General features: G+C 40.4%; 4 protein-coding genes across 7 annotated transcripts; 3 read left to right on the plus strand and 1 right to left on the minus strand.

The window, feature by feature from the left end:
- The first annotated feature begins 12350 nt into the window (after positions 1–12350).
- Positions 12351–25830, plus strand: gjc2 (gap junction protein gamma 2). Of its 2 annotated transcripts, XM_022211193.2 has the most exons (3): positions 12355–12712; positions 20505–20634; positions 23448–25830. In XM_022211193.2, exon 3 carries the CDS (start codon positions 23477–23479, stop codon positions 24731–24733), a length of 1257 nt encoding a protein of 418 aa, XP_022066885.1. In that variant the 5' UTR covers positions 12355–12712; positions 20505–20634; positions 23448–23476; the 3' UTR covers positions 24734–25830. The 2 variants fall into 2 exon arrangements, with proteins under 2 accessions (XP_051809513.1, XP_022066885.1); XM_051953553.1 differs by lacking the exon at positions 20505–20634 and having other exon boundaries at positions 12351–12712.
- A 2785-nt stretch (positions 25831–28615) lies between these two features.
- Positions 28616–34569, plus strand: iba57 (iron-sulfur cluster assembly factor IBA57). The gene is made up of 3 exons (XM_022211200.2): positions 28616–29096; positions 33425–33765; positions 33893–34569. The coding sequence occupies exons 1-3, from the start codon at positions 28756–28758 to the stop codon at positions 34282–34284; spliced, it is 1074 nt and encodes a 357-aa protein (XP_022066892.1). The 5' UTR covers positions 28616–28755; the 3' UTR covers positions 34285–34569.
- A 1-nt stretch (position 34570) lies between these two features.
- Positions 34571–37288, minus strand: jmjd4 (jumonji domain containing 4). The gene is made up of 6 exons (XM_022211194.2): positions 37036–37288; positions 36766–36931; positions 36118–36243; positions 35477–35744; positions 35176–35322; positions 34571–35086 (listed from the first exon to the last, which is right to left on the minus strand). The coding sequence occupies exons 1-6, from the start codon at positions 37286–37288 to the stop codon at positions 34751–34753; spliced, it is 1296 nt and encodes a 431-aa protein (XP_022066886.1). The 3' UTR covers positions 34571–34750.
- On the plus strand, positions 37146–45351 carry snap47 (synaptosome associated protein 47). 3 transcript variants are annotated; one of them, XM_022211198.2, is made up of 5 exons: positions 37146–37270; positions 38120–38641; positions 38774–39285; positions 39577–39701; positions 43420–45351. In XM_022211198.2, exons 2-5 carry the CDS (start codon positions 38145–38147, stop codon positions 43564–43566), a joined length of 1281 nt encoding a protein of 426 aa, XP_022066890.2. In that variant the 5' UTR covers positions 37146–37270; positions 38120–38144; the 3' UTR covers positions 43567–45351. The 3 variants fall into 3 exon arrangements, with proteins under 3 accessions (XP_022066890.2, XP_022066888.2, XP_022066887.2); XM_022211196.2 differs by having other exon boundaries at positions 37255–37379; XM_022211195.2 differs by lacking the exon at positions 37146–37270 and adding an exon at positions 37753–37992.
- The last annotated feature ends 26738 nt before the right edge of the window (positions 45352–72089 follow it).

Below are 72089 nucleotides of genomic sequence, written 5' to 3' on the forward strand. Positions count from 1 at the left end.
CAAACATTAAGTGTCAGAGGTTAATGTTTAACATTATATTTTTCCAAATCAGCATATGGGAAAATGATCACTGTGTTTCATTCATTTAATGATTAAGGATCCAGTTGAAGAATTGTGCAAGTCTGATGATTTATTGACACACTCATACACTCATTGGCACTGTTTGTACAGATGATAAACTGATGATCCAGATTAAAACAGTTCAGAGTTTATTTAAGCAAGATGGTGTGGTTAAAGTGTGTGGAAGCTAGATGAAAAATCCAGAAACAAGAATTTAGCAACAGTTTTTAATTTCCTCACATGTCTGTGAAAATGAATGGTTTTGCATCCTCCACTCCTCCACTTGTAAGGCATGCAAAGTGCAGAGCAAGCTGGTCAACTGTAGCTGTTGTTGAGGTGCTTATTACAGTTCTTGCAAAAGTGTTAAACACAGTCGAGGTGAGGGATACAGATCTAACATAATCCATTGCCCTCGGCTTGCTCTACTGTTTCCACACCTGGAGTACTGTGCCACTAACTCTTTTTCAAGCAACTATTGAAATGAAATGGCCAACTGTCTCACACAGTGTTTGACTGTACACCTACAGATGTTGTCTGGCCCAGGAGGTTTCTTTACCTGGGTCTTTTTGAAGCCCAGCTCAGGTCCCACAGTTAAGAGCCACCTGTCAAGGCACAATGGTTTTTCCATCTCCAGCTGGGCCATATAATTGGGTGAAGTGTAGCATTACACCTGTCTGAAGAAATTCATCCATCCATCCATCCTCTATACACCGCTTTATCCTCACTAGGGTTGTGGGAGGTGCTGGAGCCTATCCCAGCTGACTCGGACGAAGGCAGGGGACACCCAGGACAGGTTGCCAGTCTGTCGCAGGGCTACATATACAGACAAACAATCACACTCACATTCACACCTACAGGCAATTTAGAGTCGTCAATTAACCTCAGCATGTTTTTGGACTGTGGGAGGAAGCCGGAGTGCCCGGAGAAAACCCACGCATGCACAGGGAGAACATGCAAACGCCATGCAGAAAGATCCTGGGAAAGCCGGGATGCGAACCAGGGATCTTCTTGCTGACACTGTGCAGCCCCAATCATAAATGATAAATTTAAATAAATACCAAGCCTAATAAGTTGTCCAAATGAGTAAAAGTCATGCTTATTCAGGATTTTATAAACACCAAAAATTCTGTCCATGTATGGTGATAATCTAACTAATGCTCCAGTTAAACCCAGGAGTGAGTCTGGAGACTGCCATTATCAAACAAATAATCTCACTGCAGTTTACAAATCATGACTGTGTGAGACAGTTAGAAAAGGAAATTGCAACCTGCATCCCATATGTGTGCAGTTCAGACTTGTGTCATTGTGAAAGTGACCTTGTAAGTGGAAAATGTTGCAAAATCTGACCTAGTAAGATTGTCATCTTGATTTCTGGTGATAAGTGACCAGAATTACTCATTCAGGTCTGAAGTCAACAAGTTCAGATGCTTTCAGATTCCAGGAAATGAAGCCACCATCTGAGATGCATATGTGGCTAAGCAAGGTAGCATAATGGAACACAACAGCATATTACTTCATGGAATTGAAAAAGGGAGGGACCTAAATTAGGTGGCTATAGATCTGCCTAAATGCAAATGCTTGGTAGAGATGCTTTGTTACAACCTAAATATAATTACAGCCTGACCATGAAAAATAGCTATAATTTTTTAAAAACAAAATCTTAGACTTCTGGTTGAGAAAAAAAATACCGCTTTAAAAGTGCTTTCGCAACCCACTTCATTTATTTTGAAAACAGCTCAAAAATGTGACATTTTGGAATAAGAAGACTTTCACAATACACTCAGGATATGTTTACAAAAATAACTGGTTTGATGTGGGTCCAAATGTTCACTCCCTACTGTTGCTGTGAGCCTCACAAAACACACAATAACAAAGTCATGCACACATCTGGATGCCGCATGTTGCTCTTCTGTGTCAGTCCTGTTGTCTGCAGCCTCAGATGAACTCAGCAGCAACACAGCACAGTTTAAGAAAATGTCTGCAGAAAGACAAAACAAGCAAATGGAATTTACCAAACACCACCTGCACCCGAGTTCACAAAAACAGACCGAAGATCTGACTGAAATGTAGCACTGAAGCAGAAGGTAGACTTTAAAATCAACATAGAATATTACAATGATTTGCCAGTTTAAGTAATGGCAAATGCTGCATGTTGAAATAATACTAAAATGTTGCCATGATTATCGAAGAAAAATGTATACAAATATTATTTAACAACAGTGGGTAGCCTGATTCCACCTGTATTAGAGTACACATGCTACTTACTACTACACACAACCACTACACAAAATACAATAAGTTGAAGTGCAACAGAACTTCTATCCAGTACTCACCAATAACGGTGTCAGACCATTCCACGGTGACTTTGGATGTACACTTTGACCTCAAACCTAGAGAATTTAGACCGTGGACGTTAGACTGTCTTTTACTATCGGATGCAAACTTTTGCAATAAGTCAACCACATTCTTCTGTGAGACAAACAAAACTGAGGACACTTCTGTATCTCTGCTTTGAGAAACATTTATAGCAGTCATACAAGATAATAATTAATAATAATAATAAATAATTTTCTACACATCTCCCATCAACAAACTGCACAAAGCACGCCATAGGGACCTAGAAGAGTCTATTGCCAACCTGGATAACCAATACTCAACTAATCCATCACCTGACCTGTAAAAGGAGAGGATTGGACTCCAAACGAAGCTCAATCTTCTGCTCTCAAGGGATGCAGAGCGCGTCCTACTCATGGGACCATGTATGAATACGGTGACATATCTGGCTGACTTCTGGCTCACCAGAATCAATAACACTTTCAAGTCATTTTATTCCCAGCTGTACACTTCTGAATTCTCTGAAGATGAAGCTCAATTATTGTGTTTCTTTAATAACTTGGACATGCCTAAGATCTTCACTGCAGACCAACAAACGCTTGATACCCCCTTAAACCTTAATGAAATCAATTTAACTCAATGCACAGCGGTAAGTCACGAGGTCCTGATAGGTACCCGATTGAATTCTAAAACAAATTCTTAGATCAACTGGCCCCACTGTTGCCCAAAACGTTTAACTGTTCTTACTCTCAGGGTTCACTTCCACCTACTCTCACTCAGACTTGTATCTCTCTTGTCTCCAAGAAGGACATCTCGCTTCTTTCTGTTGATGTGAAAATTCTTGCTAAGATCTTCACCCGCCGATTAGAATGTCGTGTCTGCAATTATATCTGACAATCAGACTGGATTTATTAAGGGGAGGCATTCTTTTACTAATGTATGGAGACTTCTTAGTGTTATCCTCACTCCATCCTTCTTTGATTAACCATGAGTGGTTATACCACTCGACGCCAAAAAAGCCTTCGACAGGGTTGAGTGGGCCTTTGTTTTTTTCTTGTTTGCACCAATTTTGCTTTGGAAATGGCTTAATTTCATGGATTCAGTTACTGTACTCTCCTCCGTACGCCTCTGTGTACAAACACCTAGCGCTGCAGTCCTTTCCCTCATTGTCGTGGTATGTGCCAAGGATGCCCCTGTCGCCCCACCTGCTTGCAGTCGCTATTGAACCCCTGTCCATAGCTCTAAAGGCAAACATCGGTTTAAGGGCATCCAAAGATGGGGTGAGGAGCACAAAGTTTTGCTCTATGCCGACGGCTTGCTGTTTTATGTACGTGGCTCAATGTCTAGTATCCAACATATCCTTTCACTTTTAGAGTCTTTTGGTCACCTGTCTGTTTATAAATTGAGCATCAAAAAGAGTGAGCACCTTCGTATTAACCAATTGGTTTTTGACCTATCACTGTCCTCGCTTCTTCTTAGATTTTTCTTACTAAATCAATTAAATCATTACGGGAGCAAAACCCTGCGACTCTGACAGCATCAGTCAAGGCTGATTTGAAGAGATGGGGCAACCTACCACTTTCTTTAGCTGAAAGGGTACAAACTGTTCAAATGAATATTTTACCTCGATACCTGTATATCTTTCAATGTCTCCCCTTCTTCCTACCCAGATCCTTCTTTAGCAATATTACCAGCATTATTTCATTTATTTGGGCTGGAAGAGATATGGAAGAGTTGGTAAATCCCTGCTACAGAGAAATAGGTCATGTGGCAGGCTTGATTTACCCAACCTTTTAGGCTACTACTCTCTGCCCCTAACCCCCTCCCGATTCTCATTCAATCCCATTGTTACTGCCACCAGGAAAACTTGTTCTCAGACTAGACACCGCTATGGATGGCTGTCTCTACCTCAGGTAACCCCATTTTTAACAATCATCCGTTTTACCTGCTAGAACTGACCCTAGATTTACATTCTTAGAACAAAAGGGAATTCAACACCTTGGTAACTTGTTCTTAGACAACCAGTTTGCCAGGTTTGACCAATTCGGTGATGCTTTTAGATTAAACAAATATGACTTTTTTTTTGGATGCTTTCAGCTGCAGGACTTTGCCAGAACTCATTCCCCTCAGTTCCCCAAAATCTCACCACACAGTGGTGCAGATTTACTACTTGAGGCTCACAACTTGCCCAAGGCCCATGTCTCCTACTATTATACTCTCTTGTCGGCAGCAGATGTGTCTGCTGTTGACAGGATCAGGACCAACTGTCACGAAGAACTGCAGATTGTCTTTTTAGATGATGAATGAACCTCTGAGAGAATTCAAATCACCCTCCAGCTGCATTAGACTCAGTCTCATAGAATTTAAAGTAATTCATAGGCTCCATTACAGTAAGGCGAAACTTTCTAGACTTTATCCAGGCAGACTGGAGGAGAGATGCAATAGGTTTGCACAAACATCCCTGTAACCTGACTCATACATTCTGGTCCTGTCCCATACTAACTTTGCCTGGGGACCAGACAGCCTTTATATTGTGTATTACAAATACACATAAAGTCTAGGGCTGAGTACCGAACTTCGGTTCTTTAATGGCACCGACCGAAATGTTTCGATAGTAATGAGTATCGAAATAAGCCTCGTCTTTCGGTTCCATGTTTCGGTACTTATCACGTGATTATGATAAAGCAAACCTGTGACTGGCTGTAACATTACACGTGATTGCGGCAAGCTGGAAAAAAGCATGCTGCCCATTCACAGACAGGTTTCACGTTAGGTACATTGACTTTACTGCAGTTGTGTAGCATGTCGTCGAAGTGGGAAAAGATGCCTCTGAGGTCTAAAATGTGGCTCTACTTTTGTGAAATGGACGCTGTAACAGGAGAACCTGTTTGCGGTGTTTGGTGGCTGTGGGCCGGTGGGGCGCCGTGGGGGTCTGCTATGGCCCGTTCTGCTGCGCGGGCCTTGGGGCTCTGGCTGTGTCGGTGGGGGTCGCTCCGGGCTCCTGGGCTGGCTCTCCGCTCGGTGGCTCCTGCGGGGGGCTGTGTGGACCTCCTTGGGCTGGAGGAGACAGCTCCCTCCTTTGGTGGAGGTTTTCATGCATGCCAGACCCACCACACCGGCACTTACCAAAATTCAATAGAGTTTGTTCCCCCGGTCGCTGAGTCAGTGGAGGTTGCTGGTTAGTGTCTGTGGATCTCACTCTGCTTTATCTATCCTTCTTGTGGTCTCCTGACATCTTCATGATTGATCCAGTTGGGATTTTGTCGTATCTGGTGTTTGTGAAGGATCTTAGATTTGTAACTGGTTTTAAGGTGTGAATTAAAGAGCACAAACAAATAAAATGCACCTTTTCTCGTAGAACACTGTCTATGCCTCACCTTTCTGTCTGTCCTGTGTTTGTTTTATGTTTCACTTGGGTGTGCACAGCCCTCAATGGCATAATGTAGGAAATAGCTTGAAATAAACATGATAGGTTAATTTGCCATGAGGACAGGTGATGGTCACAGTCACAAAGAAGAAAAAAATTGCACATGAAGCTTAAGCAATGACACCATGAGTGGTTGGTGTCATTTTTTAGCGGACTTGCAGACAAAAAAGAAAGAAAGACAAAAAAAAAAGGAAAATCCATTTTCTCTGGAAGGCCCTTTTGCCCCCTTCATTTAAATCTTGGCTACAGGATGTCATGTACCTCCTCAAGCTGGAGAAAATTAAATTGTCACCGAGAGGTTTTGGTCAGCTTGGAAACCATTAATTGACAACCCTGTGACAGGTTTCTCCGAGAGGGATGCACGATATTGCCTTTCTCTTTTGTTTGTGTGGTGAGTGCCCGCCTTGCTGCCCGTTTGCCACACGGCCCCTTTAAGATCCCCTGTGCCAGCAAATGGAAACGATGGAGACAGGCATTAGCTACTGCCGATGCCTGGATCCTGGTCCACGTAGAGCTTTCTGGGTGCTAGTAGCAGTTGTTATTAGGGCTGGACCCAAATATCCCGAATATCCGAATATTCGTTCGCTACAGCGGTATCCCGATATTAATTTTGGTATCCGAATATTCGGCCCGGGAACGAATATTCAGTGTTATCTTCCCTATGCCTTTGGCCAACATCGGCTCAACCTGTCGTGTGATCACATAAACATATACACATATGTCTATGTGATCACCCCCTCCTCCCCCAGACGAAAATAGGAATATTCGGAGCTCGTCTCTTCCCTTCGCCTTAGGCCCACTTCGGTTCATCCCGCTGTGTTCGGCTCATCCATTCATGTTTGTTACCACTACCGGAATGGCCAGGTGGCTGCCGACTCTGACGTCACGCTTCACTTCGTTGTATAAACACAAGACAAGATGCATAAGACCTCTGCTGTTTGGGAATTCTGCAGTTTAACTGAAGACAAAACGAAGGCAGTGTGCAAATTTGCGTCCGGGAGACCAGACGAATGGATCCAAATAGTCAGGCGGGTCTCTTCCAGTCCAGGAGACCAGACGAACATTCGGGCCGTCTCCACCACATCCTCCACTATTCGGGCCAGCCCTACTATTTTTTCATTTCTATTTTATTAAAATTTTGTTTTTGTTTTTAATTATTATTATCTATTTATTATTATTTATTTTTACCTATTTTCTCTTCACTTAGCCTATCATTTTTTATTGATGTTCTCTGTTTTATTCCTCCTATAGACCCTTTATTTGTTTACAAACATTGTGACGTTTTTTGTGGGCGGGGCTTATGCTGGAGGCAAAAGCGGAGCGAGAAGTCAAGCGCGACTGGGAGTATATAGTTTGCGCTGGGAGTTTGGGCTGCAAACTCGAGCATTTTTAACCCGTTAAACTTCAGTGTACCGCCGGCGGTACACTTACTAATTTGCATAGGAATTTAAAGAATGTCGAAGACTGCAAACGCGATTATACAAACACTATACACCGATGGAAAGCTTAGATTCTCATGAATCCGCCGGTATAAACCACTTCCAGATGTGATTACCACAGCGGGTACTAATCGGTCGTTTTCAAGGAAATGCACCTGGCAATGCGCGTCCAATATTCCCTGCATTTCTCGTCATATTTAACGGGTTATTGTTTTTGATTGTATTTTTTTCTGTGTCTTGTTGTGTCCTTGTTCTTATGGTGTGTGTATTTGGACCCAGTGTCTGGAATAAAGCTGAATTGAATTGAATTGAATTGAATATTTTTATTTACAAATAGAATATTAGCGATTTTTTGCACTGAAAATGGCTGGAATTGACTGCAGCTGATCGTCTCTGTCCAGTCTTTTCGCCTCAGTGCATTTAACCACAACTGTCTTCGTTCCCTCTGAGCACGAGTGTTCGGTGGAATCCTATAAAACTTTAACTCGTTAAAGTACGCCGGCCCGCGGGCGGGCCGTTTTTTTTTTATCGGTATACGCTTTTATTAAATAGAAGGACACTGCAAACACGATTATACAAACACTATACACACATAGAAAGCTGAGATTCTCATGAATCCGCCGGTATAACCACTTTCAGATGTGATTACCACAGCGGGTAATATAAACACATTTATCCAACAAACAACAAGTCATGTAAACGTGCACAGCTCACCTGTCGACGCAGTTTGGACGCTCGTTTCTGGTCATAAAAGAAGATAATCCACAAAAACCGGCCAGAACCCAAGCTTAGCCATCCAGAGGAAACAATCCAGTATAATACTTTGGCCAAACATGTCTCGAAATAGGTAAAAATCCAGAAAACGATCGGCTCCGTGCGCGTGCACGCGGCGCGTGGTGGCGCTGTGCGTTCATATTCACTGCATCTTCTATTATAACTTTATCATACACGGTCCTATTTTCTTTGTTCGCGATTCAAAATGGATACTGGAGGCTTCTCGACCGCTTCAAACCGGACTTCAACCAATCAGGTGACTCGTTTCCGCCTACTTCGGCAATATAGCCAACCATGGCCGAGTCTGACAGATATCGATTACATCACTTGATTGACTTGTTTCTCAGCAAATCACGCCGGAGGAAACGTTAGATTGACAGGCCTGGTAGCCAATGAGCTTGCTGAATGGCTTGAATATAAATCCCGCCTCTGCCAGCGGCTTTATATGATATTCATTCGTGAGCTCCGGGCTCCACCTGCTGTTTCTCTGTATTCCTCTCAATCTGTGTGTGTGATCGACACTGAAGCCTATCTGAAGTGATTTTTTGAGTTCTTTATGAGTTTTTGGAATGAAAATGAAGTGGAAAATGAAGTGAAAATGAATTTATACCATTCTGTAGAGAGTGTGCACAGTGTATAGAGTGTATCCAACATTGACAGGGGCGGAGCATATCAGTACAAATACATGTGTGAAACACTCATTTCTTGTAGTATTGCTCTGAAATTTTGACCTGAACTATGTAAGACCCCAGGCTTTTGCAATATTGTGTTTTCAAGCTCTTACAGTGCTGCCACACTGATTTTCAGGTGTTTTATTAGGGAAAAAATGTAGGCGAGAAAAAAAATTCATCCTAATTCAGTGTGTGCCAACATGAAATACTCTGTGCCAGTAGCACCTAGAGTAATTCTGACTGCACTGGGTGAAAATTCAGGTTGTCAGCTTTCAAATGAGACCCCAACCATGCATGTACTCCAAACAGTTCAAGAACAGCATTCAATTTACTTTCTGTAAATCTCAGTAGAAATTTCGGGCGGAAATTGCCCAAACCTTAAAGGGTTTTGCGTTCGCCAATGTCATTCCTCCTATTCTGGCATGCAAAAACACAGCAGGACGACATTTTAGAAAAGTTGATAGAGCCTAGTCCCTCAGTCTTTCGCCTTTCGGTCACGGCCGCGGGCTTCCTCTTTTGCCTCCAGCTAAAGCTGTGACGTCATTCGTGACGTGGGTCATTAAAGGGTCTATTTATTATTTAGCGATTTAATTTCTTTTTTGAAACTTATCTATCCCACTTATTTATTTAGTACTGCTTATTATCCTTTAGTATTTATTTTCTCAGTATTATGTCTATAATATGTGTACATGCTGTATGAATAAGGATATGTGTGTGTTTATGTTGGTAAGCAGCTCTTTCATCTCCTCAAGTATGAAAGAACTGGACAGGATTGTTGTGGAAATTTGGGTTGCCAGAAAATTCACGGCAACATTTTAGTATTTTTATTTCAATTTGCAGCGTTTGCTATTATTTCAAATGGGAAATCATTTTAGTATTTGATGCTGATTTTAAAACATTTTCATCTATTACCATGCAGACCACCATCAGACTCTCTAATCAACATGAGTGTAAACCTCATGAACAATTACAGAAAACACAACCAAATGCACAAAACAATAAAACAAGTTTTCTGTAATTGGCTGCCTTTTATTTCTTTCTAATCTCTAAATGCTGCAAATGTGCTGCCACACTCATGAAGATGTCCTCACAGTTTTGTCAGTTGACCTGCAGTGCACTAAACCTCAGAGCCACTGATAATGCAGGGTTGTCTTGTTTTCCCGTAGCAGTTTAATGAATCACAGAAGTTTACGTGGAATTTTCAGCTTCTTCACAAGAGACGAGTTTTTAGTTTGGCTTGTTAGTTAATCATTTGTTTGCACACGTTTGAATTCTGTCCACTCAACTGTTCTGAAGCTGTTGGGTAACTGTTTGTTGACTCTATAGGATATCACAAAGACGACCCAAAGTAATGTCTTAATAAGCACTCACGCCGTTTCTGAATACAGATTCCCTAGCAGTCATTAGGACACTGTCACTTAGACTTACTTGACAAGAGTTAAGCAGCTCGGTAATATTTTATTTAATTAATCTGATGTTTAAAATGTGCACATCCCGTATATGAATACAACTTTAAGCCGCAGTTATTCTTTACCGGTGGCACACACAATTACTGATGTGGGCTTCCTTTCAACAGTAGCCTTGACTGGAAACCACGCTCTTGTCAAGATTGTTGACCTTGATAATCGTAATTACATGGTAAACGTTCAAGGTTTTTCCAAAACTGTAAAATACGTCTCTTTATCTAACCACTTATCTAAATATTGCTAAGCAGGTAAGGTGTCAGTATTCATAAATGCTGCTCCTAGAAAGCATGAATCTACTTTGTCACTGCCTCTAATCTGTGTTTTGAGATAGTCCTCAGTACACTGCAGTTTCAGATGGAAATACTTGCTACTTACCCAGGAAATTTGATGTTTTCCATGAAATCACTTTTATTCATGTGCTAACATAAATGTACAAGGGTTTACCAATCATCAGTTAGCCTTTCAACACCATTAGCTAGCACAATGTAGCATTAGAACACAGGAGTGATGGTTGCTGGGAATGTTCCTCTGTACCCCTATGTAGATATTCCATTAAAAATCAGCCGTTTCCAGCTAGAATACTCATTTACCACATTAACAATGTCTAGACTGTATTTCTGATAAATTTAATGTTGTCTTTATTGAAAAAAAAATGCTTTTCTTTCAAAAATAAGGACATTTCTATGTGACCCCAAACCTTTGAGTGGTAGTGTATGTGTTCTCGCATATAAAAAACACATTTATATACAGTAACATAAGTATGCAATGTGGAAAAAGATTTTTTGACATGGATATGCAGTCCTTTTGGTATAACAAAGAATGGATATGCGATTGATTGGTGTATAAACACTAGTATATTTTTGTTTTTTGCCTTCTGTTTGCTTCTTGGAATAAAGCTGTACAAGCAGTCATCAAACCGCTGGAGTCTCTCTACAAACAAACTTTGAAAATCCTGAACAAAAAAAGCAATGCAGTACCGCCATTGCAGGATTTTAGATAAGCATCATCGTCTGAGCTCCTCCACTGAGCCAGTTTGTTCAGTATCGCTCGACACATTCCATAAAATGCACAAGGATATCTTCCATCAGTGACTGTTCAATACTTTTTCGATGCATCAACTCTAAAAGATACTATGACTCAGTGGAACGCCCTGCCGGATGACATCATGAACTGTATTTCTATCAACAGTTTTGAAAACAAACTGAAAAATCTGCTTAAGGACACTCAGAACTGCAACCACTAAAGTCTTTTTAATTTGCATTTGCGTGAGTGTGTGTGTGTGTGTGTGTGCTTTTAAGTGTGTGTGTGTGTGTGTGTGTGTGTGTGTGTGTGTGTGTGTGTGTGTGTGTGTGTGTGTGTGTGTGTGTGTGTGTGTAATGTTTTGTTTCACTGCATCTTATATTTTATAGTCTGGCTTTTATGTGACATTTTACTGTTGTGATGTTTTTATTGTGACCTGCCAAGGGGCTGCAGATGAAAATTAGCTTAAAGCTAACTCTGGCGCAATGCATCAAATGGCAACATTTATGTTTAATATTGTACATGGTCCTTTTGGAAAAATAAACTGACAATAAATAAATAAATAAATAAATAAATAAAGTACTAACTATGACAAATGCCTATTATTAATCTTATTTCAGCAATACAACTATAAATTAAGGATTTTCCTGCAACTGCTCTCTTGTTATTGCTATACATGAGCTTTGTCTGTTTAATTAGCACACACTGGGTTGCATTCCTTGCACACATGCTTTTAGTCGGTTATTGTCATTTAGCACAGGCTGCAACTGACTCCACATGCAAGTTCAAGGAGCAATCAAAACACCAAAAAGAACAGCCATTTTTTTAAATTTATTTATATGTTTATACATTTATTTTTGCAGTTTTCAAGTTTTTGGCAAGCCATGGCACAGCAGGGAACGTTGTCATGCCATATTTCCGTCACTTGGCAAAGAAAGAAAGAAAGAGAGAAACAGCCCTTTGTTTCCAGCTGAGGAAAGCATATTGCTTTTGGCCAAAATCTTTGGCCTTGAAAATAACCTCTGTTGATACAAGTTTTGTTTTTTCATTCACGCACCAGAAGAAAGCTTTGAGTTGTTATTAAAATATGCAGAACACCCAGATTTCCACTGAAAACAGACTAAACCTCTCAAAGTGTTATGCTGGAAGTAATGTGTGTCACATGCACACTCTGCTAAATACCGGAAAAGCAAGGTTCTGGAGGTCCGGAGCTGCAACACTGTTCATTTCTGGGTGAACGAATGGGGTTGGAGTGAGAGTCATGATGGATTAAACAAATAAACAGTTGGTGGTCATGGCAATGGAGGCGGACAGGCCGGGGAACAATGGGGCCTTTGGCTGGATGCTTGTCTCCTGAGTGTCCTGCCTGTACTTGGTGGTGAGGGGTTTTGAAGAAAAAAGACCCATTGTCTCTCGCATCCTGCTTCTGAGCCTGAGCAGTGAAACGATGCTTCTGGATGCCCGCCCAGGATGCTCAACCATAAAGCATAGAAAAACTTACTGCTTTATCTACATGGACAGGTACGTACTGCCCTTCACTGTCCCTTTTTTTCCCACTGTTGTGCTGTGGATTACGCTGGGGGTTCTTTCGCATGATCTTGTTAGCTTTATAGCTTTAAACAAGTTGAGGCAGCAGAAAAGCAGGTATGCTTGGTGCTTTTTATGCCAAAACATATCTGTGTTTTTCATGCAAGCTTAAAAGGAGGTTAAAGAGGGTGAAAGAAGGGATTCCTGTCTTGCCAGTTAGGTTATGGTTGCGTTACACTATGTTGTTGTGTTACATGATGTCTTCTCAAATGAATAGTTTCATCTGTTGTTAAATCTGAAAATAAAATTAAACTGTGGCTCAAATTAATATGTAACATCACTGAAACCAAGTCACTGGTTAATATCACGAGAATTTAGTATTGTTTCTGTTAACCCAAATTAAGCTTAAGCTACAATTTTCCAAAGAAAGAAAATGAGACTTTATCTGTGACGCTGAAGAGGAGTAACTTAGCAGGAAAGCAATCAGGAAAAAAGCTGCATTACCGGATCTGACAATTCTTCCTGTTTTGATGTAATCTGCATGCGAATTGTTGAACTGCAATTTCTGGTTTCTGGAAAATTTCTGTGTTATGTGAAAGTGGAGTGTATCAACTACTATGAAGTTGAATTGTAAACTATAAACTACACTACACTCCTCAGCTGATATCCTGAAGAGCTTGTATCTCTAAATTTGTGGCCTTGACAGTCTGACCCAGTAGGTTTGTCTGGATGATTTCCATCTAATGTTACTTGGTGTCATTGTTCTCAATAGCAGAACTGCTGTCATTTCACATGATCAGTGAAGACTTTACACAGGTCATTAACCTGTTTGCGTCAGTGTCAGGGAAAGTCAAACATAAGTTTATTTAAGTTCATGAGGACTTAATGTTGTTTTTAAATCATTATTATTTATATTTCCAAATGCAACATGTACAATCAGTGTATAACAAACTTTTGGCTACATTTGAACTTCTAACCCCACTAACACCCCAGTACTTAAGGCTGTGTTTATCAGGGTGTTTATCAGTGAGAATGGATGGCAACTGGCACACTGTAAGGTGTCCTTACCTGGCTTTGGTGTAACAGTGATCTCGATAATAAGCCCCATTCCCAATGGCATAATTTAGTGTGTCCAACCAAATTGGTACAAGAATAGCCCAAAGTGCAAAATAAAGCTCCACTGGTATGCCATCTATACCTGGCGTACGGCCCTTGTTTGTATTTTGGACAGCCTTATGCAGCTTATTCTGAAAAACAGGGGGATCTTAAGTTTTGGTGCTCTCTAATGACAATGTTGGAAGTTTTAATCCACTAAAACATTCTGTGAAGTGGCTACCAGAATGGGCCACTGCATACAATCCTTTGAAATAAATTTTAAATGTCTCATTCATTTCCTTGGTGGAAGACACAACTCCATGTTTGGAGCATTTGATCGCTAGTATTGATCTTTTGGCTTCCTGCTGTTTGAGGGTGAGTGAGAGAAGATGACTTGGTTTGCTGCCCTCTGCATAGTACTTACGTTTTGTTGTATGGATCATATATTCAGCCCTGCTTCTCCATCAGTCATTTAATTCTCTTTAGGACTATGTAAGTGAGGACTTATTGTTGATTGAATGCATTATTGCCATCTAGTGGCTCAAACTGAGAAAAATAAAGCAGATAGGCTGTAAATGAATGCAGGCTTTCAAACCTAAAACTTTGATCTGGTTAATAATAGCATGTGTTAACAATTAGCATTTAATCATAAAACACAGACAATATATTTACTGCATACATCATCATGGTTTCACTTAACTATAACCACAAAGTCCTTGAAGGTTAATATTTTGCTCAGCAGATTGCATTTTCCTTATCATTGGCACTGAACGTTACATGTTAACTATTCGGCTATACAGTTCGAGCATTAATGTACAGTTCTGATGTGAGCTTTTGTTGCGTAAGCACACAGCAAAGATACGGAGGGTGTTGCTGTTATCAGCGGGGTTCCTGCAGCGTTGCTATCAGTATCTGGAGTTCACTTAGTTGGAGAAGGGCAATGGTGCTAAGGCATTTGGAATGAAGGAGGAGCTGCAGTAACATATCTCTGATAGTCCAAATGACCCTGACTAGGTCTGCTGCTCCTTGGGGCTTGCCCCTGCTCAGCCTGTGACATAGACAGTTAAGACAAGATAATGTCAAAGATTAAGGCCCTGCAGCTCTGCAAGCAAAGCACTGTTATTTTGTTTAGATGAAAGGCCAGTAGTGAGTTGGATTTTAGTGCCCTAATAAAAAAACTTCATCAGCCAGTGAGTGTAAAGTAATGCTGTGTAATAAAATATGTGGATGCTTTTTATTGACGTACCAAACTGTCCAGTTATCAAGAACATTTATATAGTTTATTATATCATATCATTTGAAACATTTTCCCCACTGCCAGATTAGTGACAAAATACTGAATCGTCTATTTGTTGTTTCGGCCTAAAGGTAAGCAATTTTTAAATTCAGCACTTTAAGTCTATGCTGAAATCTAGCTCAGAAAACATACGCCACTTGTTTGTTGCTTCATCAAACCTCCCAAATTCCCCTGCAAAAACACCAATAATGAATCCTCAGTGCCCTATGATTAACCGTTTTTGTGGTTCATGAGCTGTCAAGCAAGTCTGAATTAAAGCTGGAGTGTGAGACTTTTTTCTATAAATGGTCATGCCATTCAAGTTCTCACCAAACAAGTTCAGACAATGCTGATGAAGCCTGTTAATGCCAGGTTAATCTCTCTGTGTTGTTTAGCTTTTCATCTGGCTTCTTTAGGGACATTTCCGCTCTGGTGGTGCATTTTACACCAAATGTCAAAGATTGGTGTCCAAGCTGAACAGGAGAGCGAGCAAAGGGAAAAAGATGAAATAAGCTACAGCAGCTAAGAGCCTATGACGAAAAAAGCCGAGAAAAATTCCAAGAAAAGTTTCTGATGTTCCTAATTTAAAAGAAATTAATTGTTCTGAGGGAGGATTGCAGTCTCAAAGCGAAAGAGGAACGCTGTCTGCAAATGTCTTAAGAACACGTCCACAAAAATTAGTTTCCCTTCCAGAGGGGGGAGACAAATGTTCTGCATTGCAGGTTGAAGGTGTGCAGCTCACGATCTAACTTAATTAGAACATGTTGATTCAGAGTCATGACATTAATTTCAAGTAATCAGTTTCTTACATGAAGACGGTTGAATGGCCTCAAGTGGCATATGACACACTAGGTATACTTGTCAGATGGTGATACTGCTGGAGAAGTGAAAGCATGACATGATTAGTCTGTGTCACATAGCCTGCAGCCAAAAGTCTCCAGTGTGCATGACAATAGTTAAAAACTGTCCTGCAAAGGAAAACTGGTTAAAAGTCAGCATATATTAGCATGTCATATATAACAGAAATGTATAATGAGTAAGGAAAAACTGATGTAAAATAGTGGATTACTACTAGATTACTACTTCATTACACACCTTATAAACCGACTGTGCAAAAGTTTGGGGTCACTCAGAAACATCCTTATTTTTGAAAGAAAAGTGGCTAATTTTCAATGAAAATCACATTAAATGAATCAGTAATACACTGTGGACATTGTTGATGTAGTAAATGACTATTCTAGGTGAAAACTTTAGTCTTTACGCTTCGGCTTCTGCCTATTCCTCTTTCGGTTACAGAACTTGTAAAAAAAAAACTATTATTGTATACACACACACACACACACACACACACACACACACACACACACACACACACACACACACATATACATATTCTGGAGGTTTTGATTTTTTTGTTTGTTTGTTTGTTTCTTTTCTTTTCTTTTTCATCTTTTTTGTGAGAAGAGTAGGGGAGGAGGAAAGAGAGAGAGAAGAAGTTTTTGTTTGCTATAATTTTTGTAACCGAAATAAACCATTCATTCATTCAAAACAGCTGATTTTTAATGGAATATCTACGTAGGGGTACAGAGGAACATTTCCAGCAACCATCACTCCTGTGTTCTAATGCTACACTGTGTTAGCTAATGGTGTTGAAAGGCTAATTGATGATTAGAAAACCTTGTGCAATTATGTTAGCACATGAATAAAAGTGTGAGTTTTCATGGAAAACATGAAATAGCCTGGGTAACCCCAAACTTTTGAATGGTAGTGTATTTCTGTACTGTGTCTATACTAAAAGCAGTATTTATAGTAAATAATAATAAAAAATGTCTGTGAGGAAACAGACTTATAGTGGAATGTCCTTTTTAGGGCCTTTAAAATGTTGCTGATTGCCTCATTTACTGCAGTGCTCTACATAATTTGAACTGCTGTAGGACACACATCTTTGAGCAAATCCAGATGGGCAAGAGGATGAGATACTTGTTATAATTTCCTGACACTTGCTGTTTCATATTTCTTTTATACAATCAAACATATTAACCGACGAAGGTATGTTTGTTTCTTTGTGTGGCAGTATGGCTATTTTAATAATAGAGCTAAAATGAATAATGACAACCAGTTTGCATTGTTTTTGGAATACACTGTATTGCACAGTCAGTACAAGTTGCTTTGCTCGTATGTGGGAGACGCAGAGCGCCGGCTGAGGGAAGTTGTTGGCATCCACCTCAAGGGTTTTCATCTCAGTCGCTTCAGTGGAGTCCAGCCTTAGTAAAACTGGCACGGGACGCACTCACCCCGGGGGTAGGATAGGCTCGGCTGAGAAACTGGGAGAAAAATGAGCAAATGAGATGGGACTGCCACCACTCTCAGGCTGCCTATGGGATAACCCCTCACAGCCTGGTAAGAGCAGTTTAATGGTGGTGGTTGGAAAGGATGAGAGAGGAGGAGTCCAAGCACCAAGTTGCGTGTTTTTGCTCTGGTGTCTTGTGTCACTCTTTTCTCCAAGGGGTGGGGGGGGCATCCAAGTCACATGGTGGAGCTTGATCTGTTACATAAACACAGACCTCCACAGCCCCCAGTCTGCTCACATCAACTTTGTTCAGTACATACATGTGGATGAAACTCTTGTGTTGACATTGGTGGCGGCCAAGGAGAGTTGTCGAGATGTTCACTCCTCCAAGTTGCGTCACTTCAATCCTCACTACGCTGCAAAAGCTCACAGCTCCCAGTGACCTCTGCAAGGCAAAACTGTCTGGGGGAAAAAAAAAAAACTAATTCATTTAAATTATTTCTGCAATTACAATATACATTATTACATAGCCTACATATTTATAAAATAGGCTATTACATTAGTGCTTACGCTGACTTGCTTTTTTATTGATGTTTTTTTTTATCCTCATGCTGATGTGTTCATTTGGCAGCTGTCATGTCAGATTTTACAAAAAGTTGTTTATATCTCACAGATGCTACCCCATTTGAAAAAAGGAATCTATTTAACGTGTGACAATAAATATAACCTTGACCTAATGAATATTAAACACTCTTGTTTGGCTGTCACATGGTGCCAGTCCTTGTACCAAGAGCAATGTCAAATAATGTCTTACAGGGGAATACTGTAATATTTTCCTAGCTCTGGGGAGTCCAATCAATATTTATCAACATGAGATACAGTTTCCCAAAGCTAGAATAGCCTGACTTGTCCGAGGACACAGGAACACTGTGTATTCATAGCTAAACAGTCACTTGGTTGACTCTGGGCTGGTGCACATTTGTTTATGTTTTCAGTAACTTTGTGCAAATCAGTCCTTTGAATCTAGTCTCTGGCAAATGCATTTGTTTTACTGAGTTTTTTTTTTTTTTTGATTGTTTCATAATCATTCTATCATACCTTCCTCCTAGAATAAAAAACAGTTTTTGATCATAAAATGAAAAGCATATAATGAAGGCTAGTAGGATTTTTGTTTTGTTTTTGAGGACTGTAGGTTTGGTTCTGATCATTTCAGAAACTACATCTGTATATTAGAATCCAACAAAAACCTGAGGGCTCACTGCAATTCACATCCAACAGATTCTGAAACTGTCCAGGAACATACACTCTAGTTGATTTTGATTTTAAATCACATTCATTTTCACTTATGAACCGAGCATCTGTGTCTTTGGGATGATGATGAGGTTTTGGAAGCAGAGTAATACATTGCAACTTAAAAACACGTGCTTATTGGTCCCTTAGGGATAGCACATGTCCAAACTCCAAATGTTCTAGTCATTCCAGCAGTATCCCCCGTCTTTTTTTCCTCATTGCTGCACCAGGGGTGCTCGCTACGCCACATCTCCTCCGTCAGATGGGGAGGCGAGCCTTGAAGGCGAAGCCTCTAGAGTATGGGTCCTGCAGGCCCAGATGGCTAGCTCTCAGAGATTTCTTTAGACTCAGACTACTGAAATAGACTGAGATCTTAATGCAAAGACTTCTTGTGTGCTGGTATTGTCTTAATTATTGCAGCAGTCATGAGAACTTCTACCTAATAATACAGCCGAAAGTGTGATCTGACTGATTGCAGACTTACTGCTGTTGCTGTATGTTATTCTTTGCTTTATAGCAGTATACAAATCATAATTAAAGGGTTATTGAGGGCCTTGTGAAAGTAACATTATAATAATATGGTCACTGTGACGATGACCAGACACATTTTATAAATGCAAGCCAGACACTAACCCGTTTATCTGCTCTCTATTAACAGTAGTTGAGTTTAGATCTCTTCTAAAACTTGACAGCAAGGTTTGGCACATAGAAAAAATGATGGAGAAATTCCTTTCCTATTTTAATCTTGCATGAATCACCTCCCCCTTTGTATTTTATCGCGTCCTTTTCGGACTAAAACAAGAGAATTGTGTGTATGTGCGAAAGAGAGAAAAGATTTTCTACATACAGCCAATCTTAACAAAAATCCATTTACTACGTATCTTAAGTAACAATATGTCCTACTGCACTCCGCATGCTAAGGTTAAAGCTTGAAATATAAACATGAAGTCGGAAAAGATGTGTAGCGGGAGTGCACAGTCCGACCTGTCCACTGCTCTGTTATCTGGCCATCTGCCTGGATGGAAGATCTAAATATTATGACACTTGATATAACTGAACATACCTGCTGGTTACATTGCAGCGGATCCATGTTGAGGCAAGGTGGCTTATGTCTGTGTGACATTGCTGTCCTCAAACTCCCTGTCTTTGCCTCTCCAAATGTCTTTTTCATAAAGTCACACACAGTTGCCTAATTGACAGATAATATAGAGGGTCACTAATATGTTTTCACTGTGCTTAATGTGTAGGATTAGGGTTGGTGCAGTGACAGAAATAGAGGAAAGATACTGTTTTGAATTGTATTTTTATAAAAGTGTGTGACACAACTTTTCTTTAAATTACCTTCCTCTCAGGGAGCTGTTACAGTTTATAAATTGTTGGGGGGCATGATGACATAAACTTGCTAGAAGCTAAGATAAATACATAGAAGGGAACACAGAGGATAGAGATGAAGATAAAGTAAGAGGAAAAAAGAGAGAGAGAGAAAAGGACTCATCATCTGTGTTACAAATGTTGCACATGAGCGTTGGGGGGAGGTTGTCTGTGTTGCGATTAACGCGCTCCCTCAGCTGGGTGTTCATTTCGATCTGCAGTACGATATCCTGAAGTCTGAACCCTTGGATGAGGGTCACTTGCCAGAGGAGGATTTTTTTTCTGCCTCTCTGTTTTTTATACTTCCTTCTTGGGCAGAAGGCTGGTGTAATAGAAACCAGACACAAGCCAGAATGTGAGGCATTCACAGCGGCAAGACCTCACTTTTCACAGAGTGGGAAAACAGGATTAAAAGTCTAGCCTAATAAATTCAGTCACTGTTCTCCTTTTTGTCCTTCTGGAAGTTATCAATAAGACGGAGAAGGCCAGGACATTGGGATGGAAGTGGTATTCCATGGATCAGACTGTGCAGGGGATATCTAGAGAGGGCAAAGGAGACCTTCAGGATGGGAAAAACATTTGCAACTTTTCCAGGTGAGTTATTTTAGACGCCTTTCCCCTAAACAGACCGTGTTATGTTTCTATTTAATTGCTCTGTCATTTCACTCGAGATGCTCATTTTGCAACTCTAAAATTGCTTGTGAGGACCTATTTAAGGAATGACGCCATTGTAAGACAATTTTGTGCTACTGCAGCAGCCTTTCAAACATTCTATTGAATATTTTATCATACCCAAAGCAACTGAATGCAATAAATGAAAGGATGTTGCACTCTTATGCAGCAATAAGACACAAGTTCAACAGGGTAAAATATATTCGGTCTTCATCTGCATTCACGAAGAAATACCTGATCCGTTTAGAAAAATGTGTCTTATTCATACAGTGCATTCGTAATAATAAATGTACACTCTAAATACATAAATTTATAATCAAATATCCATTTCTAATGCAACTTTATTAAAAAGTGTCTCCATTTCTGTGCAATTTAAAAATCTGGAATGTGCAATACATCCATACCTCTTAATACCAATTTAAATCCTAAAAAAAATGCTACTCTTCTGCTTGTTCTTCCATATTTGTAAATGAATAGTAACAGAAAATTTTAGTACTTGGAGTTGCTTTGGATCTTAAAAGACATGTTTTTAATCAAATAGGAATTATTTCAATTGCCGATCTCAGTTTTGCTTTGTCCAAATTTCCTATTTACATGTCAATAATAATAATAGTTGTGTACACTTAATGTACTACGCTTACTTAAGAGTTTATATTCATCTTCAGGAAAAAAAAACTGCTCTTTTGAAATGAGAGTACCACTGCCAAACACACGGAGAACGTAGTACATATTTGGCATAACAGGTTGGAAAACACTTTTCTAAATACATCAACAGCAAGCTTATAGGAGTGGTTATTGCTGTGAGACTAAAGTTGATTCTGTAATACACAACAAATTCATTCAAACATCAAGCATAAATCCTAAGTGAAGCAGCCCTTCTGTCATGCCATCCTGGGGCAGACATGAGCTGCCCACCAAAGGTGCCATCTGCTTCCATGTGGCTGTAACTCTCCCCAGCGTCAGCAGTGCTGGATCTGGAGGGGAGGCCTTGTGGCAGAGCAACAAGCCTCTCCTGTTCACTCAGATGGCAGGGGAGATGGCACATCACACGCCAGGGAATACAGTGTCACAGTCATGAGATCAACATGAGCTCTGCAACTCAGTACAATGAATGAAGGGACAGAAGTGCTTCGCTGTCTCCTCATCGTAGCCTCGCAGAGTCAGTAATGATGCTGGCTGTGAGGAGACTATGACACTGAGAGATCTCATGTCATCTGTTTTCCTGTGTATGACTGTTGCCGTGTATTGGTACAGTGCACACTTCATCCTGAGGTGATTCGCTGACTGGAGCACACTTCGGTACCAGAATGACCTTTTCATATATCCAGAGTTCTGTCGGTTTTATTTTATGTTTTCCTACTCCTACCCTGCTGTACTGTTTATTATTGTTGTTTTTGTGTCATCAAAATGATTGTTGGTGGGTTTGTGTGTGGGTGATGAAGTATCTTCAATTAACCTATTAATGTTTCAAGTTTCAAGACTGTTATTTGTCACAAGCACAACTGTACACAGTATAACACGCAGTGAAATGTACTGAGCACCTGTTCCAGACCAAAATGATAATAAGAATAAGAAAGAAAATAAGAATAAAAACACAGAATAAATAAATGTATACATATATGAATAGATAGATAGATAGATAGATAGATAGATAGATAGATAGATAGATAGATAGATAGATAGATAGATAGATAGATAGATAGATAGATAGATAGATAGATAGATAGATAGATAGATAGATAGATAGATAGATAGATAGATAGAAATAAGTAAAAATAAATTCATAAATCAAAGTGTCAAATAGTGCAACACTGGTATATACTAGTGTCTCTGGATAACATTACCCAACTTGTATCATGAGTCACCAAAAGCTGTTGCCCTGTGTGTCACTGTACAATCACTTCAGACAGATGTCTCATCTAAGTCTAGAAATCCTACTGTACTGACAACAATAGCATACTGTATGTCTGAGACACAGTATTTGCAAAGCGGCTGAGACAAACTAAGACAGCAGGAAAACAATAGTCTTCCTCAGAAAGTCACGGATACATTTTAAGGATTTGACTGATTTCACATTCAATCCAAGAGTTAAAGATTAACAGTGATTGTGGTTTGTAATTCTTTCATTTCAAAGTGATGGCAATTATTTTTAACTGCATCCCTAATTTGACCTTGTCTAATGTCATGCTTTGACTGTTGTGGGTTTGTATTCTTCAGGTTCCTTTTCAAATTGAATTTCCCAACTTGGAAGTTTCATTTGGTATAATTAACCTTTTTTCCATTTTACCCTCTGCTATTCCTACCCCAATTCCAAATGTCTTTGACAGGCGCGCTCCTAACGGTGCTGCAGCCCAAGATGCCATTGGCAGGGCAGCTCAAATGAAATTTCATCGTATATGAAAGTGTGCAATGACAATAAAGGCCTGATTGATTGATTGATTGATTGATTGATTGATTGATTGATTGATTGATTGATTGATTGATTGATTGATTGATTGATTGATTGATTGATTGATTGATTGATTGATTGATTGATCTGGATTTGCTTAGTTAAAGAAACAGCATAAGGATTTGTTATAAAAATGCAATTGTAAGAAAAACAGTAATGCTTACGTGATTCTTGAATTACAGTTTATTGAAATGTTTCTTTATCTCATAACTTTCTGAGGTCCAGAATTAATCTTGTATATGTCCCCACTCAGATCTTAATCAATTGTTTATTCTTTCTCTTACAGATTCTAGTTGAAAAGTTTGTAAGAGCAACATGAGCTGGAGCTTTCTCACTCGCCTCCTGGAAGAGATCCACAATCACTCCACCTTCGTGGGGAAAGTGTGGCTGACTGTGCTCATCATCTTTCGCATTGTGCTCACAGCGGTCGGAGGTGAGTCCATCTACTCAGACGAGCAGACCAAGTTCACCTGCAACACCAAGCAGCCGGGCTGTGACAACGTGTGCTATGATGCATTCGCTCCCCTCTCGCATGTTCGCTTCTGGGTCTTCCAGATCATCATGATCTCCACCCCCTCCATCATGTACATGGGTTATGCCATCCACAAGATAGCCCGAAGTTCGGATGAGGAGCGCAAGAAGCACCAAAGACTCCGCAAAAAGCCACCTCCGCACTCGAGATGGAGAGAGAGCCACCATCTGGAGGATGTCTTAGAGGAGGAGGAAGATGACGATGCTGAGCCCATGATCTATGAGGATACACTGGAGGTGCAGGAGGCCAAGCCTGAACCAGTAAGCAGCACGATCAAAGACCCACCAAAGTACGATGGCCGCAGAAAAATTATGCAAGAAGGCCTGATGAGAATCTATGTTCTTCAGCTCATGTCACGAGCTATTTTTGAAATTGCTTTCCTTGCTGGACAGTACCTTCTCTATGGTTTTCGAGTTAGCCCCTCATATGTGTGCAACAGGATTCCCTGTCCACACAGAGTGGACTGTTTCATCTCCAGGCCCACAGAGAAAACAATCTTCCTCCTAATTATGTATGTGGTAAGCTGTCTCTGTCTCGTGCTAAATGTGTGTGAGATGCTTCACTTGGGAATTGGCACTTTTCGGGATACTCTCCGCATGAAAAGGAACCGGGGCCGGCGGACATCCTATGGTTACCCATTCTCTCGCAACATCCCAGCCTCCCCTCCAGGGTACAACCTTGTGATGAAGACAGACAAACCCAGCAGGATCCCCAACAGCCTCATCACCCATGAGCAGAACATGGCCAATGTGGCCCAGGAGCAGCAGTGCACCAGCCCAGACGAGAACATCCCCTCCGATCTTGCAAGTCTTCACCGACATCTACGAGTCGCACAGGAGCAGCTCGACATGGCCTTTCAAACATATCAAACCAAACACAACCAGCAAACCTCCAGAACCAGTAGTCCTGTATCTGGGGGCACTATGGCAGAACAAAATCGAGTGAATACAGTCCAGGAGAAACAAGGCGCGAGGCCAAAGTCAGCCACAGAGAAGGCTGCAACTATTGTAAAAAATGGAAAGACCTCTGTCTGGATATAGAGATGAATCGAATTTAGTAAATTAACAGTAAAAACTTTGAGTCTCCAGAACTGCACTGTGACCCAGCTGGAGGAATTGTGTGTGTGTGAGATACAACCTTGGACAATAACATTTGAGATTTCAATCACGCTAGCTGAAGAAGTACACAGTAGGACTAGTTGTTGGGAAAATATATATAATATATATAAAAAAACACACATGAAGAAATGATCAAATCATGAATCTTCTTTGTTACTGTAGTGTGTCATATTGTGCTTGCCATAGCTTTTGGATAGGGTTAACGTATGCTTACTAAGTTCAGCATCTCTAATTCCAACTAAAATGTCAAGTCATAAACAGACTGCATTGAGCTATTTATCTGATTTACATCCGACTGTCACTGAACTGTATTCATTTGGAGCAATTTAACTTTGGAAATGTGTGATTGTATTATCAATCCAAATTTGAAAATGCAGTGGAAAAGACTTTAGATATACACAATGACTACTTACTAAAGAATGATGATTGTTATTAGAAAGGTGCATGTTTATTATTTGAAGAAATAGTTGTGGATGTGGTACAGATGAGCGTTCCTTGAACCAAATTAAATGTGAAATATTTTGATAAAGTGAACATAACTGGGATATGTCACTAAAGGCTTCAATGGTAAACATCTGCTCAGTGTAAGAATCCTCAGTCATTGCGTGCAAAGCCTTTATCTACTGTACTATTTTCAAAGCCTTGCAGTGTCAGATTTATAGGGAAAGAGGTAAGTGAATAGGAAATTTAATTATTTTTTTAACTAAATACTGATTTTCTGCAATCTGAAGCAGATGATGCATGCTTTAAAACTTGGAACATACAGTATACACTTAGACTACGGTAGAAGTCCCATCCTTAGCTTTTCAGTGAGCTCTTATCTTAATTTTAGGCATGTTAGATGAGATACAGATGAGCATTTTTCTTTTTCTGTCACCGAAGCAGTATGTTTCCAAAACTGGTTTCAGAGTAATAGTTAATCCTGCCTTCACTGTTTTCTTACTTCAAAGTGCCTCAAAGTCAAGTCAAGACTGTTCTAGTATTTTATTCATGAAAAAATAAACTTATTTGAAACCTCAGATTTCCTGCTTTACAGCAGCTCTCTGCTTTTCTGTCTTATTGTGTGAATAACAATGGTGTGTTCCCGAAAGCAAAAACTCCGTTTTCATTCCCAAGTTTTTAACTGAAGTCTAATTCGTGGGAAGTTTGCAAGAAAGTTTGACTATTGCAGGTATGCTGTGTTAAAAAGTAAGTGTTTTACTGCAGACCCTGCAGCAAACTAAATTATTAATTTATTCAAACTGGTCACAGTATATTTCACGCTTGGGATGGAACATGCTGAGATTCTTTTTTTTAACGTATCATAGTTAATCTTAGTCTGAAGTAAATGTTCTCTAAGAAGACTTCTTAAAAGTGGAACTAAAACTACAAGATATAAATATTAATAGCATTGTTACAGGGGGGACATACAACTTTTTACAGCCTTCAAAATCCATCCATCCATTCTCTATACACCGCTTTATCCTCACTGGGGTTGCGGGGGGTGCTGGAGCCTATCTCAGCTGACTCAGGCGAAGGCAGGGGACACCCTGGACAGGTCACCAGTCTGTCGCAGGGCTACATATACAGACAAACAATCACACTCACATTCACACCTACGGGCAATTTAGAATAATCAATTAACCTCAGCATATTTTTGGACTGTGGGAGGAAGCCGGAGTACCCGGAGAAAACCCACGCATGCACAGGGAGAACATGCAAACTCCATGCAGAAAGATCCCAGGCCCAGGCCGGGATTTGAACCGGGGATCTTCTTGCTGCAAGGCGAAAGTGCTAACCACTACGCACTGTGCAGCCCGCCTTCAAAATCACTTAACTTAATAAGAACAGATAGTATAGAAGGGGGAAAATGCACTTTTATATACTTTTATTATTATTATTATTATTATTACACTCAACAAAAATATAAATGCAACACTTTTGTTTTTGCTCCCATTTTTTATGAGATGAACTCAAAGATCTAAAACTTTTTCCACATACACAATATCACCATTTCTCTCAAATATTATTCACAAATCTGTCTAAATCTGTGATAGTGAGCACTTCTCCTTTGCTGAGATAATCCATCCCACCTCACAGGTGTGCCATATCAAGATGCTGATTAGACACCATGATTAGTGCACAGGTGTGCCTTAGACTGCCCACAATAAAAGGCCACTCTGAAATGTGCAGTTTTATCACACAGCACAATGCCACAGATGTGGCAAGATTTGAGGGAGCGTGCAATTGGCATGCTTACAGCAGGAATGTCAACCAGAGCTGTTGCTCATGTATTGAATGTTCATTTCTCTACCATAAGCCGTGGTAGAGAAATAAAACAAAACTGCACATTTCAGAGTGGCCTTTTATTGTGGGCAGCCTAAGGCACACCTGTGCACTAATCATGGTGTCTAATCAGCATCTTGATATGGCACACCTGTGAGGTGGGATGGATTATCTCAGCAAAGGAGAAATGCTCACTATCACAGATTTAGACAGTTTTGTGAACAATATTTGAGAGAAATGGTGATATTGTGTATGTGGAAAAAGTGTTAGATCTTTGAGTTCATCTCATTAAAAATGGGAGCAAAAACAAAAGTGTTGCATTTATATTTTTGTTGAGTGAATTATTATTAGTATTTTTCTTAAATATTTGGGGAGTGTATGTGTCAAAAAAGACAAGCTTGTGGAAACAAATGCCCATTTTTCTATTCAATATTTTTTTTGTATAAGTAGCCACAGATGTAGAGTGCCCTTTACAATACAAAAAGAAACACGACTAATACTGAAACTACTCCTGACACACAACAGCAAACCAATCCACAAACCTTCATATAACCTATCTCTATACTGACTTGTATTTTATATACATTAAGTCAACACCATTTCTGCAGTTTTTATGCAAAAAGATTCATTTGTATTAAGTGACATTCCACATTAAAAAATACTGATCTGTAATTTTTGAGATTTTTTTCTATTATTTCAAGTTTCTTTTTCAGTGTTTTCAAAATACACTAAAATATTATTTTTAGTTATTGAGGGGAAAAGGACTTGTCAAAATTACATGTCTAATTTAAATCAACATCATGCTGTAACTGTTCTTTAAAATGAGAAACTATTACTGGCAATAAACAGAAAAGCAGTACTGATACAGATAGTACTGAGACTTATTCACCCAAATAAAGATGTCCCAAAACAAGCACACTCCTTCATGCAAATAACAATCCCTAATGTCACTGGTTTACCCCTGCAGAAAAATGCCCCCCACCACATCGCAAAAGCATCAAAGAATCAGGAACATCTTGAGGAACATGACAGATGTTGATTTGACCTCCAAAGTTCCTAGACCCCATTCTGATCAAGCATCAACAGGATGTCGAGGAACAAGTTTGATTCACAGAGGCCTCACTGCACAACCCAGAGCACCCAAAGGATCAACCAAGGATCCACTGCCAACATCCTGGTCCATACCCCCTATGACACCCTGAGAGGTCCAGATCCAATCGTTCGGGGCAGTTTTGACCACATATGGGGGACCACCACAATATTAGGCATGTGGTCATACTGTTTTGCCTGATCTGTGTATTCAAATAACACATTTGTTGTTTTGCTTGTTTTCATATTTTACAGTAGAATGCAGCATTTCAGATAGCTCTTACTTTTATTGCTGAATTTAGTGACTGTAAAATAGTATTATCAGTATTTTTTTAATGTCATTTAATTTCTCCCTTTTTTAAACCTGAAAATAAGCCCCTCACCATCAGGAGACTCGAAAACTACACTTGATCTAAACAGTTCATAGACATACGCACGTGTTCCAGTATTTTCGAGCAATGCATTGTGGGACTTCAAAATGGAGTCCTGTTTGCGGGAGTAAGTTGTGATATCCTCGATTATGTAGCCGTGCACCGTTATTATTTTTGAGGAGACATTTATATTAAGACTGTCCCGTATCGGTGTACGTTATGGGGGTTTTGTGCTTCATCAGAGGAGCCTTCACGGCCGCCGTCGGTTTCAGAAAACACGCCGGTTTGTCCGTGAAGCTTCTCTCCGGTGTTTCAGCTGCAGCGGCGGTTAGTGTCAGGAGGTACAGCCAGGACAGCCGTAAAAATGTCCCGGCACAGTTCGTGTGTTACCACCTTCCAAACAGAACCCTGCTGAAAATCCAGGGATCGGACACAAGTGCGTTCCTCCAGGGGATAATAACCAACGACATGGCGCTGCTGGAGGAGCCTGAACACAGAGTCATGTACTCTCACATGCTCAATGTCCAGGGAAGGACGCTGTACGACATCATGTTGTACAGGTAAGAGTACACTTTACTGCACTGTTTAAACCCTTATGTCAGCTGTTGTACAAAATGCAAAGGAAGTAGCACACAAACCAGCAAATAACAACAAAACTGCGCAACACCTGTTATCTGACCGGAAGTGACACTTCCATGGTCTGAGAAAAATTAGCAAAGAGGCCCTATGTGGTGAAAATACAGATATTTATGTCTTTTGTGGCTGATATAGACTTGTAAAGTATAAGCTGTTGAGATGTGAATACATTTACTTACCTCAACCCTCTCACAACTAGATAGACTCTAGACATGGGATTTTGGGCTTTGTGAAGGGAGCCGGATCTTGAGGAGCCGTTAAAAAGACTGGCTCATTGTTATATTCATTTACTTTAGAAGTCAACCAGGAGTTACTCATTTTTATCAAGGAAACAATCCCAGGTAGCAGTTATAAACTACAATATGAGTCAGAATACTTCAAACTCACACATTCCACCCATATATACTCCACTGAGTTTTATTTATATTTTTATATACATTTTGTTCTTATTTATTATTTTTATATTTTTTTCTGTATTTTTAAAATGTTTTTGTGTGGTGTACATTGTTTTCGTTATGTTTTCTTCATATATCTATAATATATAGTTTATTGACCCAGACTTGAAAGGGATATTTTTGTGGCAAATTTTGCCTTGTGCTCTACTTTGTGTGTCATTCCCAGAAAAATGCTGCTACATTTCCTTTGACTCTGGCTCATTTTGCGTTTTTATTTTTTTTTTAATATCTCCTCCTTCCTGATAAAGCTATAAATGTGGCTCCGTTCCAGTCTCCAGCCAGTCAGACTCAGGCGGCGCTCACTCTCCTCCTCCTCTAGGTTAGCTGCACTTATAACTGTACTTACATGAGTGGAGCGTGCTGTGGACAAGTCAAACTTAGTGATGTAGTCGTTCATGTGAAGGCAGCGTGATCAACTCAGACTCATGGGGCACACAGGTGACACATGAAGAAAGTGTGGGAAGTTTGTATATACGAACGGCTCGCAACTGCGATCCGGTTCCTATTGTTCTCTTAAAAGAGTTGTTCAAACCACTGACTCGTTTGCAAACGTCACATCCCTAATAGACTCCCAGCTTTATAGCCCAATGAGGACTGTAAAGCTGACGGATGAAATCTTTAATAAAAATTGACTGCGCTGAGCACAGGCATGTGTTATGCATGTGTACGTTATGTACGGATACTGAATTGTGTGACCTAAATATGTCGTGGAATTGATGGGACTTGGAAACACCCTCACAATTTAAAGGGGAACTTCGTTTTTTTCCAACCTGGGGTGTGTTTTCATTTGTCATTTCATACATGTGAGTGATGGAGAAATGAATTTTCGACATAGCTCCAGTATTTAGCCAGGCAGGCAGCTTAGCACCTCAGCTAGCAGCTCGGCTAGCGAAAAGTATGGGGCAGCTGGCCCCCCACGTCAAAGTCCGCCCTAACGTGCTTTTTGCCCCACACTGACCGGCTCAGATAGTCTCAATGAGTGTCCCACAACATACTAGAGATGAGAAGTGAATGAAAACCTCCACATTACCTGGCGATCGCTATTTGTTGTGGTCTGTATCCAAATCTCAGGACGCTAGAAAGCAAATCTCGTTCCGAAATCGCGTGATAGCTCACGCCAACACCAGTATTTTGCCGCGAGCTATCGTGCGATTTTGCGAGCTATCGCACAATTTCGGAACGAGATTTGCTTTCTAGCGTCCTGAGATTTGGATACAGACCACAACAAATAGCAATCGCCAAGTAATGTGGAGGTTTTGGTTCACTTCTCATCTCTAGTATGTTGTGGGACACTCATTGAGACTATCTGAGCCGGTCAGTGTGGGGAAAAAAAGCGCGTTAGGGCAGACTTTGACGCGGGAGGCAAGTTGCCCCATACTTTTCGCTAGCTGAGCTGCTAAGCTGCCTGCCTGGCTAAATACTGGAGCTATGTCGAAAATGCATTTCTCCATCACTCACATGTATGAAATGACAAATGAAAACAGACCCCAGGTTGAAAAAAACCGAAGTTCCCCTTTAATCAGTTGTTCCTTGTATCATTTTTAGAGGAATAAGTCCGCAGCGGTCGATTTGTAGTAGGATCGCAATCGTGATCATCAGCAGGCAGCTGGCGTAGTGTTGACTTGTCATAGTTGCAGTGACACCATGGCTCCATCTCACAATGATACAGAAATCCTCAACAAATCTATGAATCCAGACTAAAAGCCGCATCACTGCCAAAATCTGATGAGATGGTCCCTGTGTCATTTCTGACCTTCCCTGAATTTTATTCAAATCTGTTATTCCGTTTTGGAATAATATTGTGCACAGACAAACATACACCGATCGTCATATAACTCCGCCGCATTCGTTGGCGGAATAATTACATTTTATACTTTGAAAGACTAATTGAAGTGAGTACGCCTCTGTGCAGTGTCGCTTAAATGTCAGTTGATTGAAAACTGTTTCACCTATCAATAATTGCACCACTTCTAAGGTGACAAATAGAGTATGTCCTCTATTTAACAATCAAAAGCAAATACCTTGAAAAGACTGTAGTATTGAAAATGCATGCCCCAAAGTAGAAATCCATTGCAACAACAGTGAATCTACCTGTCGTTGCAATGAATTGATGTACACATAAGTTAGAAAACCTGTGACCTTTCAAACAAAATTAAGTTAGTATAATTACTAACTTAATTTTAGTAATTACATGACCACACTTGCAAATGATCGATGGCCATCAGAACCCTTCTCAGTTTTTTACCTGTGTCTTGTGTCTATCTACATGTTGTTTCCGCATGGAAAAGAACTTCTGGAGGAGCTGAAAAATGTGATTGGTAGAGGACACAAAGATGGAGGGATACACAAAGAAAAATAACCAACTGAGAATCTGTCAGAACAAAGTTACAGCAGTAATCAGGAGATATAAAGTGAGCAATAGTACCAGGAATCAGAGCTGCAGGGCCCGATCCTCCAAAAAGACCACATGAAAAATGTGCTCCTTGCACAATGTAGCTTTTGATAAACAGACACACAATGGAAATCAACCTGTGAGAGCTCAGACAGTGCAAAGGACATTGTGTAACATCACCTTCCATGGATAGTGTGCAAGGAAAAAAACCTGCTGCAAGATTAAGCTTTCCTAGAGAGCATCAAAGGAAATCTGATAGATGTTGGAAGCGCATTGGTTGGTCAGGTGAGGCCATAGCAAATTTATTTAGCTCAGATGGGGACCAACATGGCTACCTCAGTGAATGCATAGTCTGTGCAGTGAAGCACGGAAGCTGAAGTGTGATGATATTGGGCTAAAAAAGTGCATAAGGTGTTGGAATGGTGACAATTAGATGAGGACACCATGAATACCAGTGGATATACCAAAATAATAGCTGACAAGATGACTTCCAGGCTGCTGAAACTTGGCAGAAGTTGAATATTCCAGCATGATAATGATCCAAAGCACGTTGTTATGCAAGAGGCTTTGAAGAAGAATGAAGTGAAAAGAGATAAAGAGATTAGTTAGAATAACACAAATGGTCCAGCAAAGAACAGATGAAAGAGTAGTCTCTTAAGAATGACAGAATCTGTAGAACCTCCAGAAATGGTTGCCTGTATTTTCAGTACGTGTTTCATTTTAAGTAAGTACATACTGTATTGATCAACTTAGAAGTGATGTAATTACTGTGAAGTGGTATGATTTTGAATACTCTGTTTAGTTGGTGTTGAACAGGGCTATACTTACCTCTGTGTGTTGTATTTGTAACTGTAGGTATCCAAAATGGCATTGTCTCTAGTCTTTATGTATTGTGGATATTTCAAATTACATTATTGATATCTGTCATCAAAATGATGACCAAAAACAAGTAAACTGTGGACATGTGAAAAGAGACTTTATCCCAGTAAGACTTCCATTGTGGGAAATGCAGCTGTAGCTACACAAACTGATTCAACTTTATTGTCAGCATACGCTGAAATTCATTTTGCACCCTAAAGGCAAACTTTGGCTTTTCTTGTGAGCTGAATTTAGAAGTCCAATTAAAATGACTGGCAAAATGCACATAAAAGAGGTGTCCTTGTGGATCTGAAATGTACACTGAATTACAGATATCTGGAATACAAAACCACTTAGGGTGTTAAATGTTTTAATGGCTTGCCATGGCACACCTTTGTTGTTTTATTAGCACACAGACCACAGGTGTTTCCGATCATAGCTCCCACAGGGGTCACCTAACCAGACAAAATAAGTGAAAACACCAGTGTGGCATTTCAGGGTGGATTTTCCTTTTATGAGGCACTCAACTTGCTGTATTTCCTTTCAGTCTAAAAGAAGCCGAGGGAGGGAACGGTGTTTTCCTGGAATGTGACAGCACAACAAAGGACTCGATCTTGAGACACTTGAAGGTGTACAAAATCCGCAGGAAGGTCGACATCAGCCCCTGTCCAGACCTCTCTGTGTGGGCGGTACTTTCACAGCAGGGTCAGGAAGTCAGTAAACCTGAGCTTTCTTACCCTGAAAAAGCTCTGGTATGGGAGGCTGATCCTCGAACTCAGCAAATGGGCTGGAGATTGGTTTTGCACTGCCAAGTTGACCCCTTGGATATAATTGCATCGTGTCAGAAAGGAGACACAGAGGAGTATCACAAACATCGCTATGCAATAGGTAAGACCAGACCAGTTTGCAAATTGCATTAGAAGACAAAGTTAAGTAATTTGGATTTGTCTGAGCACATGTTCTAGAAATTTTGTGACAAGTTTTGTTTGTTTCCTCTGCTGTCATTGTTGCCTAGGACTTCCAGAGGGAGTCGAAGACCTTCCTCCTGGGGTTGCACTGCCACTAGAATCAAATCTCGTCTACATGCAGGGTATCAGCTTTAGCAAGGGCTGTTACATCGGCCAGGAGCTTACAGCCAGGACTCATCACACTGGGGTGATTCGGAAACGCCTGATGCCAGTGCGCTTGTCAGCTCCGGTTCAAGACCTCGAGGAAGGTGCCACGCTGCAAACGCAGTCAGGCAAGCCAGCTGGGAAGCATCGAGCAGGCGTAGGACAACTGGGTCTCAGCCTAATCCGCATGGCTCATGCCAAAGAGGTGTTGACGCTCAAATCTTCTGACGACTCCACAGTGACACTTGAGGCCTCTGTGCCAGACTGGTGGCCTAAAGATGTCAAAATCAGCTGAAGAGGAGGATGTTTTAACATTCCCTAAAATGTGACATGCTTCAACGTGACAGACTTCTAATAGGCAGAGCCCTGCTTATGTTACACTGTCATTGCTTAACCGATATGTGGCACTACTCCATATTTTTGAGTATTTGTTTTGTTTGCAAAAAAATCTATTTCAGAGTGATTTTCCTACATTGTAAAGTGTTATTTATCACAGATGTGTTGTATCTCTCCACATAAGGTATACATAAGGTGATACAGTAATGGTGGTTATTCAATAAATATGCAAAGCAATACAAAACTGTTTTTTTTGTATTTTATTTTTCCATTTTATCTTTCAGTGCAAAAACTATTTCCAGACATTCATAAGCAACATTTGAGATTGCAATAACATCTTTGTCATCACCTCACAAATTGGCACTTTTCATTCAAGCTATTTCCAGGCGAATATTACGGTTGAGAGGCAGAACACATTGAACACATTATTCCTGGTAAAGGAGATGCTGCCCTCTTGTGGATTGAATGGTGTCTCGAATTTGCTGTAACATGGTTTCTGGCTGCAAAGTCAATGTTGAATGATCGAGCCGCTTAAAGTCTTCATTGCACAGGAGGCATTCAATTATGTGAGCCACTCTTTGCAGGTCAAAGGCAGCATGGTAAGGTCCAAGCGTGGTGAGGGTCTCTGAGAGATGTCGTGAGTACTCGGAGGAATCCCCAGAGGAACAAGCATTCAGGAAAGTCATTCGGTTGTCAGCGATGATTTTTAGGAACGAGGCAAATTCCCCATAGTCTATACCAGAGCAGGCCTTCATGATGACCTGGAATGAAACAGCCAACCATAATCACCATTATATACTTTGCAGCAAATTTTTAGATCAAAGCTTGACTGAACAATCGTGGTCGGTACCTGGCAATGCTGGTGCCATGAATCCATTGTGTTTCTCCATTCGTCTATTTCTTTTTGAACAGATGACAGCTCATTCTGAAGGAACTGCCACATGATGTCAATGTTGCAACCATTCAGCCAATTATGATTAATAGAGATGGTGTCCTCCTGTGGGGGCAAAAAATAAGTCTGGATCTGAGCACATAATTAAAACTTCTTACATCTGTAATAAAGGAGACTTTTCACATTAGTGTTACGTAATATACTAAAACATAATTTGACATTTCAACTACTGTGATTTGCCTACCAGTGCAGTTCTTACCAGATTATAAACTTGATGATGCCAGCCACTGGGCACGAAAATGATTTCACCAGCTTCTTGGATAATTTCAAGAGGCTGACAGGCTTCTTCATAGTGTGGAAAGAGGCCTCTGTCTTTTAGTTCAGCTGATGTAACATCATATGGGAGGTTGCCATGAGTGTCTCGTAAAAAGTCCTCCTGACCTGGAGGATACAGGAGCCACTTCTTTCGGCCACAGATGTTTGCAGACCAGCTGTAGGAACGGAACACGTCAGCATGGAACGGGGTCCTGGTGGCAAGAGAGAGAGTGACGCTGTATGAAAAATCAAACACTCTATAGTATATACATACCGTATATATAAAATTTGGGTTTTGCCAGCATTATATTTAACATCTTAAGACCTGACATCCACATATGTTTATTATCAATACTCTTTTTTTTTCAAAAAGAGTGTATTAATAATAATATAACAATAATAACAATATAAACATATATATATATATATATATATATATATATATATATATAATAAAACATAATTATCAGATATATATTATTCATTTATTATATTTATTGGTAACTCCTTGTTCCAAATAACTAGAAGAAATCTAAAATACAAGCCCAACCAAAGCTCGGGTCTTCAGAGGTTAATTTTTCATACCATGAGCCTTTCGGTCCCATGTAGACAAACCGGTAGTCGTCCACTTCAAGTGTATCCCAGTATTCATTCAGCCAGTCAGAAGAAAAGTAGACTGGTGTGGTGTAAACATTATGTTCTGGAAAGTCCCTGTAGAGTAAAATAAGAATCATCACATTTTGCGTATGGTGCCAACATTTTCAGCTGAATTTTAAGTAAGACTGATCAACTTTGATGTAATTTAATAATTGAGATGTGGTACAATTTTTTAATAATTTAATGTTTAGTAGATTTTGAACATTTAGTGATATTACATACTTCTGTTGCATACCGATTTAAATAGTAGATGTTAAACAATGTGTTATTACTCATAAGTGGATATCCAAAATGGTATTTTCGTCTATCTTGGATATTCAAAATGACATAGATATCTGTGATGGAAATTCTGATTAATAACTGAACTATAGATATCTAAATGGGAGTTTTTCCTAGTAAAATTCTACAACAAGAAATGCAGTTGTAAATGCAGGATATGATTCAACTTTATTGCCACTTTACATTGAACTTCCTTTTGCATTCTATAGACCAGCTTAACACACATTTACTAGTTGGGTTCACATGAAAAGTCCCTGTAGTGCAAGCATTTTAGTCAAATGAATATCCCTTTGATACCTTGACATGTGCCAGTCTTTAAGATAGAGGCATCCTTTGGGTGATGAGTGTCCATTCTGGATGTATTCCTTCCAGTAGTGTATAAATTCTTTAAAAGGCATAACTTGCTTGGGGTTGGCATTGTATTCCTTTGCATTGCAGTTTGCCACAGGAACAGGAGTCTCATCTGTGAGAAATAACAGTAACAAAACAGTTCACACCGTATCAGTTATTGCAGCTGTTACATAATCATGTATTGTCGCTTTACGCATTAGTAAGAGGCGTATTTACCAAACTCCTGCAGCAATTTCTGGAAATTAGGTTTCCCCTCCTCAGTCACCCACTGTTTTCTACACTTCCAGTCCTCTGTGAACCTTCTTGAAAACATGCATGGGTGGTTGGGTAGCAAGTATTTCTTGAAAAACTTCGAATAGCTGAGCTCCTTGTCGATGTAATCTAAAAAATGTGAAGACCAAAATTGCTCATACGTCTGCCTGGGTATTTTGACCAGGCTGCTGCAGTTACGGTACGCCTCCCTGTCCATGATGGTAAACAAGGCAAGCTGGCTAGCTAGTTAGCAAGCTTAGCTGTCACGCCTCGGACAGCAGGAGACAGTAGGAAGAGCGAGCTGGCAGGTTGGTTTGCCATTACATAGCGAACGTGGTCTCGCTTTACCGTCAAATTTAAGACCTAACAGTTTGGCTAGAAAACAGAAAACACCGCGCTAAAACGCATTTTCTTCTATTTTGACAACAGGTCACTACATATGACAGCAACCGGACGACTGCGGGTTATGGTTCCGAAACGACGCACATGTAAAACCGTAGCTGTCTATATTTTAACAAGACTGTTTATGCATATGAACGTTTCGATTTCTTTGATACGAATACAATCTTAGCTCATTCCTAAACCGTCGCCCTAGCTAACAATAATTATTTTCACCAAAACCTTGTCATGATAGTGTTTGGTGCCAACAGAGTCGGACAGTAAATACAGACGTACTCCGGTCTGATATCACTTCCGTAATAAACATTACAGTTACTGAGAAGACTGCGAGGGAACGTAATGCTCAGCACTGATGTGGTGTGGAACTGATATCATTTTACCAAGAGCAAGTACCAAATGTTAGAAAGATTGTAACGTTATGATGACGCACGTGTAATGCGCTCAGCTGGATAGAGAGCTGAAGTTGTCGGTGTGAACGCCTCAACTGAGCTCATCTGCAGCCTGGATTACACTCTGAAGAAAGTATGTTCACCATCAAGACAGAGAGATCCCTCAGCATCACATCCTCATGGTGTAGATTACAACAGCACCACTGACTGCATGTGAATCACATTTATGTAACACTATCTCTGATGTATCCTTCTTCTAGGTAAATCTGTGTATCTCCTTTCAAAATGAGCCGGGACACTGCCATCCACAGCTGGCCTGGCTCCTATTACATCAACAGTGAGAAGCGGTGGGAAAGTGGAACCCTGTCCCTCACCAGAAGCACGGTGCGCTTCGTCTCCAGCCAGAGCAAGGAGAGTCTTGCCAGCTTCCGTCTCTCCCGAATCATGGAGATCAAGATGGAGTCGTCTAGTTTCATCTTCAGCACTCTCACAGTGCTTGAAGAGGGCAATGTGAAACATTGGTTTGGTTCCCTAAAGCCCAACAGGGTGGTGGTTTATAATGTGTTGGAGCATTTCTGGAGAGAACGCCTTCTCTCTCCCAGTTCAGAGGCCCGGGGAGCTGAGTCTCAGCCCTCTAAAGGGAGAGAGCTGATCAACCTGGTGGCAGGAGCCCAGAGAAGACTGGAGGACACTGGCAGAGTCCTCAGCCACCAGGGAGAGCAGTTTGACAACATGATGCAGGGTCTGGAGAAGATTGACTCCGACTTGGGCGTGGCTGACAAGTAATTGTTTTTAAATTTTCTTACTTATGCAATGTTTGCTCATGTCTTCTTCATGTTGTTTAGATATATCATTAACTTGTATTACTTAAATAGGCCTAATTAATTGCTCACCCTGACCACTTTGACTTGCAGACTTCTGTCAGAGCTGGAGTCTCCCTCCTGGTGGCCTTTTGGCAAACTCCCCTGGAAGGCTCAGCAGGAAGCTAAGGCTGAGGATGCTGCAAGAGCTGCAGCTGCTGCTGCTGCTGCTTCAGCAGGCAGGGGGTCTAGTAGAAATAAGGTGATCAGTAGCATCCCAGCAGTTGTGTCCAAGGGTGGAGACTCGGACTTGAAGCCTGGTTGTTTGCTGGTGCTTGTGTCCTCACTGGAAGCGCGAGACACAAACTGCCAACTCCTACACCGATTTGAACGAAATGAAATTGATGAAATCAGGGTGCACAGTCCCTATGAGATTTCTGTTCGACAGCGTTTTATTGGGAAGCCCGATATATGTTACAGGTTCCTGTCTGCCAAGATGCCAGAGGCACTGTCAGTCTTAGAGATGCAGTACAAAAAGAAGGTGGAGTTCACAGGCGAATACACAGCTTTCAAGGCTACTCCACTTTCATCTCCATGTGACACAGAAGGGAAAACCTGGAATGAAGGTAAGGAAAAGATCAAATAAAGCCACTGTAAGATCAGTGTTGTTTCCATGCCTGGTATAAGTTTGGCCACTGAGTGGCAGTAAAGGTCTATGTTTCCACCTTTAGAAGTGTGCAGCCACATGTAAAAACATTTCATCATGGTTATTGGTGTCTCTCCTTGACAGAAATGTAGTTTCATGAGTCACTTCACCCCAATTGCCTCAGTTGCTGTACTTTGAGTTTATTGTCTGGTTTCCTCATAAACAACATATGTGTTCTGTACTTTTTCACCATCTCCACCCATGGAGTCAGGTTTGCTGCAGAAGTGCCAAGAGACAGAGCTTCCACTGGAGGTCCCAGTAGGAGAGCTGTCCCAGTTGCAGGTGCATGTCCTCCAGCCATCTGTCAGTCAAGCTGAGGCCCAGGAGCTCAAACAGGTGAGAAACTTGGACTCTCACTGCCTGTGCAAAAATATGACTGCACCATTGTGGAGGTTTCTCATGTTTGTGTATACTAGAGAAGTAATACAAATGAAAAACCCATGTGTGCAGGCAACAGATTGTCTCATGGTGTTAGCTGTTATCGTAAATAATCCTATGGTTTTAGCAACATGTATTTTGATATTTCCATTCCAAACCACAATACACTATAATGGCTTTTATTTTTCATCCTGTATGTTTAAAATGTTATTTGGTGAGACCACAAACCAAAGTCCATCCTAGTTTTAAGAGAGGAAAAGAAACATGGTCAGTTATTTGGCCAGACTGTACAGTGTCTTTCCATTCAGAACCTCACTACATCGAGAGTCGTCACAGACATGGTCTGTGGTGGCAACATCTACATAGTGACGCAAATTCAGACCTATGATTCGGACAATTTTTTATTTGTGTGTGTGTGTGACTCACTATTACAAGTTGCTTAGGCTGAGATCTTTCATGTAAAACCTTCAGCAAGGACTTTTTGTTTAATCATACCATTACCACTTATCACCAAGGTTCTAAGATGTGTTGCCAAGATCATATGATAGCTTACCTGGATCACGGGCAGACCAAAACGTTGTAATCACTAATGAGAAGTAATTGTACAGATATTATAAAAAAAGGGAAAAAAATTGTATATTTGGGTTGTTTCCAATTAGAACTTCACCTAAATCAAAGCTGTAATTTTGAGGCAGATACTGATATTGTAGAGTTGAAAAATATATTGGTCAGACACTACTGTTCAAAAGTTTGAGGTCAAAAACTCAAACTTTCATTCATGTGCTAACATAATTGTACAAAGGTTTTCTAATCATCAGTTAGCCTTTCAACACCGTTAGCTAACACAATGTAGCATTAGAACACAGGAGTGATGGTTGCTGGAAATGTTCCTCTGTACCTCTATGTAGATATTCCATTAAAAATCAGCTGTTTCCAGCTAGAAAAGTCATTTACCACATTAACAATGTTTAGACTGTATTTCTGATTAATTTAATGTTATCTTCACTGAAAAAAAACTGCTTTTCTTTCAAAAATAAGGACATTTCTAAGTGACCCAAACTTTTGAACGGTAGTGTATATTAGAAGATATTCGTTGTTTTACATAAACACTTATCCTAAACAAACTTTTAGAGGGATCCTTTAAACAAAATTTTTAAGGGTGAATAAGATATGTACTTTACACTTTACATTAGTGCCCATTTTAGGCACATGTCTGCAAATTTTTTTATATGTTTAGGAGAGCAGCCAAAGCAAAATGGAAAACATGCATCTTAAGGAACAAAGCGGAAAAGTTGTCAGACGTCTAAGCCTACGACTAAGATATGATTCACAAATACATGATATTGGTTCTGATAAATACTGAGCGTTTGCCTGTGGCCTCATTTCACTTACCTTTGTTGCAATGTTTTCAGTTGTGGTGTACTTACTTAAAAGTCCTTCCTCATGGCGTTTTTTTTTTCTCGTCTACACACTTCAAAAGTAATATCTCGAATGAGTCATTGTTATCACATTATACCTAAAATTTAGCAAATTATTACGTACAATAATAGTCAGAGGTTCACCGCTGGTTTTGTCTAAATAATCATTTTTCAAATACTTTTATCAGAGCAATGACAACACTGGGGCAATCACAAAGCGTGTTTATAAATGGCGTATTGTCTGCAGCTGATAATGGTTCACATTTCAAAGGCTGCCAACTTTGAGTTAATGCCATGCTCCTGTACACACCCTGCTTTAGACGTAATTCAGGTCAAGATTAGAATCTACTGTGGAGCAACTTGTACAGAGAGCCACTCAGTGTCATGTCCTGACCTAAGTGCTGTGGCAAATATTCCCTTTTGTGTCAGTATTTATATATAATTGTTATTGTTTGAAGTTGGAAATTCCTTCTCGTTAGCAGCACAAACTGGTTCACTCATAAGACTGATCAAGGGTTATTTTTAGTTTTGCGTACTGGACGTCTCCTAATTCACAGCCCTGTAGTACCCCGCTAATGCAAGACACTGGGAATTGTAGCTCATATATTTTTCTGTTAGTTCCAGCCTAAATGTTTAATTTTAGGGCTTTCTACATGACTTAGGTGCTCTAGCCATTGTATAAGCAGTAGCTAAAAATATTCATCACCTGTGTTTTTCTATGACACACCAAGACTCTTGTGAATGTTAACTGCAAGGTGTGATTCAGTAATGTCATCCCTGTTTAAACTGTAGAGTTGCAGACCTGAGTGAGTGAATACAGTTGTTCCTTGGTGTGTTTTGACATACTATCTGTTTTTCACATGGCTGCCTGTAGCTGTTTTTGTGCTCAGTTGAAATGTTCATATAAACCAGCCAGTGAAAACTGACATAATGTCAGTGGCTGTGTGTGGGGGCACGTGTAGCATAACATAATACTAGTTTAGAAACCATGGTGGTGGGGTTTGAAGTAAGTGTTTATTAGGTTTTACTTGGCACATCACAGTATATTTAAGCTGTTCCATTAACCGTAATGTGTACAGTTGTGAGACCATATAATATAGTCGCAATATTCCTTAAACCCACTGAAAGTAGAAAACAAACAGTATAGCATATCCGTTATCCCAGGAGACGAGCCAAAAGTTAGCTCTCTGCATATTCTCAAATTTCATCTGCAGTATGAAATAATATCACACTGGAAACATGAATAACTTTTTGCATCAAGGTTGGTGCGGAATTATAACATCACCTTCTGATCTGTAGACTTTAGGCAGCGGGGTATTGCCTTTATAAGCAAAGTGAAGAAGAGCTCTGAATTCAAGCCGCTGCTCCTAACATGTTTGCTTTCTAACTCACTGACCACATCTTTACGCCCCCCCCACATGTGGTCCACATGTTGTACCCTGAAGTTACTCACCACTTTGGTGTAGTTTTAATAATAAAAAATCTTTTATTACTGTCTTGTTTATAACACCCCGGACGCTACGAGACTTTGACTAAACAGCTTTTTCATATCATGTACCATCTTCAAAAAAAAAATAAAACAACCAAAAAAAACTCTTAAACTAGAAACATTCATATCCATTAATGAGTTTAAGAGTATCATAAGGAATACAGTGAAGAAGGAATGTCAATACCTTTCATTATAGCTGTTGTTCGTGGGCTGCACAGTGATGTAGTGGTTAGCACTTTCGCCTTGCAGCTAGAAGATCCACTGTTCACCTCCCGGCCTTCCTGGCATCTTTCTGCATGGAGTTTGCATGTTCTCCCTGTGCATGCATGTGTGGGTTTTTTTCTGCAGGTACTCCAGCTTCCTCCCACAGTCCAAAAACATGCTGGGATTAATTGATTGTTGTAAATTGCCTGCAGGTGTGAGTGCAAGTGTGATTGTTAGTATATGTAGCCCTGTGATAGACTGGTGACCTGTCCAGGGTGTCCCTTGCCTTCGCCACAAGTCAGCTGGGATAGGCTCCAGCGACCATATGAGTTGAGCGGTGTGTAGATAATGGAAAGATTATGGATGTTTATTGTTTATTCATGTATCTGTTTTATATAACTTTTAAATTTTGTAAGGCTTCTACCTCAGCCAGGTCTCCCTTGTAAAAGAGATCTCTAATCTCAGTGGGACTTCCTGGTTAAATAAAGGTAAATAAAATAGTTATCCATGTTCACTGAGGGTTGGTGGCCTCCGTTTGTTTGTACTAACTGGGTTGTGTGCGCAGATGCTGATGCAGCTGAAGAACCTTGCCCTGGAGGCAGAAACGGAGCTGGAACGGCAGGACGAAGTTCTGGACGTCCTGACAAGCTCGACGGACCGAGCCACCATGCACATAGAGAAGCACACCTGCCGCATGAAAAGACTGCTGTAGTCCTGACGGCTCCGAAGACACATGCGATCGCCATGTCCCTTCTGAGAAACGTACTGTATGCCCCCTCATTGTCCACACAGTTTTGGTACAGTTTGAGAACACTGAAATACAGCAGTAGAGACTTGCATTTAGTCACAATAGTTCATAGGATTTTTACTGCATTTGTTGGTATGATCACAGTGATGTCTGGGAAGTGCAGCACTGAAGATATTCACAAAAATGAAACTTGGCCATCCATGGTCAATTTAAGAACATACCTAAGAGGAATTAGTAAACACGTGGACTCACACTTTTCTCTAATGTTTCTTTGTGACAATAACTAACACTTTTGCTAGCTTATGTCATGTCAAATCAAAATTTCTTCTTTTTCGTTAGTTTATTTGAAACAGACTCAGTGTCTGAGTGAGATTAATCTTTGTGAACAGTACACTTTCTCAGTGCATGTCTTGCAACTGCGGCTAATATTGCTACCATTGCATTCAGCTTGTATGCAATAGGCTACATGACACTTTGAAAACCCATTCTTACTTAAGGATTTAGAATAAGGGAACAGTGAACTTGATCACCAATCGGTTGAAAGTCTATGGAAGCGTAGGCGAAAACTAACAAACAGGCATCGGTATAGTGTAACCATAATAGGAACATGACTATCGTTAGGTAGAAAAAAATCATCTCCCCCTTGGTTCAGCATCCAGTAGTGAGGCTCATTGCTTGGCTCTGGCTATTAAATCCCTATGAAAATATTAGCGGGGGCAGCCAATGAGAGACCACACCCATGTCAGAGTTCTAGTAACTCAAACTGATTGCTGCTGTCACCTGAGTGGTAGCTGAGGGACTTGCATGAAACCTCAGTGCATGTCATTGTGAAACCAGCGGGTGAAAAATAAGCTGATAATGTTTGTATCGGAGGAGACACACAGCAGTTTAAACCTTCCACAAATACAGTGGACAACAAAATGGACGTTTAGAAAGAAAGAAAGCAAACAGCTGGTGCACTTACTAACTGCATGTTGTTTCTGTAGGTGTTACTTACAAGACAGGTGTACGAATGGTGGATAAACCTGATTTGAGCATACAAACTAAAGCTTTCCAATATAAATAAAAGTAATAAACTGACAGGTGAGGTTAGTCCATGTCTGTGTCTCTGATGAGGTGCAGCCATTCTTCCTTTTTATAACCATTTCTGTCCTGTTAAAAACGTCTTTCTCAGGTCCTCGGTGTCACTTCTCCTCTCTGGACACAGTTTCCCTCTACGCTAAATGTTGCATGTCTCAGTATTACTGCTTTGTATGGCAGCAAGTGCAAATATCCCATCTTCATCGATATAAAGCAGAAGGCTGTAAATGTGTAATTAAGTTATGAAACTTGTGAAAACAGAATAGAGAACACTCCCTCTCTCTTTTTTCTTTTTAGAATATTATCGCTAAAATACTTTAAGTTAAGATCCACATCTCCTGTATATGCCTGATGCTATTCTAGATATGTATTATCTGTAAATGACTGACAAATGTATTGTAATTCTGTAATTTTATTGTGCTCTGTTATCACTGTGAAATTGTAATTAGCCATTAGGTGAACTTGCGATATCTGTACCAAGTTTAAAAATGATCTCAGTGCTTATTTTTGTTGATATTTTATCTTGACACTGGATTAGCTTTAAATATAAGGGAAGTCCATCTGCGTCATTGTAAACATTGAGTGAGTTCCCTTTTATCAGCTTGGTCGTCGTCACCATTTGAAGTCTGTAAAAGCATATGATTTGCAATAAAACTGAAATGAGTTCAATGAGTTGTCTCTTTTTTGTTTTAAAGCTCTTATAAGTCATCATCAATCAGTTATGATACACTGTAGTTCTCCACTGTAGAGCATTTTAACTGGATTCCTGTGTTGATTCTTATTCATCCATGTCAAGGTAAATCTTGGAGGTTCAGTAAAAAAAAACAAAGCAAATGTCTTTTAAGTTTTTAAAACTATTTCATCCAAGAGGCTTTGGTTGTTTAAAGCTTCAAACCTTTAGATTTTCAGTTGCCTAAAAGTGAAGTTGAGTTTTAGTGTATTATTTTGCTCCACTCACAGAATCTTATCAGCCTTTTTTAGATGTGGCTGTTTGAGCAACAAACATCTGATAAACCACTCGCATATTTCTGCAGGAGTTAATGGATACCAGCTTCTTAGGGTAAATTATGCCAGCATTGTGTTAATTTTTACTGTGGTCTAAATGTGCTTTGATATCCATCCGGTCCATCTAAAATGTGAACTAACCACGTAGGTGAGTTTTGAGCTTTGTTGTTAGTGAGGTCACACCCAAAACTGATGATAAAAAACACAAATATAAAGTCACTGTTTTTAATTTAAAAAGTACAGTCTTGAACACAATGTTGTATTATTGTTTACAGCCTTTTAATATCAGCTTGAGATAAGTGGCTTGGAAACTTTCTCCAAGGTTGAAGGTTAAGTGACTCAGATCTCAGGAACACTTCAGCGTAGTATTCTGACGTGAAATCATCGTTAAAGCCAGAGAAACAACGGAATTTATTCACTGGAAAACTAATTAGGTCTGCTGTTTGGAAGAAAACTGAGCCAGTAAAATGAGCCTCCTGAATTCTAACCAAGCTTTATTCCGTAACAAAAACTCATCAGGCAACGCCCCTCATAGTCAGCTCCCATGTGACAAATTGCAACAGAGAATATCAAAACACATGCAAACTAGAAACGGATGTTAATTATGGTTTCAGCCGCTGTGCCTGCTGTTGTGGGGAAGTGGCTCGCTTTATACCCTCTACTATTATAACATCCTGTTGGCACCAAGACTGTTGGCATCAGCTGACCCCCCCGTCGGGCTGCTTTCACCACAAGGAGCGACGACTTCGTATCAACAGTAGACCAGATTTGATTTGGCAACTGGCTGAGTGCTCAATTATGAATCAGGAAGACGTCTTACCTTTGAAGGAAGACCGACAGGCTCATTCAACAGTCTGCTTTCAGTTAGCCTGAACTTATCATTTGTATTAAACACAGCCCACCATGAAATATGTGATCCTGAGCACAAGAGGGATACCTTTGTGTCACATTATGAATTTTCTTTTTCTTTGCACAGTTGAATATGTTTTCAGTGTGGATCATTTGTTTTTGTTGATTTCAGTGATAAACACTCAGATTGTTGGAAGTCCCAAACTCCAGAAGCACACCACATGGTTATGTGAATTCCAACCCTTAAAAAAGGTTAGGGAAATAGTGCACACTCTGGCGTGGTTTTGAAGCAGCCTTGCAATACAAGGAAGTGGTGGCGGTCTCGTCTGACCACAGATACATGAGATCCGGCTTTGCCTTCCTAACGGATGGTATGGAGACACAAGGGATTTTGCTGGCCTTGACTTCCAAGTCTGTTTACTTGATAGTTCTGTGGTGAGCGCTCTCATTCAAGGAGCGTGTCTCCACTGATGGCCAATCAATCAACTCTTGCAAGGGAAAAAAAAATACAGACCAAGTTTGTGGGCACATGCTGGTTGCATTGCACTCCAAAATATGAAATCATGTGACTGCAATAGAAATAGGCTGGATTCATCATCCTCAGAAATGAGTTTTTTAATGTCTGTGTGTAAAACGTAAAGCACTTCACTCAATTCCCCTTGTGTTATTTGGCAATGTGTAAATCACAGCAAATATATTTTCAAATTACTCATGTTTTTATTTAAATAATGTGTTTTGATATTACACACCTAATTTCTGAGTAAATGATGTGGAGCAGACCTAGAATATTTTAATAAAATATTAGAGAAATTTCACTTCCACTGCTCTATTAGACCATGTCTGAGTCTAATGGTCGGATTTTTGACTCACGTCCTGGCCGGCCTCTTACTAGTGCAGGTGTTGTTGGGTTTCCTTTTGCTGAGGGAGTTTCTGGTTTCAGGAAATATGGCCTGTTGGTTAATGTTAGAGCTGGGAGAAAAACGTTTCTGGAAGGAAGGTGCTTGAGTCCAACCAGGGGGTGTATTTGTAGATTCAAACAAAAAGTGATATTATACTCCACATCAACATCGCCTTCTTGTCTCTAGCTATCAGAGTTGTAGCATTTTCTCTCTGCTTTCGTCAAAGATAGCCAATGTTCTTGTAGGTTCACATTTTACCATATTTGTTATGAACATACATTGTTTGCAAATACATAGTTCAGATTTGGATCTTTCTCTGTTTTAGTCAGACCATAACTGCGCACTGCGTGGCTGTTATTATGGTACTTTCCCAGATGCTGAGCTGCATGATGATATCATGTGCTGTTGCACATCGTTATGTTTTCCTTGGTCTTTCAGGCGCACTTTGGTTTTCTGGCTTTTGTTTCACAAATTTTTTCATGTCTGTACGACAGAGTTAACAGCTAGACAGCCAAACCAAACTCAGCTGTGGGTTTATACAGTAGTATCAGTCTCAAATCAAGTCCAGGTGAAGTCCCACATTACAGCCACCTGAACTCTGCAGAGGTGCTTGGCTTTTCTGTATTTGAATGGTGTATTATTTGCTTACTTGCGTATTATGACTTGAGGTGATATCTGCAAGTATGGCTCAGCAGAAAAGTTGATTCTTTTATAAGGTCTTAATGTGTAGCTATCAAAAGTGTAGAGAGCCGCACAAGATGTCACAAAAACTGCAGGAGACAAATAATGTAGAGACTGTAGTACATTGACAGGTAGGTACTTTTGCCTCTTTGCAGCTGTTTTGTAGAGTATTTTTGTTTGTTTGTGTCTTCCATAGGGTGTTTTTGCCAACTTCTTCTGATTATAGTAAATCCGATCGGTCACAACGTAGGAATGTGCTGTCATTCTCATCCCACGAATACAGGATTCATCTTGCTGACAATGAAACGGAACAACATCAAGCAAAACATGTTATTTTAACAATATTATGTGCCAACAGGATTCAGTAGAGGGCAGCAGTGAGTTGAAGAAGGTGTCTTATAGTTCATTAACTACAAAATTTCATTTCATCAAGACCTTTGTACTTTGAGTGAGGACAGTGGTATTGTAGTTCATTTACATTGTGTGTGTGTGTGTGTGTGTGTGTGTGTGTGTGTGTGTGTGTGTGTGTGTGTGTGTGCGCTGGTGGATGCAGCTGAGATACTCATGAAATACACATATTTATACTTGCTAATGTCTGAAGGCCTTTCACCCAAACGTGAAATAAATCGTCATTTGTTCTTCATTTCATGCACTTCATTGGATTTGTGGTTATATAGATGGACTCATTGATTAAAATTAAATGGTTGCCACACATTTAGTCCTTGCATAAGCACATTATTAGTTAAAACCAACAGAAATGTCTTTGGAGGCCTTGTTTATTTCCTTTGGGAAACCACTTCTAAAAATGTATCCCTCCTCTCTGTATTAGGTGAATGACAACATAACAGTTCAGAACTGTAGCTTTGGCAAGTTTGAGGGCTCCTTTTTGTGACAACTGGATTATGTATTCATTAAAAGCCCATCTATATAGCTCCCCAAACAGGTTGTCAGGCCATGAGCCAGCTCACACCGCATTAGTACTTTTACAAGCAGGCCCCCCAGAAACCTTCAGCGAGACTGTTTTTAGTGGCTCTTACTGCAAATGGAAACACTTAGCTCCCACAATAAATTACCCACCCGACTGATGCCACACTGCGCAGGACCCCCAGCTAGTGGCTGACAGACTATGGATTTATAATTCAAAATTAGATTCTCTTGGAATTTGCTGTGTTATAGTGACTTTGGGTCACATGAACTGATGAACTGAAAAAAACAGAATCACGCCAAGGTTGTTGCACCAGCGTGCAGCCTGCAGGGCTGGCGGTTTGATTAAAGTTAAGGATGTGTCCCCCCGTCACCTTGCTGGGGCTGACACTGGGGTCAATCCAGGATAAAAATAGGCTTCCTTGGTTACTCATTTTCTCTGGAAAGTAAATAGCCATTAGTGAAGCAGGCCAGTGATCTCAAGGGCAACACTAGTGTTCAGCCTAAGCTATTGTTTATACTGTAGTTGGATGATTAAAAGAGACAACTGGGTATAACAGGACCTGCTATTAAATAGAGCATCTATAACAAAAACAGTAATGATGGAACACAGTCCAGTGGGGTCAGGCTCAGACACTGTGGAAACATACTTGACTTAAACCTCTGTATTAAATGTCGAGGTGTATTAGGAAATAAGAGCCTCATCTCAGACCCTTGCTAAGGGTGTCCGTGAAATAATCCTAATTATCATTCCAGCAAACTTATGTGTTTAACCACCTGGTGATGTAATTGCAGCTGACCAAATAGATTGTTGTTGAAATATTGCCCTGCTGTTATAGGTACGTTGTGACAGCGTTGTGTGTTCACTGAGGGCCGGCGCAACCATAACAAACACAGCTGAATCTGGGGTTTACATTTCAGCAGGATGACGGCGCACGCAGCGTCTGGGTGGAACTTGGGAAAAGGAGCCTCGCCTGGCTCTCTGCCAGCATGGTAAGAACAGCCTTGTCAGTGGGACCTGTGAAGTTACTGTCCAGATGCACAAGTTTATTGAATGCAAATGGCTTTACATCAAGACATGGCAAAGTGGGTGAAGCCAAGCCAGGACAATAGACTGGCTCTGTAATGAGGGTGTGGACATTTTCTTTCAAGAACTTCCAAAGGGAAGTGGCCTAATACCATGTGCTGTGACTTTTGAAGGCAATGCAACCACAAATGGAAAAAATAATTGCAATCATCTTTGCTTTCAGAATGGATTTAATTTAGAACCAAAGCGAAGCTTCTGCTCTCATCTTGGTTCAAACTCAAACATGCCCTGTCTGCTACGGCTCAACTTTAAAGATTAGATTTTTCTTGTATGTTTTAACTTGAATATCTGATGAAAGATTTTTTTCTCTTAAATTCTTTCAGTTCATCGCAATTTGCAGAAGAAAGCAGCTAGCAACAAAATGAAAAAAAGAAGCCTTGGTTAAATGTACCAAATGGCATGCCCATAAGCTCATTCTCTCTACTTTTCTCAGTCTCTATAACACTTTCCCTTTTTGTGGGTTTATTTCCATAACTGCAAGGAATTTTTGGACAACACCTATTTTGTGGAAACTCCTTCCGCAATCCCAAATGGTTTGTCCACGTAACCTCAGGGGAGCCGCCAGCAACTATGTAATTGGAGAAGATTGAGTACACACAGCGAGACCATAGCCTGGTGAGCTATTGAGAAGCTGAAACAAAGATTACCAGATGTTTACCCAGCCCTGCCATATGTGAAGTGGATACTGAACTTATGTGTGAGCGGCAGACAGAAGGAGGGTGAACCTTTGACCCAGTGTCCATTACAGGTACAGAAAAACTGTACTGCCGATTGACCATGAAGCCAGTGCAAAACAATGACGTGTTACCCTGTTTGGTTTTCCTCTAAAAGGAAATCTAGTGTTCCTCAGGATATCACTCAGGAATCCCCTTTTTACTGATGGAAACCATGGAGCCGTCAAAACAGAGCTCTGTAATTCAGCTGCCTGCTTTCAATTAAAGCATTGAATATCAAAGACAATCACTCCCATTTTAATGTGCAATTTTTATGTGTTCCCAGTTTATTTTGATGGAAAATTTGTGGGTGGAGCACTTGCTAATTGGTATGGAAAACTTGCACCTGTGGTAGACCAATGTTTTCAAAGTCAGAAACATTGAATTTTTGCGTTCTTTTCTTCTGAGAAGGAGCCCGGCTTTATCCAAAAAAACAATTCCAGACTGGATCTGATGTGTAAGATTGTCTGGAACAATACAGTTACGCAGCGGTTGTGAGTTTTTCAGGCCTTGACATTCATCATGACTGTTAACCAACCATTTAACCGTCCATTTGCAATGAAATACTGGCATGGAAAATAAGCACAAAAACTTTATACCTTCCACTTCAAACTCTTACTAAATGTAAAAGATAATATTAGTGGTATGTTATGATAATAATAGTAAATGTACTTAAACCATCACCTGTCAAAATGGAATCTCAGCACGTATTACCTCATTGTTCCTGCAGCACATAAACATATATGGCATATTTGGTATTATGCCAAAGCTCTAATTCTTTAAAGTTGTAATGTGCACTGCTACACTTACATGTCATACTATACTTATTGCAGCTTTTGTCCAGATCTTTACAAAAAAAGGCTGTCTATTTTCTGCTACCGATGGTCCGGTCCGACCATGTTTCTGCTGGATGACTTTGTGTCGGAAATGTTTGCACCACGTTCCCCTCTACCGCTGTCAGCATCGACACACTCTGTTCATTTACCATTCTTCATATTAGCTGTCAGTCCACCTCAAGCTGGAAGCTGGAGTTTCCTGTCTGTGCTGCAACAGCTTTGGACCGTGACAATACTTGCCAAAGTTCTGCTAAAATCATGAGAATTGCTGCTTCATTTTACCAAAGGGCTTTCTACTTGTGTAAATATGATTAATGAGTGGATGTCTTGGCCCATTTTTTTTGTTAGCATTTGTCGGTTGGCATTACGGTGTCACTGCTGGGTGTTTTAGTGCTGTCCGGTAGGTCTTTTTGTGTGTAATGCTTTGGTGTCTGCTGGTTGCTAATTTCTGCCATTATGCGAATTCCATTAAAGAGAACTTTTGTTATTGTTACTACACAGCTGCTTCAATGCTGACGCTGCTTTTTTCTTGCAGGTCAAAACCTAGACAACCAATCTCAACTGTTCGCAAGATATTTGTTTCATGGTTACACTTGTTATTAACTGTATAGTGCCAATATGAAACGCACATTAAATGAGCATTGTATATGCTGTGTGATAAAACTGCACCTTTCAGAGTGGCCTTTTATTGTGGGCAGTCTAAGGCACACCTGTGCACTAATCATGGTGTCTAATCAGCATCTTGATATGGCACACCTGTGAGGTGGGATGGATTATCTCAGCAAAGGAGAAGTGCTCACTATCACAGATTTAGACAGTTCTGTGAACAATATTTGAGAGAAATGGTGATATTGTGTATGTGGAAGAAGTTTTAGATCTTTGAGTTCATCTCATAAAAAATGGGAGCAAAAACAAAAGTGTTGCGTTTATATTTTTGTTGAGTGTATGTTGGGGTTATTTTTCTGAGTGTATGCATGTGTATGTGGGGTGGATCTATCAAGACATTCCTCCCACTGGAGTGAGAGAGAAGTGGAATCACCAAGTCTATATATGTAACAAAATGAGTCACTCTCCACCCTCCTCTGTGGTTTTCAGGACTAGCAGGAGATCTATACGTAACTGTGGCGTTCTGTCATTAGTGGTGAGCTTTAATCTCCAAATTAGAGGGGCACATCATTAAATATTTCTTACATCTGCAAACAGGAAGACATATAATGACAGTTTTTCTTTTAATAAAACAGCTGGCTGACATGTACAGTGGCACAGTACGGTGAAATTATCTGGTTTTCTGCATTAATTTGTCCGAAAATACATTCTGTCATAATTTTAGGACAGGACTAATATGGTTAAGGTAAGAACACGCATAATCTTTAGCCACACATGCATCCCAAGGGAGAGCTTGGGTTTGTTGGCCACATTCTTAGGATGTCATGGATTGGGATGTTATTGGGTTGAGACACATGCTCTACTTGAACCACTGCAAAAGAATCATTTCTCCGTATGAACTCCTTCTGTAGTGGATTTACTTTGATGTTTAGGGTCATTGTTGTGCTCCATTAGCCAACTTCTAGAAGCTTCAGCAGGCAGACAGTACTATAAAATGATATAATACATTTTGACATCCATTTTGTCTTTGCTTACGGCAAGCTGTCCCACTCCAAGGCAGCAAATAACACCAAACCAAGGTTCTCACTGCACTGTATTTTGTAGCTGGGATGATGTGCAGTATGATGTTTTCCCAAACATGCCCTTAAGTGTGTAGTGATTGTTTCTTTTTTTGGCGTCTTGCCATGGACATTATGTTCCATGCAGCTACATGCCATGAATCTGATGACGACTCCAGATGTCGGCCAGTTGCAATAACTGTGATGTTGTGCCTTTTGTGTTACTTCAAGGGAAAGAATGAACAGTTTTAGCTTCAACACACGTCACCAACCTTGTTGAATTCCAGGTCTGACTGCCTGACAATTAGTTTCTACTGGTGTCATTAGTCGAAGCAATCACATACCGATGTCAGATGTGAATGTTAGGATGATATATTAAGAATGGACAATTTGTGTGTTATTAGAAACTCTGAGATCCAGTTTTGGGGCCTCAGGGTTACCACTCTGATTTTTGCAGACGATGTGGCTCTGTTGGCTTCATCAGACTGTGATCTTCAGCATGCACTGCAACAAGTGTGAAGTAGCTGGCATGTAAGTCAGCACCTCCAAGTCTGAGGCCATCATTCTCTGCTGGAAACTGGTGGATTTCTCACCTCTGGGTTGGGGGTGAATTGCTGCACCAAGCAAAGAAGTTAAAGCATCTCGGGATCTTGTTATCGAGTGGTGGGAAAATAGAGCGTGAGATGGATAGATGGATTGGTGTAGCATCAGCAGTAATGCAGGCATCATACCAGACTATCGTGGTGAGAAGATACCTGATTGAGAAGGCAGGAGCTTTCAATTCAATTATTCAATCAGTCTAGGTTCCACCCCTCACCTGTGATTGTAAACTCTGGGGAGTGATCTAAAGAATCATGTCATGCAAGCTGCTGAAATAAATTTCCTCCGTAGGGTGTCTAGACTCATCCTTAGTAGATAGGGTGAGAAGCTAACACATCCAGAAGAGATTCAAAGTGGAATATTTGCTCATCCATGTTGAAAGGAGACAGCTTCGGTGGTTTGGGCATCTGATGAGGATGCCTCCTGGGCACTTTGCATTGAAGGTTTTGGGCCATATCTAACTGGGAGGAGAAACCAGGGTAGATCCAGAACTCGTTGGAGGGATTAAATATCTCCTCTGGCCTGGGAACATATTGGGATCTCAGGAAGAGCTGACAAAGCCTAATGCAATGGATGTCTAGGTTGACCTGCTTAACCTGTTGCCACCATAATCGATCTTTGAGTAAGCAATGGAAGATTGCTTGTAGAAGCAAGGAAGAAATTATTCTTATTTGAATTTTAAAGATTTCCATGCCAAACAAAGTCATTTTAAAGCCCAGTTTGTATTATGGAAGATATTGTACTTCATGCACTGAACTGTAATTGATTCTTATGAAACTGCAAGTGACAGACCAAAGCTGTGGTGGGTTACTTACTTGCTCACACCCATTGTTGTTAAGCTCCTTAATTTGATTTATAGGGGTCTAATATTTCCCTATGTTTTAGGACTTGACTTTATTAGTTTGGTGCTCACAGTTTGTTTTCCGGAGAGATATGACGGAACTCTGAGAGAGGACGAGAAGTAGATTTTGTGTTTGTTAGCTCAGTTGCTGAGTTATAAAGCGGATAGACATATCACAGTCCACAGTCATTGGAACACAGAAACATATTCTCAATGACGACATGAGAACACCGTTGATACTGACATCATCCAGCAGAGATGTTGCAACTTTGTGTAAGCAGCAAATTGGGCCTGACCATCCACAAGAAAACTACTTGCTTTTGTTGTAGAATCCACATGATATCTGAACTGTTTTGGACCACTTTCCAATAATATTTCTCTTCATGGCCATAGACCCCTATTAACCTCCTCAGATGATTGTTTTAGTTTCATATGCCCACTGTGCAATATTATTAAATTTTTCTTCCAGGTGTCAAATAAAGTTATTTAATCTCTTCATTTTACAAAGTCATATGCCATGATTTTGTTATGGTTTTTATATGTGCACACCTGCTCTTGATACATTCTCCTTGAGGTCTGTGGGGAGGTAATAACCACCATCGATTATGTGAATTCACGGGACACATCCTGCATTTTTACAGTCCACTGAAAAGGTACTGAGAACCAGGGAAGCAGTAAATGAACGTTCAACTATGACACCATGTCTGGTTTTATTATTACCTTCATATGTCAGTTCACACATTACTCCCCTCTAACAGTGAATACTTGGTGCTTTTTGTCTTGCACATCATTCAAAGTAACTGCTAACTCTTCGAAAAGATTTTCCTGCTTGAATCAGGCCCAACTTCTCTTTCCTTCTTAATAATCGGGGGATTCACTCCAATATGTGCTCTCAAACCGGCGCAAAGGACAGCCCTTCCTCCATAGAGTGCTTAGAGCGATCAAGTGTCTTCTCCCTGCTTCACCCCTCAAACTGAAACTACATGTGGGAGTATTTCTCTACACTGACCAAGCCGTAATCCAAGACTTGCAACTGACTATTGGAGATTGCGACGTCTTGTGATTTGGGCTTGCGCTGGTGCTTACACAAGGCCGCTGCACCAGAATGAGGTGGGACATGGGTTTTACAGGCCCACCCGCAAGGAGAAAGCAACTATTTCCTCTCCATAAATCAAAATGGACACACTCTGTCTGGGGGTTTTCAATAGGAACAGACCACGTTCATTTCTAAAATGAAGAGTCTGAAATTTGCCATTTTTTGTGGTGCAGTGGATTCGGCTCTATGAATAGACTTACCATACATACAGAAAGTATTTTTAAATAAGATAAGAGTCAGAGTTCATTGTACCTTCGAAAACAACAAGTTGTGTTTGAAATTGTCTTTCCATCTGATGTATGTAATATTCACTGTACTTTTAGCTCTGTTATGTCCTTTGCAAACACCTTATTTTCCTTCCATTACAGCAACATGACAGTGCAGTTTATTTTCACCCTACAGTTAAAAAATGTAACCAATGAAAAATCAGAAACACGCCTTTGATAGCTTAACTAAAGTGACCTCACCTTAACACAGCTGGCTTTTTGGTTGTATCTGGCCTTTAATATGTCTTCCACCGTGCAAACTTTCTGACTTGGTTTGCGTCTGCTTTGACATATCGAGATTCTTTCTCCCATCACGAAAAACAATCACCACCATTTTCCTTGTAATGAGATTCTCTGCAGGGACCAGGGGTTACGGAACACACATACAGACGAGTCATGACATGACTCACCCCACCGAACAGCATCTACAAATATGCGCCTGATGTCAATGACACCATGTCTCGGATCCTAAAAGCATTCACATCCCTGAGAAAATATCAGGCAGTAATTACACATTTCCTCTGAGATATGGAAATTATTAAAATATGCTTCAGACGTACGAGCAACGATGCGTCACTGGATGCTGCTTTGGTGATTACAAAAGAAAGACGAAAAATGAAGCAGTATTTCTCACCAGAATGCAAATTTATGTCTTTCAGCCATCTACTAGAACTGTCATGCACAAAATCACTCATCTCTCGCGCCATGTGTGATTGGCTAGTTGATGAAAAAATGTCGGTTGATGGCAGCCCATATTTCCAATCTAAACCCACAGGAGGATGTCCTGGAACAATTCAGCCCAAGCGCCTGGCTGAGACTCCGCAGAGCTGTGTGCGTGGGTAATTGGTCGAGCAGCAGAGGAATGACCTTAAGTTTAGATTCAGGCAGTTAGGAGACCTTGGAGACAGCCTTGATCCCTCGGCTGTCCCTCACATGATTTTAAACAAGTGTCTGCTTATACTTTGCCACTGGGGAAGTACTCATAGACATTACAGGGCCTGTGCAATGACAACACAAGCTCTTATGCTATACTAGTCCTGTAATAATTCCTTTATTAATGAATTCAGGGTATTCACTGAATGCACAGGAAGAATGCGGTTTCATTTCTCAGTCTATACTGCATGCACTCACTTTAGTGACTCCCCTGGTGAGTGTATGAGCACATTTTCAACACTAGGATAGTGGGAAGACATCCATCATAAAGGAGGAAAGCCCAGTCCTCCCACTGCATAAAGTTCATATCTGCGTTGAGGAAACAGTTTCCTCTGGATGACCTTCAGCACAGGGCCCTTATAGATAGAGCCGGTTTTATGCAAGGAAAACTGGCTCCCAGTCAGCAAAGAGCTTCATGGAAGAGCAAATCTTTAAACTGGCACCCCTCCTTCTATTGGATTCGGTCAATATACAGCACCAGTGGTGGCTGTAAGTGCAGGGAGCTCCCCATTGATCAGTAGTGGAACAGAATCCATATCCAGCCAGCTGGGGCTGTTAGCTGGGGAAGCCGTGTTCTTTGCAGTGAGGTAATACTTCAGACATCTGCAGCAGGTTCTAATTATGCCAGAACAACTCAGTGTCTGGCTGCGTTTGGCTAGAGGAATAGCCAACACAAGCCATTCTACTCTTCTCCGTGGGTAAAACATAAAGGCCAAGGGGATGCCCTCATTCTGCCCAGTTTCGTCATCAACCGTGTGTGAAATTCCCGAGAGCAACAGTTGCCTTATGCCAAAAGATATCGGTAATCCATTGTGAGGTTATGTGATGCATTTTCCATTATTCTTCACATTATGAAGACAACCAAACTGGGGATGTTATCATGTTAGTCTTAAGGTTACAATGTTTGTTGTCCTCTTGGTCCCTATTTGCAGCAGATATAATAAAATGGAGTTTTCTGGTGAGAATTAAATTGTGATAAGAGGAAAACTGACTTCTATCAGACCTTTTAACCTTTGGCTGTGCCACAACACAAGGTGGTGCTACTGTATCTTCCTGCCCTGTTGTAGTGGCACGCTTGCAAAGTAGCCAAAGGCAGTAGAGTAAAGGCCATGTGTTTAAGGACTGGAGTATTTTATGATTTTAGCAGCCAAATTAACGTCCTGTCAGGAATGTCTAAAAAATGTCAAGTACACTGTCTCTACTCAACCAGACCTGAGGGGATGAAACATTCTCAGTAGTTACAGCTGCACGATTTTATTGACTCATTGATGATTTATCATCACCCTGCCTGGAGGTTTCTCTTGTAAAGTCACAGCATGAATATTCGTCTTTTCTCATAATTAAACGGATATTTCTTTCCCTGACAAAATGAAAGGTTTATCAACTACATTCCTGTCTTAAAATAAGATAGTAACAAGAGCTGCAGTGAAACCCTTGATTTGAGTAAATTGTAAACTGTAAGTTGACAGTGATTAACACAAAAACATTGGTCGCTATAGCAACTGATCAGCACAGTGTGTAACAGAGATGCCTGTGTGTGCAGACATACCTGGCAATTATGTTTAATCTGTTTCAATTGCTACTTGTGAAGAGCTATAATTCTGCTTTATTAAAGTGTTGTAGATTTACCATCAGGCTGCTGAACAATACTTCAATCCCATAGCATTACTGTATTTGCCGTGCTTATGCCTTCTTTGACACATCCAGTGCACAAGCAGGAACGTATGAGCAGAATGTGCCCGCAACACCTTCTCATGCACGTACTCAACAGTAGCTGCAAATGCAATCTTGAGTTTTGATTATACTGATGGAAAAGTGGCTGGCTGGCCTCAAATCTCATCATTACCAGTGCTACGGGGGGACGAGAGAAACCCTCTGTAGTCCCACTACAGGAATAGAGTGGTGACAGTTTAATAGTCTCTCAGCTTAGAGCACCACACCCTTGCCACTCCATATGAAAGACCCCACTCCCACCCCAGCACGTGACGTCAGGTGCTTGAAACTGCTTTGCAAAACTTTCTGGGATTGTTAATCGAGAGGGGGGTAAAATTCCCTTTAAGTGATGACATTGCTGTGCGTGACTGCAAATGGAAATCTTTCAGCCGTCCATCACTGTCACGCCTCCTAATGCTAACATTTACTCCTCATTTATTTATGCTAATCAGTAACAACTGGACTTTTGCTTTTTTTGTGAAAAATGATTTGCAATTTGATATGTGTAAATGATTAAAAGCTGGAAGGACGCGTACATTTCTTTCATGCTTTGGGAATTCTTTCTCTGCTTAGATGAGAAGCTCATTCCATTGTAATGAATTCTCTGCGCCTGCCTCTGTCCCCTACATCCACGCTGAATATTCATTAATTTTCCCCTTCAAGGCTTTTCCAAATAATATGACCACTTTTTCCTGTGCACTCAGTGAGCCATCAGTATGGAGAATTACAACCCACAGACTTTCTGTCTCTCTAAACCCCATATTCCATAACATGGGGACCTGGTTGAGACAACTGCTGAAAGTTTGCTGGAGCCACAGCAGTCTCCCTGGCCTGACAGTGTTCTGTGTGAGACACTCCAGATGGAATCGCACACTTTGAGCTGTCCTAATGACCAGCAGTATCACCAGAACCGTAAGTGAAAACCTCTGATGTGACAGAGATGGAGGGAACATCATTAATAAAAATAATGAGGCAGATGGGTGCTCTAATGGGTAGCTGGAGTACACAGTGAGAAGTCAGTCAGGGGTGAAGGCATCAGATGTGTTTGTTGGGAGACAGTTGGATATAGAAACCGGATGCTTGGCTGATTTTGACCTTAAGCAACCACAATAAACACATGTCAGCCAAATTTGCTAAAGATGAGTCAGTGAATATACATTTCATCGCCTTCATGGCCAAATGTAGCAGTTCTCAATATCTGTTATGACAAGCAATGAAAACAAATTAAAAGAGCACTGTGTGACTTAATACTGCATTACCATTGTAGGACTTACAATCAAGAAAATGATCAAAATCAAAACATTCATTGTGTATATTTAAACCTTCCACTATTTGCCACAATGCAATCTGAATCCATTCTGTTGACTATACAGTGTTTACCAGTAGCAACTAATACAACCAAAAGCTGAAGGCCTCAAGCAAAGAAGTCTTCAGCCCAACCAACGTAACCTTGAGTGACATCATTGGAGGCAGTCTGCCTCATTTCATGCAGCATCCTCTCACTCTGTACACCTTTTTCCTTTTTTTTTGGACATATGAAGTAGAACTTCCCAGACCTGTAAACATACTTTGACATGTAAAACCAAGGGAGTTCCCTTTGAAGGAAATTTTGTTTGATGTTTGGACTGAGGTATTAGCTTGCTCATGGATGAACTTTGTAGGAAATGTAACGAGAATGGGTTTCATCAACCCAGTGTCTATAGAAGACGTATATGTTCACTTTTAGAAAGCAGAAGAGCTTAGATGGAGTGAATGGCCTTTTAGACATTAGAGACCCATCACCTTATATTTCAACCATGCCTGTGTTTCCCTTAGCTCTATCTGGTGGAGATTTTGATCAGTACAGTAAGCTATATTTTTAAATGGATAAATATTTTTGCATGAACACACTGCTCTTGAATGTACGGTTTCATTCATGTGAAGGAATCACTGGATAATTTACACTCATTTGACGGTCATCTGACTGGTAAAATCCAAACATTTTCATGTAGATGTGCAATGTGACCATAATGACATAACACTTCACATTATTACTCTCTATTAATGTGTTCAAACCAATTATTCCTTGACCCTCGTCCTATAGTACTTGTACTGTTGTGTTGATGAAGATTTCCTGTCCATTTATTAAATTCAAAATCCTCCTTGCAGATTGTTTTCATTGAGAATCTATAAGAGCATAGTCTCAGTCAAAACATAAAAAAATGTCTGCATTGCAAGCTGAATTGAGATTTATTTATGCGATTTCACAATTTAAAAGTACAAACATACACAAAAGAAATTAAACCCGAATTGTCACCTGCTACTTCACATTTCTAGCATTTCGTTTAAAGCCATGTCTGTGTTTCAAATCTCATATATATAGCATGCCTTCACATTTTTAGCCCAGAGGCCAGGAGATAGAGCCCTCTGAGAAGGGAAACAGTGTGTTGATACACCCAGAGGCAGTGGAAAAAGGGGCTGTGTGAACTGTCAACACCAGATAGACACAGAAGCAGCTAATCTGCTCCCAGGCCTCCATTCACTAGCATGTGCCACTTGCACTCTTGCTGACCGACTTCCTCCTTATTCACACAGAAAGAAGTGGAGAGGGTGTGGGTGTACCCACAGGTGGAAATCCTGAGTATAGATATGCATGCACGAGGAGACAATTACCAAACATGACAGATGCAGTTGAATTCTGGGAAACACGCTTCCTGGCGAGGGACCCCTATTTGGAAAACCACTTTGAATGCAGACCTAAGTGAGGGTCATCTACACATTCAAAAAACAATGACATGCGAACACAACTGCATTATCTCATCCTATATACGGGGGAGGTGTTGACATGCAGCTTGTGCTTTAATTAAATATACCATTTTCCAGACAATGGAAAATGGACCATTTAATCAGCCCCTCCTAGCTGAATGAGAAGAGCAAATAAAGGATTGTTTGCTCAGTGACTAAGATTTGGAGATGGATTGAAGATGGATAGCTACAAAGAAGACCAAACCCCATGATATCATATCCTTTGCTGTAAATCTTCTCCGTGAAAGTTACTTCACGATTCATTAGTGCCGAACACAGTCTGTCTTGTCATTAAGAATGTTTAAATCCTATGATTGCTGTTGAGTGATCAATAATAAATAACACTTGATTTGGATGAAAAGAGAAGTTGTCATGACACAATGTACAACACAATAACATCATTTCAATATATAATGTTTTAGGCATGACTTGTCAATCAGTGGAAGTGTAACAAAGGTCAACAAGCCTTGACTCCACCTGCTACAATTCCTCTGGAAGCAGAAGTGTTCTCGTCTTTCATCTCAGCAGGTGCTGCCCAAACATCATGCCCGACCCTTTGTGGCTGACACAGTGACCTTATGGCTTCTGCTGCCCGCAAGCTGGTGCAGGAGCTGGTCTGCAGACAGATCAAAGTGGAAATCATGCCCCACCAACAGAGATAAATACACACTTCCTCTCTTCCCTTTCACACTGGTTTTTCCCACACTCCTGCAACCCCCTGTGCTGTAGCAAGGCCAGCTCAGAGGAAATGACAGACCACATCAAGAGACTCGCTGTTGCTTTGACACAAGGGCTCGAACCAACCTTCAGGACATTGCAAGACACTTAGAGAGTTGCAAGTTATTTGTACGTCTGTTACAAATGCAGAAAGCCAAAGAGCAGCTTTGATTTTACACTAATTTTGAGCTGTGCATGACCTGTGTTCACCATACCAGAGGCTATACAGGAATACCATTAAATGTATGCAATAATTGCATGTATTTTTATTCTCTATCAGCCCCAGCTAGTCATCAGTTGCTCTTGTTGGATGTATTAAGAAGTAAATGCCTTTTTTTTTTGTCACAAACACATTACTACACTGTGGAATTCTTGTTTTACATATCCCAGTTGAGGTGAGAGCGCAGGATTAGCTATGATGAGGTTTCCCAGTAGCAGAAAGGCTTAAGGTCCCAACAGTGCCATCCTGATAGCTTGGTATAGCTGGTACTGGCCATAGTTGCTTCAGAAATCAACTCTCTGACCAGTAACCCAGAGCCTCAACCTTTGATCCACTACTGAACCATCGGTAGCTAGTTATTTCCTCTGCTTTCAGTTTTAATGCTATGCTAAACTGAAAACATGTTGGCGGTAGCTTCATAATTAGCATACAAGCATGAGTTGGATCATTCTTTTCTTGGCAACAACGTGAATAAACACATTCCCCTAAATGTTGAACTACTAATTTAAGTTGCAACCTATTAGCTATGATTAAATTAAACCATAAACATTTGCAATTCATGTAACCTCTGTATGCCCTGACACTTTTAAAACAATTTACTAGCTTGACTGTTCCAGTAGTTGACTGATGTTCTTCCCGCTGAGTGGCATATCACAGGCAAATAGCTTAGTTTTACTGCCTATTAGGCTGCTGGCTGTTCCCGGGCATTGCAATGTAGCACACCAGAGTGTATTTAAATAGCATGTAAATCCTACACGTCTGATCTCATCTGAGTCTTTTAGACTCGACAGGACTCGGTGGAAACATGAATCTTGGCAACCCGGTGCTAAACAAAAACCTTTGGGAGATGAATAATGACTGATTTTGTCCTTCCAAGGTCTTTAGTCATTTTATTATCTATCCTGTACTAACTTACTCAAACTGTCCATCACTAACTACTGCACCGCAGACATGCCTCTGTCCTTGGCATTAAGGAACAGTAGTTTAGAAACAAGTTGGTTTTTAGGGTTTGGCCTTGAAACTTACCTGTTTCCTCAATCTATGTTGAGCAACAAAAAGCCCTCTCATTTCGAGCAGCTCATGGAGTAAATCAACTTTACTTCTTGCCAATGTTTCTCTAACATGATCCTTCTGAGACATGTACTTGTCATGGCAAAACATGGCGACTGCAAGGAAAATCCTCTCCTCAAGCAATGAATTATGTTTGGGCATTCCCTGAACAGCGGCTGTTTATATTTTCTTGGGGGGATATGCAAGGCCACCCAAAACAAAATGTGTAATGTTATATTATTCCACTGCTTTACTACAAACAAGAGAAAACGCCAGATCCTCCTAATAGGGCTGTGCTGCTTTTCCAGTTTTCTCCTCTATTTTATGCTTCTCCTCAGGAAATCCACCCATGCTCATAAGTTTCTCCACCTGTTTGGAAATATCTTTGAATCGTTTCTGGTCCCTGTGAAGGATCATAAGCGAGGCCCTTAATGAGCAAATAAAGTTTGGCAATGGTTTGCACCCAAAATCGGAGAGAATGAATCATTCTGCAGATTCATCTTCTGCAACACCTAATATTGTTTGTGATTCATGTAGACATGTCAAAATGGAACCTGTGGGAGAATGAGAAAACTGAGCCTTGATGTCCCATAGCTGAGTCCAGCTCCATTAAACATAACTGAGCATTTTATATTTCTACATGTAATCACTGCTCTGTTCGTGGTTGGAATAACTGTAAGAGTGAATGTGCTTTGTATTGACAGCACAATGTGTTTTTTTTTAAAGAAACTTCTTGTCTAACATAGAATGGTATATATTTTGACACACACAACACCATCCCTTTGGAATTAAAACAAGATTATTTCAACTTGCTTTACTGGGATAAAATTCATGTCAGACATTTGTGACACCCAGAACCATTTTAAAACCTTTCGAGACTTGTCACTTGAGACAAATATAAATCACTTCTTTAAAGACCAGGTCTCAAGTCAAGTCTGAGCTCCTTTAGGGGAAGTACAAATCAAGGCTTAAGTTCACACAAAATTCTGTGTCATATATTTAAAGTCAAAGAGTGCATCATTTGGCATCATTTATCCGTGCCCTCCAAGAGTGTTGGAAAGCAAATCTGTTGTGTGATGACTGCGGGGTTCACATTTGGGTAGGTTTAGGAACAAAAAAATTGTTTTCAGTCGTAACCAAAGATCTCAGGAGAACTTTGTCATAATGGTGAAGATAACAAACGTGGCTAGTGTTACGGAACAGCCGTGGTCATGCATTTAAAAAAATGTCAGTAGGCTGTAAATGGAAAAGGAGTGTCCAGTTTAAACTTAGTTGCTTGACTGACCAATCCATCCACCCTGACATCCCCACTATATTGACCTTTAAATACTGACAATTTATATTGTTTGCTCCTTTTAATTACAGTAATTACAGTGGTCATTAGAGCATTTTGGTTCTTGAAAATAAACATACTGTGTCCCATTTTGGGGCACTTGTTCAAATGACTAATGCTGCTGTTTGTCTTGGGAGGACAGTTTCTAAAAATAAGAGTCCATTTAAACATTTTCTTCTTGTAACCTTGATTAGTATTTTTGTTGAACTGAAAGTCCTTCTTTGGACAGTTACATAGCTAAATATCTAAGTTGTTTTGGCCAAAAACTTGAGACTTGATTGCAGTTAAGTCCAAGACAAATCGAGTAGAGTATTGATACCTATCTATGGTAACAAGGTATTTGCATTGATCCATGACATTTTTAGTAACAGAAAGGTGTACATATTCTGTGGCTTCACCATAATGCAGATAACTTTCATTTTTAAATTCCTGCACAGTGCAAGAGCCTTTTAAAAACCGCTGTTAACTACTTCTGCCAGTCAGGTTCAAACTCTGGGAGCAGAGTGGTTGCCTCAGCTAAGAGATGTGGAGGGATACCAGAAGTATGTCTGGCCAATGAAAAACAGGTGGCTGAACAGAAGTAAATTAGTTGTAAGGACAAGTGTAAATTGCTGCTGGCAGTGACTGAAGGTCTTTTAAGAGAGGGTGGGAGATGGTTCTGCAGATATGGTATTGAGAACAAGACGGCTTCATAGATACAGTATAAAAGACAGTGGATCAGATCACACTGATGCTGACGGCTCTTCATCACTCCCTCTGCTCACAACCCAGTGACCTAATGAGTCTTAAGTTGTGTCATAATTTATTATCAGAGAATATCAAGAACCTTAGCTACTTCTACTGTGACACTCAGTGTCAAGGGAATGTCAGAGGGAAAAAAAAGTGTCCGGGCTTTTTAGCAATCTGTTTGTTTATTTTCTTTTAGTTCATTTGTGGCTCTTTTAAAGCCTTTGGCACGGGATGATTCCGCCTGGCACCCCCCTCCTCTCTACCACACACCTTCCCTCTTGCCATCCGTAATTACCACACTGTTTGAGTCCTAGCCTGTCCAAAAGCCACTGCAGGTTTGATGTTTTTGGCTTGGCTCCTCTCTGACATGCCTGGGAAGGGCAAGGAAAGGAAATGGGTGGACCAGCCGCTCTCCATTCCCCCAAAGCAGGCCTGGGAGAAGCCAGCCCAGTGTTTTTCGACTCAGCCGAGCTTGTAAGGGAGCACAGCCCATCTGGTTCTAATAAATCCTCCATGCGGCTTCGCAACTGGAATTGCCTGACCTGTATGGGGACGTGATCACCGATACAGTCATTTTGCAGGACAACAGGGAAGGAGCTTGAGAACAGTTCTGAACGTCATCAGACTTGTGGTCCCTAAACAATCTTGTAATCTGAAAAGAACAAAGCTCACACTAAGCAGACCTCCCCAAACCCTACAGTTCTAGGTGATGGATGTGTGGTATAATGGTGACCATATTGTTACTTTGCATTCCTGCCAACAGTGGGCAGTACTTTGCTGTTTCTACCTTCATGAATCCCATAATTTATCAAACCCAGACTAGGAGGTCATGGCCAGACCAACACTAATTTTATAATGAGTCTAAAGTGCTCAATTAGCCTATTTGTAATTCCATTGCTATCATGGCAGGAGTAGGTCAAGGACATCTTCTTGGCACAATACCTGAAACAAATGCTGAGATTTAAAAGTCTGTCTGCCCCCAATCATGCAAGTGTATGCTTAGAAAATAAACAGATGTAAATATTCATCAGACTGCCCTTTTATTTTCATTCTATTACCAAAACAAACCCCCCTCATCACATTTCTTCAATTACACCAGTAAATCTTCTTTGCAGTGTGAATGAATGGTAGTATGGGCACACCAAAACAACACACTACACCGTCTATAGCTTGCCAGATCATTAGGTCATGCAGCGCTATGCTGGTAATGTCTGCCTCCTGATCCCAGGCATATATTTATGACCTGTTGGCTGCGAGAGTCCTGCTGACTCGTGCGTATGAGGTCAAAGCCATCAAAGTGACCTCACCATCAGAGACAGCACAACATCTGTCCTCATCTTTCACACCTTCAGTGGCTGGGTTTCCTCAGACCTCCCTGCACTCACTTCCCTCTAATTAGAAACAGTTTGATTCAGCACTGCGAACATGGTCGATAAAATAACAGGAGTCAAGCCTATTAGGGCTTAACAGGGAAAAATTTACAGCAGTGCTTTTTACACATCGCTGTAATGCATTTAAAATAGTACTCCACATTTATCATCAGAAACTCCTTAATTCACATGATATGAAAAATGGAAGGAGCAGCTGTTTTATTCCAGTATAAAATTATCCTCTCTGTCTGCTGACATTTGACTGCCAAGAGTTTGTGAGTAATATGAAGGATTCAATGGCAGCATTTATTTCCCATTTAAAAACACAGCTACTATATTATCAGTAGCAGTGTGTCCACAAGTGAAATGGCATCTCAAAAGAAAAGCATGTGATGCTAGTATCAATCAGTTGTATATTAATAATATTAGCAACAATAATGATACAATATCCCACAGGTATTATCCTGTAATTAAAATGGGTAATAATAGGATTTGGGTGGGGGTTTAGGGCAGGAGACCACACATGGGGTAAGCTTGTATTGTACATGCTTAATCTGATTAAAACTTTAAATGTGATTATGAAAAAGAGTGACACAGACTTCACAGGAATGTTGACACAAATCGAGTTTGTTCTTGAAGTACCTCCTGATAGGGAAGGACTCATTTCTACTGTAGCTCTCTTCTCAGACATTTCTTGGAGGATTTACACTCCAGTGGGCTGACAGAAGCTTAGCGGGCTGCTAGTCTGCACATCTGGGACGAGACTGAAAGTTGTGGCATACAGAGGCAGTAAATGCTGATCAAAAAAGCTGTACATATTAACATACAGCTTGAATTTATTATGTCTGACTTATTACAATTATCAGTCAATAAATGTAGCATGGACATGATTTAGTATTTTCTTTATTCTATGCCATGCTTCAGTTTTATGCATAAATCCTGCTGTATGTGCTTTTTTTTTTACAGTTTTGTGGGCAATGTTATTGATATGAGCCTAAGTGTTTGTTTGTTGCTAGTCTTAATGAATATGTGGAAAAGTGTGCTACGTTCAGGTTGTTTTAAACCAAATCAGACCGTCATACACTGCTGTTCAAATGTTTGGGGTCACTCAGGCAATTTCCAGGCAGTTTTCCATGAAACCTCAAACTTTTATTCATGTGCTAACATAATTGCACGAAGGTTTTCTAATCATCAATTAGCCTTTCAACACAACTAGCTCACACACAATGTCATTATTATAATACAAGAATGATGGTTGCTGGAAATGGGCCTCTGTACCCCATATTCCATTAAAAACAAGTATTTTCTAACTAGAATAGTCATTTACCACATTAACAATGTCTAGACTGTATTTCTGATTAATTTAAAGTTATCTTCATTGCAAAAATGCTTTTCTTAAAAAAATAAAGGTATTTCTAAATGATCCTTAACTTCTGACTGGTAGTGTCCAGAAAAGCACAGCTATCATATATGTCATAGTTGGGCACCATTAGTATCTCTGTATCTGAATTTTAAAGGTGAATCATAATGAGTTAACAGGAGAAGAGCCTGTCAACTGACAACTTCATCTGTCCCTGTTGTAGACATGAGCATTATCTTATGCATCTCTCTGTCACTCGCCTTGCAGCAAGAAGATCCCCGGTTCAAATCCCGGCCTGGGCCTGGGATCTTTCTGCATGGAGTTTGCATGTTCTCCCTGTGCATGCGTGGGTTTTCTCCGGGTACTCCGGCTTCCTCCCACAGTCCAAAAATATGCTGAGGTTCATTGATTATTCTAAATTGCCTGTAGGTGTGAATGTGAGAGTGATTGTTCGTCTGTATATGTAGCCCTGCGACAGACTGGCGACCTGTCTAGGGTGTCCCCTGCCTTCGCCCGAGTCTGCTGGGATAGGCTCCAGCACCCCCCGCGGCCCTAGTGAGGATAAAGCGGTGTATAGAGAATGGATGGATCTCTCTGTCACACACCCTCACATCTACAGGGACTTTAAATTACATGAAAAATGAAGCATTTTCTCTGTCATATCAAAGCAGCACACAATGACAGCTAAGAGTGGTAGTAAATTCAAAACAGCCACCGCCAAAACTTCCCCCTACATTTTCCAAGCATTTTCCTGTGAAGTGTGTGAGATTGACCACCCTTTGATTTTTAAAAGAGACACGCATCAGCACAGCCTGACAGGCAATGAGAAAAGCCACTCTTGCCTTCTGTCTTATCTATTCATTATCTATGTACCAAATTCCTTCATGTGGTCCTTTGTGTTCATTTTATCCAGAGCGGTGTCGGCCTTTAGCAGCAGAAGGAAATTAATTCCCTTCTCCCTCTCTTTGTGGCCTGGAACTCCGCTATAATAAATTGTGTGTGCACGGTGGTAACAACGGAAACATCTGAGGGCCACATGGGATGCAAAAGACTCCTTTGCCTCCTAAACAAAGAAATTAGAATTCATTTGTGCCACAGGATAGCACAATACATTTTGGGAAAAGACGGTTTCTTTCTCTGCAGCACACCAATATGTGATTTTTTTTTCTTTTCTTCCAGGAATGAAACCTTTATCTTGGGAAAGCAACATGAAAAGTGTAACACCTGGTATGTATCAGTAAATTGAAGGGAGGAAAGGGAAAGCCATATGTCCACCTTCAGTCTTCAAAGCAGCTTGAATGTGTATCTAAGTGCATTTGAAGACTGAAACAATCCAAAAAGGAAATTTATCACTGAGCTGAAATTTCTGGGCTCTTAAGGATTTAGTTTCATAAACATTGCATGCTGGATGTTTTTTAGCTCAGACTGATGCCATTTGAGCTCAGGCATCTGCAACTGTCAGGATATTTTCAGCATAATTGCCAAGGCCATTCATGTGTGTCTGTAATAATTTTAGTAATGCCACATTTATCATTTCTGTCTTTAAATGCTCTTAAACAGACCAGATTCTTGTTCATATTTGCAGCCTTTAACCCATAAGCTCAACTGTTTCTCTACAGAGGCACAGTATCATCTTCTTAAAATGTCCATACAGTGTTTCTATAAACTAAAAACCATACAAAATTACATAGAACACAACTTTACCTGATTATAATACATATTAATGCTAAGACCCTACAAAAATATATCTAACACATCCAAGCATTTCCTTGAGCCCCTGTTTTTTTCTTTGTTGTTCTTTTATTGTTTTTGGACTATTTCGTGTTTAGGACGCTGCAGACATGCCAGAAAATCATTTGATACAATATTTTTCGACATTTTTATAATCAAGTTTTCATAACGTGTAAATTAAAGAGCTTAAAAGTTGTTGTTTTTTGTTTGTTTTTTAATATCTTTAAAATATATATCCCACTGACATGCCTGTCCTTCCTGTTTCCAGAGTTGAAGCTTCATATTACACCTGACTATCAATCTTCTAGTCAAATTCTCAGCAAGAAGCCAAATAAGTGCTTCCGAAACGTCAGACAGCATCCAGGTTATCCATGTAAATTGTAGTCATGGCATGTTTGCAATAAAGTTTGGATTATTGTGCCTCAATCTGGACTCCCCATTAGTAAAACAGGTCGTAACATAAAACTCTCCCGTTTCCTACTCTTTGTCCACCAAGCCCAACATGATGTTGATAGGATTTTTAATGGTCTTCCTGTGTCTCATGGTCTGCCTCCATGAATCATGCCCAGTGCAGTAGGCTCTCCGGACAGTGAGGTGTCATTTCATAATAAATAACATGCGCACTGGTAGGGGGGGTGGATGATAAGTGGACAGAGAGAATCATCATTTACTCTGCTGGGGAAAACAAATACATATGGTAGTTAGATAAACTTCAAACAGGGGACAGACATCCTGAGACCAGCGGGCCGCTTTGCATGTCTCTTCGGACTAGAGAGGAAAGAGAGATTTGGCTGTGTTTAGAAAGCAGAAGTCCCTTCTGACAAGATAAATTTGAGATGCATAAACAGAGATAAAAGATATTTGTTGTGTTTTGCCGCTTTGAATGGTACAGTTATGATGCATCTTTTGAAAACCGCTGTAGCAGTTCAAATGTTTATCATGCTAATTTTACAGTCACTTTTCAGTTTTAAATATTTAAGTTTCTTCTCGTTTAGAGGCTTTGGTTATTATATTCGTCACATGGAACAGTGGGATGTTTACTGGGTAAAACAATGCGCAGTCCTGCCACTTTTGTTCCTGGTGAGATTTCTGTTAAGTCGGTTGACAGATTTTTTTAAGGCATTTTATGTTTTTATTGGAGAGGCAACAGTAAATGAGGGGAGACATGAAGAATGACATGCAGCAAAGATCCACTGCCAGATGTGCAAACAGAAATGCTCTGGGATTGAACCTCAGGTCACCAGGGCACTCACAAGTTGTCAGAGTGAAGCAATTACACAGTCCCATAGCTGACACACTGCAAATAGTAAACAGAAATAGAGTTTAGATTGTTGAAATAAAATAAAATCAAAAACTTACTATACTTTGACCTCTTTTTCTATGTATTTTGTTATGTGATATTCCTAAATGTGTTTTCAGTTGATGCTTCAATATTTAAATGAGGTTAAAGTACAAGTAACTGCATTTGTTAATAGCTTAAATCAACCACACCGGTCACACCATTTAAAACAGTGATTAGAGGATCGAAAGATTAGAGTCTGATATCAGTTTAACAGGTAGAGTGAAAAGTTTAAACAAGAAAAGCACTTAGAAAGCGCAGTACTCCACCAAGCCTGTTCAGTCGTATCAGTTCGAATGGATGACATCTTAAAAAACTTTGTGGCAGAAATCCTCACACCACTGACTGTGGCCATTTAATTTAGATGTATCTACAAACAAAATGACCTTGCACTGAGCACAGGCGTGTGTTATGCATGTGTACGTTATCTACAGATACAGAATTGCATGACTTAAATATGTAGCAGGCGGTGGGAATTGATGGGACTCAGAAACGCCCCCACAATTTAATCAATTTTTGCTTCTATCATTTCCGACGGATAACTCATTAAGTTTTGCATTAGGATGCTGATTGTCAGCAGGCAGATGATGCAGTGTTCACTTGTTGTTATTGTTACATACAGTGATGCTGTTCCTCTATCTCGCAATGATACGGAAATCTTTAACAA

This window comes from Acanthochromis polyacanthus, chromosome 9 (genome assembly GCF_021347895.1).
Source record: "Acanthochromis polyacanthus isolate Apoly-LR-REF ecotype Palm Island chromosome 9, KAUST_Apoly_ChrSc, whole genome shotgun sequence".
Taxonomy (NCBI): domain Eukaryota; kingdom Metazoa; phylum Chordata; class Actinopteri; family Pomacentridae; genus Acanthochromis; species Acanthochromis polyacanthus.

Bases quoted from the DNA above. Each gene is read 5' to 3' on its own strand.
- iba57 (XM_022211200.2), top strand. From the start codon at position 28,756: ATGGGGGTTTTGTGCTTCATCAGAGGAGCCTTCACGGCCGCCGTCGGT. The intron at 29,097-33,424 runs GTAAGAGTACAC...ATTTCCTTTCAG, and splicing joins TACGACATCATGTTGTACAG to TCTAAAAGAAGCCGAGGGAG. The intron at 33,766-33,892 runs GTAAGACCAGAC...ATTGTTGCCTAG, and splicing joins CAAACATCGCTATGCAATAG to GACTTCCAGAGGGAGTCGAA.
- gjc2 (XM_051953553.1), top strand. From the start codon at position 23,477: ATGAGCTGGAGCTTTCTCACTCGCCTCCTGGAAGAGATCCACAATCAC.
- jmjd4 (XM_022211194.2), bottom strand. From the start codon at position 37,288: ATGGACAGGGAGGCGTACCGTAACTGCAGCAGCCTGGTCAAAATACCC. The intron at 36,244-36,765 runs GTATCAAAGGGA...TTTACTCTACAG, and splicing joins AAAGACTGGCACATGTCAAG to GGACTTTCCAGAACATAATG. The intron at 35,087-35,175 runs GTACCGACCACG...GTTTCATTCCAG, and splicing joins CATGGCACCAGCATTGCCAG to GTCATCATGAAGGCCTGCTC.
- snap47 (XM_022211198.2), top strand. From the start codon at position 38,145: ATGAGCCGGGACACTGCCATCCACAGCTGGCCTGGCTCCTATTACATC. The intron at 39,286-39,576 runs GTAAGGAAAAGA...CCATGGAGTCAG, and splicing joins AGGGAAAACCTGGAATGAAG to GTTTGCTGCAGAAGTGCCAA. The intron at 39,702-43,419 runs GTGAGAAACTTG...TTGTGTGCGCAG, and splicing joins AGGCCCAGGAGCTCAAACAG to ATGCTGATGCAGCTGAAGAA.